Here is a 70,844-nt window from a genome sequence, read left to right as displayed (position 1 = left end):
CAATTAATGGTGTTTCAACTTGTTTAGTTTCTTATGAGGGTTGGTGATATTAGTTTCAGGTGGTGGTGGTGAATGCAAATTTGGGATGCACACATTGCAGACACAGAATATCTCAAGTCATCTCAAAGATAACAGGTGAGAAAGAGTACACTTCCCGTAATAGTAATTTTTTTGGCACAGTGTTACGCATGATGGGCAAGGGGAGCCGTGGCGTAACTGGTAAAGTTGCTGTCATATGACCAAGAGGTCACGGGTTCGAGCCGTGAAAATAGCCTCTTGCAGAAATACTGGGTAAGGCTGTGTATAATAAACCCTTGTGGTCCGGTTCTTCCCCGAATCCCACGCATAGCGGAAGCTTAGTGCACCGGGCTGCAGTGTTAGGTATGAGGAAGTCACTTTCCATTGAAAAAATACTCTCCATCGAAAGTGTTTTCAACGAGGAAGTAATTTTCTGGTGTTTGGTTAGGATGACATTTTCCTTAAAGAAATTACAATTACGAATGTGCATAAAGTCTTGATTTTCAACTTTTGTGACCAAACTTGGCAGGGTTGAGGGAGTATACAATAGATGTTGGGAGAAAGCAAGTGATTGTTAGAGGAGATGTTAGAAATCATCACCAGGAAAAACATGGTGGAGTAAAGAGCCATATGATCAACGAGAACCATAGCAGGATTTTCGCGTTCTTTTTTAGTTTACTGAGCTTCCGTTGGATCACTACAAAAAAGATAGTTGATTAATCGAATACATATTCTTTTAAGTGTTTATTTGTTGGGAATCTTGTGTTTCCATTTGTATACTATGATTTTCTCCTTTTGTTTTCATGTATAAAAAACCAGTTTCTTTATATTCTGCCCCCCCCCCCCCCCCACATCTTTAAACACATTAACATGCTTATTGCAGTTAAGCAATCTCCTAAAGCAGGTGTGTTTCCTTGCTAATTGAGTAGCAAAAGAAAAAAAGAACAAAAAAGACTATACCAGATAAGAAAAACATGAATCAGTTCAACAGTTAACTAAATAAAACACTTCTGTTAACAAATATGGAGAAAGGCAGTGCTGCTCAAGTTCTAAAAGAAGATTTAATCTAGTACTGGATCTTTATTGATAGTTCATCTCCATGGAATAGAAGCCATCAACATAAACTCATCTATGCAGGAAAAATTTGTCCTTTAATTCGTCCATTAAATTAAAGAGTTAGCAAATATCAGAATTTCATATGGGTTGAACTTGTAGCAATTTTTAAGCATTGGCTCTTTAAAAAGATATGGCAGCCTGGTGCATTAAGTTCACGCTATGTGAGGGGTCTGAGGAAGGGCCGGACCACAAGGGTCTATTCCAAGCAACCTTTTGCATTTTTGCAAGAGGCTGTTTTAACGGCTCGTACCCGTGATGACAGCAACTTTATCAATTATGTCAAGGCTCATTGGCTCTCTAAGTATTCATCAAATGTTGTTCGCTTAACAGAAGTACTAATCGATAAACAACAACACATACCCAGTATAATCCCATAAGTGAGGTCTGGGGAGGATAGTGTGTACGCAGACTTTACCCCTACCTAGAAAGGTAGACAGGCTATTTCCGACCGACCCTCGGCTCAAGAAAAGGTGGAAAGGAAGAAAAGGGAAGAAGAAATCAATGAACAACAGACAAAATTTAAAATCTGTTAGTACTACGATTCAAGGTATACACAGCAAGAAGTATCATTTTTCTCCAAATATTAGCAATACCACTCCTAATAATTAGAAATTCTAACAACCATCATCTAGCATTGACATTTGAGCAAATATTTCCCAAATCCTATAAATCTTTTATAAATCATGTCTAAGCATTACATCAACAGAAAAAGAAAACAAAAAGTAGAAACTCAAAGCTATCAATCTTCTCCCATCTCACCTTTAACTAACATTCTAAGAATACCATCTTTGATTTGTGCTTCAACCTTCTCAGCTTTACAACAATCAGTCTTAAACTCAAGACTTCCTCCATATTTCCTCCCTGATTTCTCAGTTTCCAGCTCAATTTCTCCTTTCCCAGTAAAGTAAACTGTGTTGTTCTCTAACCACACCTTAATCCCATCTTCACTAACACCAGGCATTGCTACTCTCACAAGTATACCATCCTTCACATTATCCACTTCTAGCACGTTCGGAGGTCCAGCTGACTGAAATGGATTCTCCATTTTGATATCTTGCGGAGCACCCTTTACCATAACTGCAAATAATATCGAGGAAATCGAAAAACACAACTTTGATAGGAGTAAATAAATGGTTAAACAACAACAACTATTGCGGCTCAATCCCAAACTAATTAGGATTGACTACATGAATTATGTGCAGCTATTTTTTTTTTTAATAACTGAGAAATCCCTAAGGCCGGTGGCAATAGCTTTCCATCCACCCTTTTCCACTTAAATATCAGGTTTTTATCTGGAATGGGATTCGAACTCTTGACTTGCACCTAACCATGCATCGCGTCTTGTGCTCTTACCACTCGACCGAAGCCCTAGGCTACATTTTTGGTTTTTTTTTTTTCGGTTCCACTTTAATTAAAAAAATTAGCAATATTACCTAAATCTAACACTAACTTCTATACTATTATCAATCTCTTACTAAACTAAAAAGAGTGGGCGTAATTTAATGTGTCAACAAACAACTAATTAAACCTAAAATATTTACCGAATGTAAATGTGCAAATATCGCATAATATAAAACGGTAAATAAGAAAAGGGCTAAACAGGTGAATCAATTACTTGGCTCTGGAGAGTTGCTTTGCTCCTTGCTCGTGGAATCTGAATCTGAGGTGGTAGTAGAGGAAAAAAGGCGTGTGATCGAAGGTGTGGCGGTGGTTAAATGGGATTTGGGGCTTAGGTATTTGAACAGTGTAGAGGCTCCGGCTGCTTTTCTCAGGCTTAGAGCCATTGGAGAAGTTATAATTTCCGATTGATGAAAGTTTGATTTGTGTTTTTTCTCAATCAATTAAGGGTTTTAGATGGGGGTTTTTGGTAATTAAATGTACTTGGTTGGATTTGGTTTTTGCCTAGGCCGCTAAGTTCAGTCCTATTTAGCTTCGTTAAGGAACAGGCCGAAGTGCACCACTAGCCATTTTTGAGTCCGGTGTTTAAAATATATTCATAATTTACAAAATATTTAAAGATTAACTAATTCATCCAAACTTCATGACTAAGTATCCAAAATTTGGAATTCAGGACATGGTGTCTTGAACTTTCGAGTTGTTAATTTGAAATTTAGAACTAAGGGTCCTGAATTCTTGAACTAATAATTTAAAATTTAGGACATAAGATTCGAACTTCTAGACACAATTTTTGAACTTTAGGACACGATGTCTTAGAGTTTGGATTTGAGGTTTAAACTTTAGGACGTCTTGTCCTGAAATTCGAGCGAATTGGCTAATCTTTAAATACATTGTAAACTATGAGTATATTTAAACAACGAGCTTAAAAGTGGCTACTTGATATCTTTAGGCATTAGCATTTGTATCATAACTAAGGAAAAAATTGCAGAATATGATACTTTTTGGGATGGTCTTTAATTTTTGACCATTACTTGCCTCATGGGTAGAACTTCAAGATAAAAAGTTAAAAGCATTGCCCATGAGATTAGTAAGGGACAACACTTATTAAATTTGACGTTTTACTCATGAGGCAAGCAAGGATAAAAACTCAAGATCATCCACGTTAAGGGCTATTTGTGTAATTTTGAGACATTTTACATAGAGGCATATAGTCAAACAAACAATTGTACCCTTCTTCCCCTCCCCCAAAAAACAAAAAGGAGATCATAATTGTAATTTACAAAATATTTGTAGAAAGAAAAGAATCACCAATTTGAGAATTGAGTGGTAGTTTATTGGTAGGACGGCTACTTTATAATTTTGAAGGTGCAGAAATTCGATCTTCAGTGATAATTTTCTAACTAATTTAAAGAACGAGCCACCAATGTAAGAATTGAGTGGTAGTTTGGCCCAAGTAAAGTTGGTTTTAAAGATTGACAAATGAACTCTAGCATTAACCATATCCATTTATAGTGTACACAGACACAGGCAGATTCATGCACAAGGGATGCAAGTGGAGGAGATAAGTTTAACTTGTTATATCTGATATCTCCTGATCGAAAAGATTGCATAATTGATAAGGAGACGGACTCCTTACTCAAAGAAAACACTATACAAGATAAGGAAAGAGTTAGAAGTTGAGGTTAACTAGAACTCTTCCATCAAGGAAGAGTATAACATTGGAGCTCTAGTTATTTCCTATTCCACTAACTCTATAAATTGCAGGATGTTCTCACTTTACAGGTACACACAAAAGCTGAAGTTAAACGTGAGTTGAGAGCAAAATAGCAAGGCATTTTGCAAGCAATTCTTGTGTGATTCAAGTGTGCGAACTTGAAGCTACATGAACCAGATAGAAGAACCAGTTCCAAGTGTCTATCTTTTATTCTAGTTCAGTTGTAGTAACTGTTTTCAAATTGTACCTTTCAACTTTATCTAGAAGCAATTGTATTTGGTATTCTGAGTATTCAAGTTAGAGTTAACTTGAAGTTGTCGCAACAGTTAGAGGCTGGTTGCCACAATGGGATTAGAGGTAATTCTTAGGTTTACAAAGAATTTTGTAAATATTGTTCTGGCTAAGTGATTTAGTGAAGTAATTGGAAAAAATCCTACTGAGTAGTAGGTCGTGGTTTTTTCACCTTTTGAGCCGAGTGTTTTCCACGTAAAAATACTTATGTTCTTTACTTTCCGCATTTATTATTTTTGTAATAGTAGTATAAGGAATACATAGAAGAACTAGGTCCTTCTATAACCTGAATACGCGAAAACTTGGACAGCACACAAATCACTCCCTCTTGTGTGATATTAAAGTATAAAACATCAATTGATATCAGAGTGGATTATCCTTGAAAAGGCTTACACCTTAGGAGAAGATCAACATGAGTGCACCACCTGAAAACTAGGAAGAGCAATCCACTGCTAGGCCACCACTCTTTAATGGTCAGTACTACTCTTGGTGGAAAAATATGATGAGAGATCACATTATAGGAGAGGACCACGAGCTATAAGACATTGTCACTAATAGTCCATTGGCTACCTTGAAGAAAAATATTGAAGGAGTAGATGTGCCTAAGACAAGAGCTGATTGCACCGCTGAAGGCTTGAGGAAGTGGGAGAAGAATGCTAAAGCCAAGAAATGGTTTGTTTGTGGACTTGTCCAGATGAGTACAACAGATCTAAGGTTGTACAACTGCTAAGAAAATATGGGACACACATGAAGGAACACCTCAGGTGAAGAGATCTAGAGGAACTCTACTGTACTCTCAATATGAGAGTTTTGCTATGAAGGAAGGAGAAACCATTCAAGAGATGTACACAAGGTTCACTACACTGACAAATAAGCTGAAATCTCTTGGAAGGATTATTCCTGAAGAAGAAAAGGTCGAAAAGATATTGACTAGAGTCTTACCTATCACTTGGGAGAGCAAAATCACTAGCATCCTGGAATCAAAGAATATTGCCACTCTCCCACTGGATGAATTGATTGGAAATCTTACTGCCTATGAACTTAGGAGACAGTCCATGAAGATGGATGTACCTAAGAAGGAAGGAAGTTTAGCTCTCACAATCACTGAAGGTTCTGATCTGGAAAATGATGAAATGACCATGATCACCAAAGATTTCAAGAAGTATCTAAGGATAGAAAAGGGTTTTTCAAGAAGTAGTAGCTACAGCAAATCAAAAGCTCATGAGAAACAAACTAACGATGGCTGCTACAAGTGTAGAAAGACTGATCACCATATCAAGAACTGTCCTCTGTGAGAAATTGAGTGGAAGAAAGAAAGAGTTGAACGAAGGAACAAGAAGAAGGAATAGGTTCAACCCAAGAAAAGCAACAACAAAGAATCAACAAAGGCTATGGTCGCTTCTTGGGGGATGAAAGCTCAGATGATGATGATGATGATGAACGAGCACTTATGACTATTGGAGAATCTGATGAAGAAGCTGAGGTAAATGTTTCTCATCTTAAAGACAAGATTAAATTTTTTGTCTAAGGAAAGGTTATCTGAGTTGCTCCTAGAGCTAATTGATGAATCTGAGGATGTAAACAATGAAAAGAAACAACTGTCAAAAGAGTGTATAGTTTTAAAAGCTAAGTGCAAATACCTGAAACTTAGGGCTAGTGAAACTGAAAGTGAAAATGTTATGTTGAAGAACTAGGTTCATGAACTTGACACTACTATCCTAGAGCTTAGATCTGAAAATCTAAAATTAAAATTAGGAACAGGTAAAATGACAGTTGATCACACACAACTCACTTTAGAAGAAAATGTAGGAAAAATAGAAGATGAGTTGTACAAAAGAGATGAGTTGATAATGATTCTAAAGGAGGATCTGAGCAAGGTCAAGCATGAGCTAGACAGAACCTGTAAGTGGAACAGGTCCTTCGATGCACTTTCATAGCTACAAGAACACCATAGTAGTAGCAAAAGAGGACTTGGCTTTAGGAACCCTGCACCTAAGTAGGATCTCAAAAGCAAGTACCTCACACTTTCGAGAAAAAAAATTGCACATACTATGGTAAAACTGGTCACTATAAATTTGAATGCACTGCAAAAGAAAAGACAAGTCAAAAGAACAAAGAATTTGTTCAAGGGAAAAATAGGCTGCCAAGTTGGGCTAAAAAGAATTTGATTCATCTTTTTGCTTATAGAAAGGGACCCAAACTAGTTTGGGTTTCTAAGACTAACCCCTGATTTCTTTTTGTAGGTCCAAGTCAAGGGGAGCAGCCAAATATGGTACATGGATAGTGGTTGCTCAAAGCATATTATAGGAAGCAAGAACCAGTTTCTTTCACTTAAGGACCTTAAAAGAAGTAATGTCTCCTTTGAAAATGAGAAGAAATGTGAGATCATTAGGGTTGGCAAGGTAGGTAAGACTGACTCTCACTTTAATTATTGAGAATGTCTACCTGATTGATGGACTGAAGTACAGTCTAATAAATGTATCACAATTGTGTGTGTAACGACCCAACTGGTCGTTTTGCTTCTTAGAACCCCGTCCCCCTAAATAAAACTTTCCGCGCTTGCTTTAACTAATTTACGACCTGTGGGGATGGTTGGTTCGGGATTTGGAAGAGTTTGTGTTGAAATAGACTCATTTGATTCCTTAAGATTTTCTTAAAAGGCTAAGTTTGACTTTGGTCAACATTTTTAGTAAACGGATCCGAATTCATGTTTTGACGGTCTCGGAGGGTCCGTAGGAAAAATGGGACCTAGGCGTATGCTCGGAATTGAATTCCGAGGTCCCTAGCCCGAGTAGTGAATTTTTGTTAAAAATTGTTAAACTGAAAATTCTAAGGATTTAAAGAAATTAACTAATGATTGATCATATTGGTATCGGGCCTGTATGTCGGTTCCGGAGTCCGGTACAGTTCAAATATAACATTTAAGACTTGTCCGCAAAATTTGGTGTCAATCCGAGTAGTATAAGTACGTTTCGGCACGTTAGAAGTGAATTGAAGAACTTGAAGTTCATAAGTTTGATTCAACTGGTTTTAGGGGGTGATTCTTAGATTTAACGTTGTTTCGGGAATACCGAAGGCTCGAGCGAGTCCGTTTTATGATTTTAGACTTATCGGTATGTTCGGGCGGGGCCCGGAAACCCCAAGCGTCAATCGGACGAGGCTCGAGTGAAGTTGGAAAATTTGGGAAGAGTTGAAGCTTCAGGTTGCTATCATAACCACACCTGCGGTTGGTCAGCTGTAGGTGCGAGACCGTAGAAGCGATCATCCTCTCGCAGATGCGCCCAAGGTAGGCCAAGCCAAAGCCGCAGAAGCGGCTTCAAGACCGCGAAAGCGGTCCCAGATCGCTTGGCCAATTCCGCAGATGCGGCCTTCCTTTCGCAGAAGTGGGACTGCAGATGCGGTCCCCTGACCACATATGCAAAAATCACTGAAGCAGTGAGCTTCATTTAATGCGGGCTCTAAGCCATTTTGGCCATTTTTCACTCATCCATTGGGCGATTTTGGAGCTCTTGAGAGAGGACTTTCGCCTAGCATCTTGGGGTAAGTTTATCCTACCTATTTCTAGTTTATTACTTGAGTCTTGGGTAGATTAACACACAAAGATTAAGGTAAAATCATGGGGTTAGGGAAAAACCTAAGATTTTGATAAAAGTTAGATTTAACCACGAACTTTGTTATGAAATGAATTAGAAATCATATATTATTGATCCTTAGGTTATAAAGAGCAACTTTCTTCGAAAAATTTCTGAATCCGGGCCCGTGGGCCCGGGGTCGGATTTTAGGGAACTTATGTTTAAGGTTGGGAAATTGCTTTAATAGTTAGAATGCGATCTTGTGAGCTTGTATTGACTAGTTCCTACCTCGTTTAATTAGTTTTGGATCGTTCGGCTCCAAAGTGGGAGTTTGAGCACATTCTTGATATTGGAAGTACGTTTTAGCAAGGTAAGTCTTTTTTCTAACCTTGTAAGAGGGAATTGTCCCCATATGTGTAATAATTGAATAATTTGCCACTAAATGTGGGGGCTACATACGCATTAGGTGACGAGAGTCCGTGCATAGCTACTATTATATTAATTGTACGGGTATTTTAGGACCCGTATCATGCCATATTTTCGAATGTTTATATTTTTTCTTGCTAATGTGATCACTTAGGATATGCTAGAGAATTGGAAATGAATATAAGTGAACGTATGTACTTGTTGAACACTCGTATGAATTTATTTGAATATAAATGCACCTTCATGTGTTTTCCTGATGATAATTGATATTTGTGGATCAGGCCGATCGCCTCGGTAGAAATAGATGCATCTATGGTTCGCGCCATTCGACCCTCTGGCAGTGCCCAACGTCATTTCTGTTGGATCGGGCCGTCGACCTCTGCATAATGTGCACATGATATCTATGTGAAATCTTATTCATGACTTGCTTTGTTAAATGTTTTGAAATGTAATTAGCTAACTGTGATATTATTAGGGACATGACTTATTACTTCTTGCTACAAGTTGTTAATTACTTGTGACTTCCATGCTTAGCATAACACTTTATTATATTATTTGACCTTAGTAAGTATCAAGTCGACCTCTCGTCTCTACTTCTTCAAGATTAGACGGGATACTTACTGGGTATATATTGTTTATGTACTCATACTACGCTCCAGTACTTAATTGTACATGATCTGAGGCAGGTACATCTGGCTATTAGTCTGGTGCGCATCCCTGATCATAGTCCGAGACTTCCACGGTGAGTTGCTCCCTTCCCGCATCGTTCTGCAGCTTGATTGAGTCTCTCTTTATTTCTGGCTGTATATTCTATTTCGGACAGCAGGATAGATTTATTCTTTTGTATATTCTACTAGTTGCCCACAACTTGTGACACTAGGTCTTGGCACACATATTAGTAGAATATTCTTTTGGAAACTGTATAATTATTTTGGGTACATTACTGATTATCACTTGTTTTAACTTCAAGTTTAGAAATTGTAGTACTTGTTATGGTAAAGTAAAGTGAACACTTATTTATATTTCCACGTTGGCTTACCTGACAATGGTGTTGGACGCCATTATGACCTATAATGGAAATGGGCCGTGACAACATGGTATCAGAGCACTAGGTTCACGTAGGTCTCACAAGTCATAGGCAAACCTAATAGAGTCTTGTGGATCGGTACAAAGACGTCTGTATTTATCTTCGAGAGGCCATAGAGTGTTAGGAAAACTACTCTTTATTCATTTCCTATCGTGTAGTGGTTGGTATACTAAATTTCCCTCTTCTATTCTCTCACAGACGGTGAAGACACGCACGACTGATGTTCCAGACCTGGGAAGAGCTGATCCCCATGTTGCTAGAGGCCGAGGCAGAGGCCGGGGGAGGGCACCGGCCCGAGGTAGGAGAAGAGGGCATCCCAGAGCTATCCCAGTAGCACCACCAGCAAATCCTGCAGGAGATCCTATCATTGAGGATCATGGCGAGGTGACCACAGCTGAGCCTACCCCGACGGACTTTATGACAGCACCGGGTTTCCAGGAGGTCATGGGCCATATGCTGCGGTTCATGGACACCATGACTCAGGCTGGTTTATTTTCAGCGGATCCAGCTACTTCACAGGTAGAAGGGGAGCACAGACCCCTACTTCTCAGGCTCTTGGTCATGTAGCTGTAGTGTACCAAACTCCGGGTGCACTACCCACAGATGGGGCTCAGCCAGTTGCTACAGTAGTGCCCGAGCCCAGACCAGCTACAGATGGTGACCCGCAAAAGTTATTGGATAGATGGACTAGACTTCACCCTCCTATCTTTGGGGGTGAGAGTCATGAGGATGCGCAGGATTTCATTGATAGGTTCATGGATAGACTGCACAATATGAGGATATTGGAGTCGCATGGGGTTGACTTCACTACTTTTCAGCTAAAGGTCAAGGCCCGTAGATGGTGGTAGTCCTATGTTCTTGGCAAGCTAGCAGGTTCTCCTCCCATCACTTGGGATCAGTTCACATAGTTATTCTTGGACAGGTATATTCTACCCTCTGAGAGGGAAGAGCTTCGATATCAGTTTAAGCAGTTGGAGCAGGGTCAGATGTCCGTGACTGACTATGAAGCGAGGTTTTCTGAGTTATCCCCACCATGCATTGATGATACTTCATACTAATGCAGAGAGGGTGCGGAGGTTTGTTGTAGGGTTGCATTCTGGCATTAGGGCCAACATGGCCCGAGAGGTGGAGATGGGGACTCCTTATCAGCTAGTAATGGAGATTGCTTGGAGGATTGAGGGCTACCGTCTGAGGGGTAGAGTGCAGATGCAGTAGGATAAGAGGGCTAGATTCTCCGAAGAGTTCAGAGGTGCCCCGGCTATGGGTAGAGGTCAGTTTGGGAGGGGTCAGCCCAGCAGACCCCCATATTCATCACCACCACCTACTCGGGGTGCTCCAGCGCCCCCCTATTTCAGCGCCATGTCAGAGATTTCTTATGCCCGCCAGCTATTCAGGGTTCCTCCAGTAGGTATTCAGGTCCCTATGGTTCTTCTGGTTCCTATTTCAGTACTATGCCGGAGAGTTCATACCGTTCACCGGCTATCCAAGCTTCTTCTAGTAGGTCTATAGGCCATTAAGGTAGTATGTCGCCGCACTACATGGTTGTTTTGAGTGCGAAGACCTTGGTCATATGAGGTGATACTGCCCCAGGCTTTGGGGCAAGGCAGTACAGCAGGGTCAGCAGCCCATGATTTCAGCACCGGTTGCCCAGCCGTCTAGAGGTGGGGGCAGCCTAGTAGAGACCATCCTAAAGGTGGAGGCCAGACAGGAAGAAGTCAGCCAGCTACTGCTCAGTTAGGTGGAGGCTAGCCAGCCGGCGCTCCCGCCAGATTCTATGCCCTTCCGGCTAAGCCAGATGCATTGGCCTCAAATACCGTCATCACATGTATTATTTCTATCTGCAGTAGAGATGCTTCAGTATTATTTGATCCAGGGTCTACCTATTCATATGTATCGTCTCTGTTTGCTCGTTTCCTGGTTACTTCTCCTGAGCTTTTGGGCACTCATGTTCATGTGTCCACTCCTGTGGGCGATTCAGTGGTTGTGGTTCAGATCTACCGGTCCTGTGTGGTCACATTCTGTGGTTTCAAGACTAGAGCGGATCTGTTGTTGCTTGATATGATCGACTTTGAGATCATCATGGGCATGGATTGGTTACATCCATGTCACGCCGTCCTAGATTACCATGCCAAGACTGTTACATTAGCAATGTCAGGGTTGCCAAGGTTGGAGTGGAAGGGTTCCACAGTTGATACATCTAGTCGGGTTATCTCTTTCCTGAAGGCTCGGCATATGGTCGAGAAGGGGTGTTTGGTTTATCTAGCTTATGTTCGGGACACCACCGTAGAGTCTTCGACGATTGATTCAGTTCCAGTAGTCCGGGAGTTCGCCGATGTTTTTCCTTTTGATCTTCCTGGCATGCCCCCGGATCGTGATATTGATTTCTGTACTGATTTGGATCCAAACACCTAGCCTATATCTATCCCATAGTACCGTATGGCTCCGAAAAAGTTGAAGGTGTTAAAGGAGCAACTAGAAAAGTTGTTAGCAAAAGGGTTTGTTAGACCCAGTGTATCACCTGGGGTGCACCAGTGCTATTTGTGAAGAAGAAGGATGGGACTATGCGGATGTGCATTGATTACCACCAGTTGAACAAAGTCACCATCAAGAACAAGTATTCGTTGCCTCGTATCGATGATTTTCTTGACCAGTTGCAGGGTGCTAGGGTGTTATCTAAGATCGACTTGAGGTCGGGGTATCATCAGTTGAAGATTCGGGACTCGAATGTTTTGAAGACTGCATTCCGGACTAGATATGGCCATTATGAGTTTTGGTGATGTCCTTTGGCTTGACTAGTGCCCCAGCAGCATTTATGGATTTGGTTAACATGGTGTTCAGACCTTATATTGATTCCTTTGTCATCGTCTTCATTGACGACATCTTGATATACTCACGTAGCCTGGGGGAGCACGAGCAACATTTGAGAGTAGTGCTTCAGACCTTGTGAGAGCAAAAGCTATATGCTAAGTTCTCCAAATGTGAGTTTTGGCTAGAGTTAGTGGCATTCTTGGGGCATGTTATGTCAGGGGAGGGTATTAAGGTGGACCCCAAGAAGATTGAGGCAGTTCAGAGTTGGCCACGTCCTACTTCAGTGACCAAGATCAGGAGTTTCCTGGGGTTAGCAGGCTATTACAGACAATTCGTGCAGGGCTTTTCATCTATTGCATCACCTCTGACTAGATTGACCTAGAAGGGTTCTCCTTTCCATTGGTTCGATGATTGTAAGGCGAGCTTTCAGAAGCTCAAGACAGCTTTGACTACAACACTAGTTCTTGTGTTGCCTTCCGGTTTAGGGATGTATATGGTATATTGCAATGTTTCGCGCGTTGGATTGGGATGTGTATTGATTTAGGAGGGGCGAGTTATTGCATATGCGTCGCGTCAGCTGAAGATTCATGAGAAGAATTATCCTGTGTACGATTTGGAGTTGGTCGTGATTGTTCATGATCTTAAGATATGGAGGCATTATCTGTATGGGGTGTCATGTGAGGTTTATACTGATCATCGTAGCTTACAACATTTGTTCAAGTAGAGGGATCTCAATTTGAGGCAACGTAGATAGCTTGAGTTACTGAAGGATTATGACATTACCATTCTTTATCATCCGGGCAAGGCAAATGTGGTCGCGGATGCCTTAAGCAGAAAAACAGAGAGCATGGGTAGCTTGGCATTCATTCCAGCAGAGGAGAGGCCACTAGCTTTGGACATTTAGTCATTAGCTAACAGACTTTTGAGGTTGGATATTTCAGAGCCCAGCTGAGTTCTTGCGTGTGTTGTTGATCAGTCTTCATTATTGGGGCAGATCAAGGCCCGGCAGTTCGATGATCCACATTTGGCGGTTCTCAGAGAGGTAGTGCTTCAGGGTAGTGCCAAGGAGGTTTCTATTGGCGAGGATGGTGTTTTGCAACTCCAGGGTCGCCTATGTGTTCCTAATGTTAATGGTCTGAGGGAGAGAATACTAGAGGAGGCGCATAGTTCACAGTATTCCATTCATCTGGGTGCGACGAAGATGTATCGTGACTTGAGGCATCATTATTGGTGGCGGAGGATGAAGAAAGACATAGTAGAGTATGTGGCTAGGTGTTTGAATTGCCAGCAGGTTAAGTATAAGCACCAGAGGCTGGGTGACCTACTTTAGCAGATGCTTATACCAGAGTGGAAGTGGGAGCGCATTACTATGGACTTCGTAGTTAGGTTGCCCTAGACTTTGTGGAAATTTGATGCAGTGTGGGTCATTGTTGACAGGTTGACCAAGTCGGCACACTTTATTCCGGTTGTGACTACTTACAGTTCAGAGAGATTGGCTCAGATTTACATTCGGGAGATAGTCAGGTTGCACAATGTGCCTGTTTCCATCATATCAGATAGGGGCCCTCAGTTCACTTCCCATTTCTGGAGAGCCATTTAGAGTGAGTTGGGGACCCATATAGAGCTTAGCACAACATTTCATCCTCAGACCGAGGGGCAGTCAGTGTGGACATGTCAGATTTTGGAAGACATGCTTAGAGCATGTCTGATTGACTTTGGAGGATAGTGGGATTAGTTTTTGCCTTTGGCAAAGTTTGCTTACAACAACAGCTACCAATCCAGCATCGAGATGGATCCATTTGAGGCTCTATATGGGCGGCGATGTCGTTCTCATATCGGGTGGTATGAGCCTGGAGAGGCTAAGTTGTACGACACAGACTTGGTGAAAGATGCCCTAGATAAGTTGAAGTTGATTCAGGAAAGACTTCGCACAACTCAGTCTAGGCAGAAGAGTTACGCGGATCAGAAGGCGCGTGATGTATCTTTCATGGTTGGCGAGAAGGTCCTCTTGAAAGTCTCACCAATGAAAGGTATTGTGAGGTTCGGGAAGAAGGGCAAGTTGAGCCTAAGGTTCAGTGGCCCGTTTGAGGTGTTGAGGCGAGTTAGGGAGGTTGCTTACGAGCTTGCTTTACCCCCAGCTTATCGGGAGTTCATCCAGTTTTCCACGTGTCCATGCTTCGGAGGTATCATGCCGACTTGTCCCATGTGTTAGACTTCAGTACTATTTAGCTGGATGAGAGCTTGGGTTATGAGGAGGAGCCATCTGCTATTGTTGATAGATAGGATCACCAGTTAAGATCCAAGAGAATTTCAACGGTGAAGGTCCAGTGGAGGGGCCAACCAGTCGAGGAGGCGACCTGGGAATCCGAGGAGGACATGCAGAGTAGATATCCACATTTATTCGGCACCTCAGGTACTTTTCTATATCCGTTCGAAGACGAAAATTTGTTTAAGAGGTGGATAATGTAAAGATTCGACTGGTCATTTTGCTTCTTAGAACCTCGTCCCCTTAAATAAAACTTCCCGCGCTTGCTTTAACTAATTTATGACCTGCGAGGATGGTTGGTTTGGGATTTGGAAGAGTTTGGGCTGAAATAGGCTCATTTGATTCCTCAAGATTTTCTTAAAAGACTAAGTTTGACTTTGATCAACATTTTTAGCGAACGGACCCGGATTCGTGTTTTGACGGTACTGGAAAGTCCGTATGAAAATATGGGACCTGGTCGTATACCCGAAATCGAATTTCGAGTTCCCTAGCCCGAGTAGTGAATCTTTGTTAGAAATTGTTAAACTGAAAATTCTAAGGATTTAAAGAAATTAACTAATGATTGATCATGTTGGTATCGGGCCCGTATGTTGGTTCCGAAGCCCGGTACAAGTCCAATATAACATTTAAGACTTGCCCACAAATTTTGGTGTTAATCCGAATAGTATAAGCACGTTTTGGCACGTTAGAAGTGAATTGAAGAACTTGAAGTTTATAAGTTTGATTCAATTGGTTTTAGGGGGTGATTTTTATATTTAACGTTGTTTCGGGCGTATCAAAGGTTCGAGCGAGTCCATTTCATGATTTCAGACTTGTCGGTATGTTCGGGCGGGGCCCGGGAACCCCGAACGTCAATCGGACCAGGCTCGAGTGAAGTTGGAAAATTTGGGAAGAGCTGAAGCTTTAGGTTGCTATTATAACCGCACCTGCGGTTGATCAGCCGCAGGTGCGAGACTACAGAAACGGTCGTCCTCTCGCAGATGCGGCCAAGGCAGGCCAAGTCAAAGTCGCAGAAGCGGCTTCAAGACTGCAAAAGCAATCCCAACTCGCTTGGCCAATTCCGCAAATGCGGCCTTCCTCTTGCAGAAGCGGGACCGCAGATGCAGAAATCACTGAAGCAGTGAACTTCATTTAATGCGGGCTCTAAGCCATTTTGGCCATTTTTCACTCACCCATTGGGCGATTTTGGAGCTCTTGAGAGAGGACATTCGCCTAGCATCTTGAGGTAAGTTTATCTTACATATTTCTAGTTTAATACTTGAGTCTTGGGTAGATTAACACACAAAGATTAAGGTAAAATCATGGGGTTAGGGCAAACCCTAGGTTTTGATAAAGTTAGATTTAAACACGAAATTTATTATGAAATGAATTAGAAATCATATATTATTGATCCTTAGGTTATAAAGAACAACTTTCTTCAGAAAATTTCGGAAATCCGGGCATGTGGGCCTGGGGTCGGATTTTAGGAAACTTGTGTTTAAGGTTGGAAAATTGCTTTAATTGTTAGAATGCAATCTTGTGAGATTGTATTGACTAGTTCCTACCTCGTTTAATTAGTTTTGGATCGTTCGGCTCCAAATTAAGAGTTTGAGCACGTTCTTGGTATTGGAAGTATGCTTTGGAGCGAGGTAAGTCTCCTTTCTAACCATGTAAGAGGAAATTGTCCCCATAGGTGTATTAATTGAATAATTTGCCACTAAATGCGGGGGCTACGTACTCACTAGGTGGCGAGAGTCTGTGCGTAGCTACTATTATGTTAATTGTCCGAGTAGTTTAGGACCCGTATCATGCCATATTTGCGAATCCTTATATATTTTCTTGCTAAGGTGATCACTTACGATATGCTAGAGAATTGGAAATGAACATAAGTGAACGTATGTACTTGTTGAACACTTGTATGAATTTATTTGAATATAAATGCGCCTTCATGTGTTTTCCTGATGATAATTGATATTTGCAGATCGGGCCGATCGCCTCGGTAGAAATAGATACATCTATGGTTCGCGCCATTCGACCATTTGGCAGTGCATAGTTTCTTTTCTATTGGATCAGGTCGTTGATCTCGGCATAATGTGCGCATGATATCTATGTGAAATCTTATTCATGACTTGCTTTGTTAAATGTTTTGAAATGTAAATGGCTAACTGTGATATTATTAGGGATATGACTTATTATTTCTTGCTACAAACTGTTAATTACTTGTGACTTCCATGCTTAGCATAACACTTTATTATATTATTTGATCCTAGTAAGTATCAAATCGACCTCTCGTCTCTACTTCTTCGAGATTAGACGGGATACTTACTGGGTACATATTGTTTATGTACTCATACTACGCTTCTGTACTTAATTGTACAGGATCTAAGGCAGGTACATCTGGCTATCAGTCTGGTGCGCATCCTTAATTATAGTCCGAGACTTCCACGGTGAGATGCTCCCTTCCCACGCTGTTCTGCAGCTTGATGGACTCTCTTTATTTCTGGCTGTCTATTCTATTTCGGACAGTGGATAGATTTATTCTTTTGTATATTCTATTAGTTGCCCATAACTTGTGACACCAGGTCTTGGCACACACATTAGTAGACTATTCTTTTGGAAACTATATAATTATTTTGGGTACATTACTGATTATCACTTGTTTTAACTTCAAGTTTAGAAATTGTAATACTTGTTTTGGTAAAGTAAAGTGAACACTTATTTATATTTTCGTGTTGGCTTGCCTGACAATGGTGTTGGGCGCCATCATGACCTATAATGGAAATGGGTCGTGACAGTGTGATATAGGTAACATGGTTGCATTTACCTCTACAAAATGCTTTGTGATTAATCTTATCACTAAAAATATAGTTTTGCACGGAAAAATAGTGAACAACAAATATAATGTAGATCTGCCCACACTCTCAGATACTGAGCTCACTTGTTTAAGTATGTTGGATAATGATCCCCTCCTTTAGCACAAAAACTTGGACACGCTAGTCTAAGTCAACTCAACAAACTAGTCTCCAAGGACTTGGTGATAAGACTGTCTAACATTAAGTTCAAGAAAGATAAAGTTTGTGAGGCTTGTGCAAAGGGGAAGCATGTAAGATCCTCTTTTAAAAGCAAGAAAATGGTAAGTACCACCAAAACGATGGAACTGGTCCATATGGATCTTTGTGGACCGATGAGAACATCGAGCAGAGGTGGTAAGAGATATGTTATAGTGCTTGTTGATGATTACTCTAGGTTTACTAACATCCAAAGGTGAATTATTTGACATGTCCACTTCTTTTGTTAGAAAAACTCACAAACTAGGTAATCAACTTGCATCAATTAGGTCTGATCATGGTATTAAATTTGAAAATGCTAAATTTGCTGAATTCTGTGATGAGCATGGCATAGATCATATTTTTTCTGCTCCTAGGACTCCACAACAAAACGAAGTAGTTGAAAGAAAGAATAGGACTTTGGAAGAAATGGCTAAGACTATGCTTCTTTCTAGTAAACTGCCCCATAGTTTCTGGGCAGAAGATGTGAACACTGTATGTTACATCATAAATAGGTGCATGACTAGACCTCTTGTTGAGAAGAATCTCTATTAGTTACTTAAAGGGAGAAAGCCTAATATATCTCATCTTAGGACATTTGGATGCAAGTGCTTTGTGCACAATAATAGTAAAGACCACCTAGGTAAGTTCGATCCCAGAAGTGATGAGGGAGTATTCTTGGGATATTCTTCACATAGTAAAGCTTATATGATCTATAACAAAAGAACTATGTGTGTAGAAGAAAGTGTACATGTGGTTTTTGATGAAACTAACATTCTTTCTAATAGGTAGGAACATAAAGATGAAGAAATTGGGCTGGTAAGAAATTCAAATAAAACCACAGCCCAGACTGAAGCTGCACTAGAGGAAGGAACAGGTGATGGAACATGTTCTTCTACCCAGGGCAACCTGACAGGGGAAATTGAACAAAGAAGAACTGATCCTCAAACCTTGTGGGAATATTGAAGGAATATCTAGGGGAAACCAGTTGGTTGTGAAAACTTACAAGTACCAAAGTTCTCATACCATTGAGAACATAATTACTGATCCAACCTTTGAAACCAAAACCAGATCTTCTTTGAAGAATCTTTGTGATTTTGATGCTTTTTATATCTTATTGAATCTAAAATGTTGCTGAGGCTTTGCAGGATGGAGACTCGGTGAATGCAATGCTAGATGAATTCAATTAATTTGAGAGAAGTCAAGTTTGGCATCTAGTACCAAGACCCAAAGATAGATCAATAATTGGTACAAAATGGGTCTTCAGAAACAAACTTGATGAAGATGGAACAGTTACAAAGAACAAGGCAAGATTGGTAGTTCAAGGGTATAGTCAAGAGGAGGGCATAGACTATGATGAGACCTTTGCTCCAGTTGCAAGATTGGAAGCAATTAGACTCCTTATATCCTTTGCTGCTTATATGGAATTCACTCTCCATCGGATGGATATCAAGAGTGCCTTCCTCAATGGCTATTAAAGGAAGAAGTGTTTGTCAAGCAACCTCCAGGCTTTGAAAACAAGGGATGTCTTGATCATGTGTACAAACTTGACAAGGCACTTTATGGGCTTAAGCATGCTCCAAGAGCATGGTATGAAAGACTATCAAAATTCTTGCTTGAGCATGACTACAAGAGAGGTAAAAATTAACAATATTTTATTCTTAAAGAAAAAGGTAAAGATCTCTTGGTAGTTCATATGCTGATGATATAACCTTTGGAGCAGCTACTAATAAGTTAAGTAAAGAATTTGCTAAACTAATGGGGAATGAATTTGAAATGAGTATGATGAGTGAGCTTAATTTCTTTTTAGGCTTGCAAATTAAACAACTCAAATAGAACTATGATCCATAAGCAGAAATATGTGAAAGAGTTACTTAAAAGGTTTAAAATGGAAGATTTCAAAGAAATTGATACTCCTATGGCAACAACCACAAAATTGGGTATATATGAACCTGGTTCATCTGTTAATCAGAAGCTGTATAGGGGAATGAATTGTTCTTTGTTATATCTCACTGCCAGCAGACCTGACATTGTATTCAGTGTAGGTCTTTGTGCTCAATTTCAGGCACATCCAATGGAGTCTCACTTGACTGCTCTCAAGAGAATCTTGAGATACTTGAAAGGCACAACTGACCTTTTTCTATGGTATCCAAAAGGTAGTAATTTCAACTTAGTGGGATATGTTAATGCTGATTATGCAGGTTTTCTTGTGGATAGAAAGAGCACCTCAGGTATGTCACACTTTCTTGGCTCATGTCTTGTGTCTTGGGCTACCAAAAAGTAAATTTCTGTGGTCTTATCTACTGCTGAAGCTGAGTATGTTGTTGTTGCCTCATGTTGTACTCAATTGTTTTGGATCAAATAATAATTAATGGATTTTGGAATTGATGTAGGTTGTATCCCTATATTCTGTGATAACATTAGTGCAATTAGTATGACCAAGAACCCGATTCATCATTAGAGAACTAAGCGCATAGATGTTAGGCAAGGGAAAGCTATGAGAAAGGTTTGATCACTGTGGAATTTTGTGCTACTGACAAGCAAATAGCTGACATCTTCACAAACGCTCTAAGTAGAGATCACTTTGAAAGGAACAAGTTAGAATTAAGAATGATTACGATCACCTAAAAAGAACCAGTTCTAACTCAAAAATTGGTTAGAAAATTGTGAATTATTTTTACCTAATTAGATTAGATTTTGCTCAGTCTCATACTTTCATCAGTATACTCTTGCACCATGTGCTAAAGTGAATCATTAATCTCTAATGATATTATCTCTATTTTCTTTGAAAAATTCAGACTTACACAAGAGAATTCTCAGTGAAGAACCTGGTTCATCAAGATTACTTGGTACGTATTCTCCACTCTGCATATTTTGGAATAATTATATTTGGACCATGATTAGGAGGAGAGTACCATTTAATCCCAAACCCCTTTGAACTTATCCACTATAAAAATGAACCAGTTTCGTTCAAAAGGAGTCCAAAACCGCATTAAGTGCCTAGATTCTAGGGACACTCTTCAACGTCTTTTTCAAACTAAATTTCGGTTTGATTAGACTTCTGAAAGGTTGTCGTTACCCACTTAAATACCCTCTTCTTAAATTGATTAGTCCTAGTGTTTCTTCACTTCAAAGTTTTCAAACTGTCAAAATACTCTCCATCTTCTCTCATCTTCCAAACACAATCAATCTCATTTTTTCTTATACTTAAGCACAGAAATGGCTAACCCCTCTGAGAATCCCTCATCACCACCCAAGGAAACCTGACCCATACCATCTACTACACTTTCAACCACTTCCATCTCTAATAAATGAGGGGTAAAAATGATTGCTCACAAGGTTGTCGCTAGTGGAGAGCAAATCAAGAAAATAAATGAAAAACTGAAAGCGAGTCGGGACGAAGAATCCCAGAAATCTGATGAGTCATTCAAGTCTGCTACTGAGGGGGAAGAAACTATTTCTTCCGAGACAGAGAAGGTAACGCCTGGACCTAAAGTTACTCTTGAAATTATTTTTGAGGTTGCTACAAATTTGGAGCTTAGGTTTGTTCTGGTAGGACCTATGGAAGGTGTTGAAACTACTGAGTCTGGAAAGGTTGGTGGTAAAAATAAAAAAATAAAAGAAAGAGAGAGAGAGAGAGAGAGAGAGAGAGGGTGCACGAAGTGCTGTGAGGGGAATGGGAAAAGGAGTGGCTGAATCAGGTGCTATGGTAGTTTGGAGTGAGGAATCTGCTAGAGAAGAAGAGAGTGAGAAACAGGAGGAAGTGGATCTGGAGAAGCTACTGAGGGGTTAGTTCAATTAGGGAAGGATGCTCAAGAACCTGTTTCATCTGAGCAAGAAACCCGCACAGACTTACTAAGAAAGGTATCTGACAGTTGCAATCCTAAAAGGAAAAGAAGTTTAGGAGTGAAAGTTCCTGGTACTGCTAGGGCGAACAAGAAAAGGAAGGCTACTTCGTCTATCCCTGTAGAGACTTTTCCTACAAGAGTAAGAGCAACAAGGAGCCAAAAGAAGCAAAGTGAGGCTGGGCTGGAAAAAGCCTTAGAAGAAAGAAAGAAGAAAGTTGTTGCTAAGGGAAAGAAAAAGGTGGTTGATCCTGTTGAGGCAGTTACAATTGATGAGATTGACCTGGTTTTTCGAGATGAAGATGAGACAGAAGAAGTGGAGGTTGTGACTCCAAAGGCTAAAAAAGTCAAGACTTCTACAAAGAAGTCTGTTTCAAAGACAAAGTATACTGAACCGTCTACTCTGGCTAAAAGAACCGGGTTTGCATTCAAATCAAGAAAAGTGAAAATAGTGGAGGAAAAAGAATGGAGTGGAGAAGAAGAAAAAGAATCTGATGTTGATAAGGACAAGATGGTTAAGTTTGGAAAGAGAACCATCCTGAAAGGTAGACTCCTCAGGGATTTGGAGGAGGAATGGATGTTAATGTTGCTGGAGAAGTGAGATCAAAGATGGTAGGGTCACCAGTGTGGTCAAGGGGGTGACAGTGAGATTTGATGATAAAGAATTGGGAGAGATCTAAGGTGTACCTGCTGAAGGGTACAATGATTATAAGAAGCTCAAATGACCAAGTCTAGAGAATCTCCCTACTGCCCTTGCCATTACTAGGAAGTTTGATGACAATGAAAAGGAGCTTGAGCCCAAGGCTATTTACAAAAGTGAGATGAAACCACCCTACAAAGTGTTGTTTGAATTTGTGAACAAAGTTGTGCTACCTAGGCAGGAAAGGAGGCACATTGCCACATTCATGGACCTGGTCTTTATGGAATGTTTAGACAGTGGGAGGCAAATCAATTGGTCTGGATTTATCATCCAGTTTCTTGATAGGGTTCTGAATGGCACCAAAACTCATGCCATACCCTATGGTTTTATTCTCACGGTTGTACTTTGTACTTGTACACTTCAAGGTGCCCATCAAGAAATGGGAAGTTGGTACAAGCAAGGATTATTTTGGGGCAAACACTCTAACTGTTTGTGACTATAAAGTCCAAACCACTCCCAAAGAACATGGTTCATCCAAAAAGGTATCAGTGAACAGCAAAGTACGAGCTTTGGTACAAGAAAGTGGGGCTAATGATGCTGAGATTGATAGGCTAAAGAAGAGGTTGGCAGAAGTGGAGACTGAGAGAGATGCTGAGTTGGCAAAAGAGAAGGAGAAGAATGATGACATTCTCCAGGATATGCTGAAACTGTTCCAAGCCAAAACCAAAAACCTGGTCCTTCCCAGCCTTAAGGCTCCGAACATAGTATAGATCAACCACTGATCTAGTTCGGGATTATTTTTGTTTCTTTTGCTCATGATCTAGTGTTTTTGTTTCTTTTTATACTTTGTGGTAGGATCTTATCAATCAATAAATTCACTGCTTTTTGCTCTAATTGTTTGTTGATATTTCTTAGATGGCTAATATCCTTAGATTGATAAATGATGCTTAAATCCATGATTGCATTTGAAGTAGCCACAGTGGCCATGAGTAATTTCTGTTGAAATCTGGTTATCTAATATGATTATGCAATTTTTCGATGATGCCAAAATGAGAAATTATGTTGTGCTTTTACTTTGGACTATGATGGTTATAACCTAATAAACCTGGTCCTTGATGATTAATGACTTTAAAAAGGTAAAATATTCTAACTTTGTGTTGATGTTGAGCTGAGTTAAAACAGGGCCTACATTTATGAAAAACATAGAGTTTGTCATCATCAAAAAAGGGGGAACTTGTTGGGCCATGTGAAGTTGGCTTTGAAGATTGACAAAAGGAGTTCAAGCATGAACCAGGACTATCTACAGTGTACATAGACACGGGCAGATTCAAGCATAAAGGATGCATGTGAAGAAGATAAGCTTAACTTGTTATATCTAATATCTCCTGACTGAAAAGATTGCATAATTGATAAGGAGAGGGACTCCTTGTAAGCACGTGATTTTTGACTCTCCCCGAGAATTTTCACATTTTTAGCGTGAATATGTGAAACTGGGTCTAGTATAGCTATTTTAACTATTTTTACTTTATTTCGTTGCAAAAAGAAAAATTTCAAAAAATATATATATAAATTTTAGTTTATGTATCTCTCATAAACTTGAAAAATATAAAAATTGCACTTTATTTTGGTACTTTATATAAATTCGAAAATTACAAAAAATATAATTCTATTAATGTTTTGTAGTCGTTTTAATTTTGGAAAAATACAAAAAAATATTACTTTTATTTTTGTCTTTATTAAAAAAAACGAAAATTACAAAAAAATAGTTTTATTAATATTCTATAGTCATTTTTAACTTTGAAAAATACAAAAATATTACCTCATATTTTATCTTAATATTTAAAAACGAAAATTACAAAAAATAGTTTTATTTTGTAGCTATTTTAAATCTTGAAAAAATATTTAAAAAAAAGATATAGTTTTGTTTAAATACTAGTCTTATTTTTGGTAGTTATTTTGCTTACATAGGACTAGTTAAGCAACGTGTTCCTATTTCTCGGGTCCGGGCAAAAGAATAATATTCGGGTTCAAACTACCCGATTTTAGGCCTAATTTCGGACCTAGCCCATAATAAACCGTGTCCAGGACACATGGGGAACCCCACCACGCGTGGGGAACATATGCCTTGAACCCCACCACGCGTGGGCTCAGTTTTCTGGGCAAAGCCATGTCAAATACACGGACTAACATTTGAAAAGGGGGACTTTTGAATTTTGGAGAGGGGGGAACGTCTACTGTTGAATCTTCTTCTTCAGCAAGAAGCCCTAGCAGCTCCCTCCGTCAACAACCACACAGCCTTCCGTTCATCTCCCCGTCACCACCAAACAGACCCCAAACCATCGACAACCTCCCAGCTGCCCAAACGACCACTGTTCCTCCGTCTTCTTCAAAAAACCAGTCCAAAAAACCCTACCCCGTCTCCTCCCAATTCCGTCGACCCTGCTACCCATCCCCACGTCCAAACACCAGCTCCCTCCATCCCACTTTCACCTCCGACACCGTCCAAACAGCCCCCTTCGTCACCTTCCCCAGCGTCGACCAATCACCACCAGCTCCCTCCACCTCCGTCAACGGTTCAAACGACCATAACCACCTCCCCTCCGTCGCACCCAAACGTCACTGCCCAAAACCACCATGGACGACCACTAAACTCCCTCCATCGCTGCACCCCGACGACCTCAGCTGTTCGTCGTCCCAGTCCGGTCGTCGACCACCAACGCTGCCCGTCCCAGCTTCACCAGCCTCACGTCCGAAAACCACCAGTCTTCCACCTCCCCCATCGCCTAAAAACCACCTGTGGAACCAACAAAAACCACCACCAAACAGGCCTGTCAACCACTGCCCGCAACCCCACCGTCCAAACGCGACCACCACTGCTTCAGCTGATGTTATCGTTGTTCTTTCACTGTTGTCGTGCAGTCCGTTGAGGTCGTCTTTGTTCGTCGAGGTCCGGCGCGTCGAGTCCGTCCGTTGAAGTCGATGTAGAGGTTTGGTCCCTGGTTCTATTCGTTTCTGTTTGTTCAGGTTAGTAGGCCTCACTGTATTAGATAAAGAAATTTTACGTTCAATGTTCGAAGTTGCAATATATCGATTGATATGATAATTTTCTGCTTATGTTTCACCGTATGCATTTTAGTTCATTTTTGTGTTATGTTATTATTGTTTACTTGATATCATTTGATTTAGTTGTATTAGTAGTCCCAAGATTAGTATTGTTATTATTTACGTTCAATGTGTTATGTTATTATTGTCTTAGTTTATTTGGACAAAATTAGTATTAGTACCTGTTGTTGCTACGCCCGAAACACTCATTCGCTTAACTTCTTTTATCAAATCTTGACAAGTTATGAGATTGTAGTTGTGAAAAAGCCGTAAGGTTTAGCATTGTTAAAGGCGTAAAAATGGCATCCTTTTAAAAATATAAAAAAATAAAAATAATAATAAAATAAAAAAACGGGACAAGCTTCGCCAAAAATAAAAAATGTATAGATTGTGGAGCCCTCGCAAAATATATGTATTAAATACTTAGATTCCGGGACGGGCCGTTTAGTAAATTTCACGGCCCCACCCAAAATAATAATTCGCTAGTTGCTTTAAGCGCGCCTTTAATAATGTTATCTCCCTAAACTCGGGTGCACATTTATGTGACCCAAATCCAAATCTCAACGAAATCGAAATGTGTCTTTAATCACGGGTACATTGACTGTGACGTGGTATGAGATGCATTTCCATGACGTTGCAAATTCCTTTTAAAAAAATAAGAATGAGATGAGCCTCGCCGAATAACAACACAAATTGCGGGGCCCTCAGTAAATACTTGTTTAAAATTACTTAGAATTCAGGAGGGTCGTTTAGCGAATTTCACGGCCTCCGCAAAATAATAACGCGATAGTCTCTTTAGGCGCGTGTTTAATAATTTACTTTCTTAAGCTCGGGTGTGCATTTCATGCGACCCAAATCCAAATCTCAAAACATCAAATAAAATGCGTTCCGGATTGTGGGTGCATTTCATGTGACGCAGTCCAAAGACGTGTTTTAAGCGATGTTCACATTCTTGTAAAAACAATAATAATAAAGCGGTTAAAAGTTAAAATTTGCACATAAGTTCATACTTGTATAAAATCAGATAATCAAGCCAAATATAACAGTTGAGCGACCGTGCTAGAACCACGGAACTCGGGAATGCCTAACACCTTCTCCCGGGTTAACAGAATTCCTTATCCGGATTTCTGGTACGCAGACTGTAATATAGAGTCATTATTTTCCTCGATTCGGGATTAAAATTGGTGACTTGGGACACCCTAAATCTCCCAAGTGGCGACTCTGAAATAATTAAACCAATCCCGTTTCGGTTGTCCTTCAATTGGAAAAAACTCCCCTGCGCCCCCTCGGGCGCGGAAAAAGGAGGTGTGACAGCTCTGGCAACTCTGCTGGGGAAACTGACCCAGAACCACTGGTTCAGGGTTAAGAATTCGAGCTTAGAATAATTGTTATTATTTGGCTTTATTTATTATCTGATTTTATTATATGTCTAGGCTCAATGTGCTAAGTGATGCTTTTACCGCTTTAATATTATTTGAACTGTATATAAATTGTGCCGAAACCTTTCTCTTCTTACCTCCGGGGATGTGCTTACTGGTTGAGACTCCCTATTCTGTTAGTGTCATACCCTAAATAAAAGAGGCTCGGAAAGTTTCTAAGCCGGCTGGCCTTTTGGTTCCCGGAAAGGAGCTCCTTCCTCAGCTCGAGTTGTCCGCTCGGGTACACTGTCTAGAACACCGACCCAGGTTTTTGAACCTAGTATAACAAAGCCACATGCCGGATCCCTAGTAGGAACGTTTATTTGCATCATGTGCATTTGACTTAGGGGACTCAACATAGGGGTTGGGTCCGTCTAGGACAAGCAACCTGAAAATAATAGACAATCTTTCGGCATCCTATGTGCTACATGTTGTATTTAGTCAAGGGCGTATGGGTCATTTGGTCATTTCCAGCATGATGTTATTTTAATCAAAGCATGGGGAACATTTGTGGAATCCAAGAAGCCTTGGAATTCCCTATGTCCCCCACGCTTGCTTTTTGGGAAAGCACATGGGGAACATTTGTGGAATCCAAGAAGTCTTGGAATTCCCATATGTCCCCCACGCTTCATATGTTGGGAAAAGCGCATGGGGAGCATTTGCGGAATCCAAGAAGTCTTGGAAATCGTTATGTCTCCCATGCCACATTTTTGAAAGAAATAATAAATATAAAAAATAAAATTACAAATAAAACAAAGCATGAAAATTCAAAAAGATTTTGTATGTTTTCATTATTTTCCACAGATTAAAAAAAATCGTGAAAAAGAGGAGAAAAAATGACAGTGTAGAGATATAACTACTTATTTTTAGAGAAAAATCAATGTCCGAGTAGTATCGAAACTCTGCCGAAATTTTGAGAAAATGAAAATGAATGTCTTATTAGTTTGTTATATTAAAAGCAAAGGAAAAGTAGAAAAAAATCATCATTGTTCTGTCAAAAAATATAGAAAAGAAAATAGTTTGTTTTGCCATGAAAATGAAAATGAAAATGAAAAAGAGTCTGGTTTTTAAAATATTTTATTTTATTTTATTTGTCTATGAAAATGCCAAAAATAAAATAAAAAGAGTCAGGCGTTGAACGTGATTTTATTATTTGTTCCAAAATAAATATGTATATAATCCAAAAAAAAAATCAAAAATATTTTGATTCTTCTAGTTTTTCTTTATTTCCAAAATATGTATATATATATCTTTATCTGTTGCAAGAACATTTGTCTTACCAAAAGTTTTTAGAATCCCAATTTTCAAAACAAATAATCCAAAAATATTTTCCATTATTGACTTCTTTAGAAAGTCTTTCTAGTTGTTTCTTTAAAAAATAAAATAAAATAAAAAATTAAAAAAAATATATAATATAAAAAAAAACAAATCCGAAAATATTTTGATTCTTCTTTCAAAAATTGAAAAGAAAATTCAAAATTCAAAAAAAACATTTTAGAAGCATTTCTTATATTAAAGGTAAAATTCCGAAAAATATTTTCTTCTTTTCTTTAGAATAAAAAAAACGAAAATTCAAAAAAAATATTAGTCTTTCTTTTAAAAAGAAAATCAATCAAAATAAAGTAGTTCTTTTAAACGAAAATTCAAAAAAAAAAAAGTTAGTTCATCTGCTTATTATTATTTGCCTACTTATTCTTATTTGCCCGAACTACGCGGGTTTGATTCTCACCGGATGTGAGATACGTAGGCAACCCTCATCGGGTCCAACCCCACCTTTTGCTAAAAAAGCCAAAAACAAAAAACAAATAATAATAATCAAATTTTAGTTTTTGTCATAAAGAAGTCGGGTGACGCTGTTTTATCAAGACATAGCCGAATGTTCCCGAAAGGGACGCCGGAAGGCTGACTTTGCATAAACAGCCACCTTTGGGTCATTTTAAGATTTGGTCCAGTTGACCCACACAGCCTTAAAAATCTTCGTCCCCGAGACGTTGACAGGCCGTGTTTGCAATATTGAGTTTCCTATTTTTGAAAAAAACAATAAAAGAGTCATAACTAAGTCAGGTGATTCTGCTTTGTCATAAATAGCCGAATGTTCCCGAAAGGGACGCCGGAAGGCTGACTTTGCATAAACAGCCACCTTTGGGTCATGATTAGGATTGTTGGTCCAGTTGACCCACACAGCCTTAAAAAGCTTCGTCCCTGAGACGTCGAAAGGCCGTTTTGCAACACCAAGTTTTTTATCATAATTTGAAAAAAAAGAGTCAACGGTCGGGTGAATGCCGTTTGGGTGTTTAGTAAAAAAAAAATATATGAAAAAATAAAATAAGCCGAGCCAGTTTCGGCCGCGTCTTAAACCGTTCTTGCCGAAATAGCCTTAGAGTATCTTTCAGTTGTCGAAAGGTTATTTTCGTAAAAGAACGGACAAGTTTGTAAAAGTGTCATAAAATAATCCTCCCCGGCCTCAAAATTCATGTGAAATTTGGAAGGGGCCACATTTGCAAAAAATAACCATTTGGTTGCATTTGTCGAACAGAGAAAGGGAGCTGGAATTTTGTTTTTGAGTCTACCAATCTTTTGATTAGAACATGCAGTTTGTTTGATTTTCAAGTTTGCGGGTCATCTTTAAATCCTTGAAACCCAGTTTGTTTTAATTTTTTTTTTTAAAAAAAAATGTGTGTTTAGTATTGTTTAGCTTTTATTGTCCGAACTACGCAAGGTCTGATTCATGCGGGGTCATGATACGTAGGTAATCTCCATAAGATTCGACCACAACAAAAAAAAGAAAAATGAAAAAGAGCAAAATGAAAAAAAAGAAAAGAGAAAGAAAAGAAAAAAAAAGGAAAAAACAATGAAAAAAAAAGAAAAGAGAAAGAATAGAAAAAAAAACATCGAAAAAAAGAGAAAAAAAAGAAAAGAAAAAAGATGTTGTCAATAATGAGGACCGACTTTACTGAGTCCATTCTAACCTGTTTATTTTGCAAATAAGTTAAGGTGGTTGGTTTGTGGTAAGCCGGACAATGACACTCATAATCCTTTACTTGCACCTCATGATGCACAATCTGCGGGGATCAGGCCTGATGACAGAAGCGTTCGAATCCTGTTGGAAACCGGTTGACGGAGATGGATGATATTGGAGCTGGTAATGGTCTTGACAGTATTGATGCGAAGTTCAGTGGCTAAGATGCCAGTTTTTGATAAAGTGGGAGCACGCTCCGTTCCTCGGTTAGCAAAAGAGAAGCTGGTGGTGGCTTATTCTGTTGTCATTTCTGTTGTCCGGATTATTCTTAGAGTTGTAATCCGAATATTTTCTGGCGTCAAACCTTCTTATCTTTCCATTTTGTCATATCAGTTTGTTTAAGTTTTGTCGAGGTTGTGTTAGGATTTTATTTTGGTTGTTTTGTTTGTTTTATTATTCAAACCATTTCGCCGGTAGTCTAATACAAAGTCGGTCTTTTGTTAGTTCCAGTCGTCTTTTGTTTAGTCCTTTTATCATTTCATTCAATGCCGATTCTAGGGACATGACATGCGCACTCACTTTGGGCCTAGTCTTTAAAGTTAATCCTAAAACCCCGGAAAGGCGATCAGACCATTTAAAGAAATAAGGACGGTTTGAGATTATTCAGAGCTCGAGTCATGTGGAACTGGGGCAAGTTAAGCACAAAGAAAACCGTTAAAAGCAAGATTCGCCAAATTGGCATGAGGGTCGGTCATGATAATGAGAGTGTCGCCCAACGGTGCTTTAGAAATGACAAAGGAAAAATAAATGTTTAACATAATTGTCAAGTCCAGCACCATCGGAAGAGACTATAAATCTATGCTCAATTGTGTTGTTTGCACTTGGCATGTTTTGAAGACTGGAATGACGAAGTCATTTTGTTCTGCTACCTAAACACTTTATCCTTCGTTACCCCTTTTGAGCCTTATTTACTTTCTTTCATACCCCTCGTTCGGAATCAGTAGCAACGAAGAAAAAGAAAAAAGAAAGAAAACAACAAAACGAAAAAAAAGAAAAGAAAAAAGAAAAGAAAAATGATAACAGAGAAAGAAAGTCAACTGAAAGACGAGGAATTGGGAACTACGTTTGACCTGATTCCTCAAAGAGGATACGTAGGCGCTTCACGGTTCGGTCATAGTTTTGGAAAATGAAAAAATCAATTAAAATATCCCCAAGCAAGAAACTGGGGCAGATGTTGCGTTTGTTGTAAATAAATCTAGTTCCGAAGGTTGTAATTAATAACCCAAAATCGATGCGTTTTTGAGCCTTTAATACCCTTTCTTTCTAACCCTATCCAAAAACCCACATTACGGTCCAAAGAAAGACCTTCCGATCAGTCTTCAAAAGATGCCAAGTCGGACAAACGAAGAGTCTTACCGGTGAACATAACATTCTGTTCCACAGCAGAAAGGACTCTAATCTCCAGCAGAAAGAGTTGTACCGGCGACACTCCAAATCCCCAGCTGGAAAGTGATACAAATGAGAGAGTCTTATCGGTGAAAACCTTCACAGGCACCATAAGGCGATGAAAGCTGAGAGAAAACCAAAATGAGAGAGACTTGATAGTGAAAACCCTTCGGGCACTACAAGTCGAATAAGATTGAGAATCAGAGGGGGAATCGCCAATGGAAGATCTTAAAAGATGATTGACGGCAGAGGATAGGCCACATACGCATGTCATGGCCATTAGAGTCGGTATCTGCGTTTGATAGGTTTTTATTTATAGTTTCTTTTGTAAAAGAGTCATCGTTTCCTTTGTCTTTTATTTTGTTTCTGTTATCTTTCTCCTTTCATAAAAAATTTCCCCAATAGAGTCTGTCCGGTCAGAACAAGTATGAAATGACTTCAAAATATGCCATCAGCTTTCCAAGATGAGATCTGACTAGTATATCCGAATGGTATAGTCAGCAAGGAACAAGCGCGAGGTCAGTGTCAAAAAAGATATCCCCAGCAAAGGGAATTGACAAAAGGATTGACGAGCATCAAGAGGGATATCCTTGCCAAAACCAAGGTTATAAACCTCAAAGACAAGGCCCGTGAACAGAGCAAGGAGAGCAGTGAGCATGATTTGGCGAAATCCATACTAGACTAAAAGGTCGGGAAAATGCCAGTTTCCGAGCTATGCCACAAAAGAAGATGGATATCCCTAGCAGGAAGGGATTATCCCCAGCACATAATATCATCCCCAACAAGTTGTGGAACACAGAGCAAGGAGGGAGAAAGGGAACACCATCCCAGCAGGAGTATCACAACCAACCACCATGTTTTAAACTAACAATTTTGTTTGATTTGAAACAGGTAAGGGAAATGGCATTGAGGCAGAAACGCATGCCACAAGGGATATTATCAAACTGGGGCAGAAAATTTTCCTTCCATTTAGAAAATTTTCTGGAAGTCAGGTACCCCCAGCTGATAACATTTTACCCCCAACAGGTAAGTAAATAATTCCTCAACAGTGTTATCCCTAGCAGTTGCGAGGGGTCCAACACAAGGTTGGAAAGTCGGTATCCTCAGCGGTTAGACTTCAAAGGAGGAAGCTAATAATAATAATAATAATAATAAATAAATAAATAAATAATAATAAAAAAAAGAATAATAATAAAAATGGGGAAGGTAGAAAATGAAAATTCATCCCAATCCCCAGCAAGTATTCGAGGTAAGACATTTTCAAGTCTTAAAGATATGTTGGGTTCATCCGCCCTCAAATAGGATATGTCGGGTTCATCCGCCCTCAAATAGGATATGTCGGGTTCATCCGCCCTCAAATAGGATCTGTCGGGTTCATCCGCCCTCAAATAGGATATGTCGGGTTCATCCGCCCTCAAATAGGATCTGTTGGGTTCATCCGCCCTCAAATAGGATCTGTTGGGTTCATCCGCCCTCAAATAGGATATGTTTGGGTTCATCCGCCCTCAAATAGGATATGTCGGGTTCATCCGCCCTCAAATAGGATCTGTCGGGTTCATCCGCCCTCAAATAGGATATGTCGGGTTCATCCGCCCTCAAATAGGATATGTCGGGTTCATCCGCCCTCAAATAGGATATGTCGGGTTCATCCGCCCTCAAATAGGATATGTCGGGTTCATCCGCCCTCAAATAGGATATGTCGGGTTCATCCGCCCTCAAATAGGATATGTCGGGTTCATCCGCCCTCAAATAGGATCTGTCGGGTTCATCCGCCCTCAAATAGGATCTGTCGGGTTCATCCGCCCTCAAATAGGATCTGTCGGGTTCATCCGCCCTCAAATAGGATATGTCGGGTTCATCCGCCCTCAAATAGGATATGTCGGGTTCATCCGCCCTCAAATAGGATATGTCGGGTTCATCCGCCCTCAAATAGGATATGTCGGGTTCATCCGCCCTCAAATAGGATATGTCGGGTTCATCCGCCCTCAAATAGGATCTGTCGGGTTCATCCGCCCTCAAATAGGATCTGTTGGGTTCATCCACCCTCAAATAGGATATGTCGGGTTAATCCGCCCTCAAATAGGATCTGTCGGGTTCATCCGCCCTCAAATAGGATCTGTTGGGTTCATCTGCCCTCAAATAGGATCTGTCGGGTTCATCCGCCCTCAAATAGGATCTGTCGGGTTCATCCGCCCTCAAATAGGATATGTTGGTTTCAGTCTTTACTTTTAAGTGTTGAAATTGGGAGCCCGCCCAGATAACAGAGGCATAAATTCAGTCTTTTTATTTTCAAGTGTCGAAGTTGGGAGCCCGCCCAGATAATAGAGGCATACATTCAGTCTTTTTATTTTCAAGTGTCGAAGTTGGGAGCTCGCCCAGATAATAGAGGCATACATTCAGTCTTTTATTTTAAGTGTTGAAATTGGGAGCCCGCCCAGATAACAGAGGCATATATTCAGTCTTTTTATTTCAAGTGTTGAAATTGGGAGCCCGCCCAGATAATAGAGGCATACATTCCACGTCTTCACCTATAGGAGATGCATTTCCTCCTAAGTTTTAGTTTTACCCATAGGAGATGCATTTCCTCCTAGGTTTGTTCAGTTTCACCCATAGGAGATGCATTTCCTCCTAAGTTCAGTTTTACCATAGGAGACGCATTTCCTAAGTTTCAGTTTCACCAATAGGAGACGCACTTCCTAAGCTTATTTCATCAATAGGAGACGCACTTCCTAAAGTTCAGTTTCACCAATAGGAGACGCACTTCCTAACCTAAGTTTCACAAGTAGGAGACGCACTTCCTAAAAAGTTTCACCAGTAGGAGACGCACTTCCTAAGTTCAGTTCTACCAATAGGAGACGCACTTCCTAGATCCATTGTACCAATAGGAGACGCACTTCCTAAGCTTATTTCATCAATAGGAGACGCACTTCCTAAGAATGGCTTCACCAGTAGGAGACGCACTTCCTAAGTTCAGTTTTACCCAATAGGAGACGCACTTCCTAAAGAAGTTTCACCAATAGGAGACGCACTTCCTAAGTTCAGTTTATCAGAGGAGACGCACTTCCTAAGTTCAGTTTTACAACAGGAGACGCACTTCCTAAGAAGTTTCACCAATGGGAGACGCACTTCCTAAGAATAGTTGTACCAATAGGAGACACACTTCCTAAATTCAGTTTTACCATAGGAGACGCACTTCCTAAGGAGACGCACATCCTAAGCAAGTTTCACCCAGTAGGAGACGCACTTCCTAAGAACAGTTTTTCCCAATAGGAGACGCACTTCCTTAAAGTTTAGCTTCACCCAGTAGGAGACGCACTTCCTAAAAACAGTTATCCCCAATAGGAGACGCACTTCCTAAGTTTGTTGTACCCACAGGAGACGCACTTCCTCAAAGTTAAGTTTTACCCATAGGAGATGCATTTCCTCCTAAGTTGTTTTTCAAAAAAAAAAAAAAAAAAAATCTTAGTCTGATGAATCTTTCTCCTAAGATACCAAAAACAAACAAGACCTAGTCTGATGAACCTTCTCCTAGGATCAAAATCTCAGTCTGACGAATTTTTCTCCTAAGATAGAGACCTAGTCTGACGAACCTTCTCCTAGGATCCAAATCTTAGTCTGATGAATCTTTCTCCTAAGATAACCAAAAAAACAAACAAGACCTAGTCTGATGAACCTTCTCCTAGGATCAAAATCTTAGTCCGATGAATCTTTCTCCTAAGATGCTAAAAAAAAAAAACATTTTGAAAAAAAAGAGTCATTTTCCTAAAGCCAGGCGCCCGCCTGTATAACGAGAGGAATACATTTCAGTCCTTACATTTCAAGCATTGAAGTTAGGCGCCCACCTGCATAACAAGGGAATACATCCTAATCTAGTGTTTAGTTCACTCTCAGCACTGCACCAGTAGTATCAGTGGGCTACGATTTTGCTAACGACTCACAAACCTTCCCAGTGCAAACTGGGTTAGGAAATTTTGTTTGTTTTGTTTGTTTTGATTGTCAGGGGCCTGCCTGTAGAGCAGAAGATTGTTATATGTCAAAGATTGAAGAAGTTAGGGGTCCGCCTGTAGAACAGCGGGATCGTTCAAAGTCAAGCCGTAACCCATTGGAAGGCAGAAGGCTACAACAAAAATCCCCAGCACTCAATCCAAGATAGAAGCAACAAGAAGCTCGCCCCAAGAATGCGAGTCAACAGTCTGAGAGGGTCAACAAAAGCTAGTCACAAAAACAAGAAAAAATGAATGAATCCAAAGCACGGAAGTGGAGAACAGATGTGATCTGCTCAAGAACTAGCGCCTACAACTAGCAAGTATCAAGGTTCAAATCCAAAGTCTGTATGAAGCACCATTCAAGACTCAAGACCAAGTTTCAGAAGACTTAAGAGATAGGAATCCTTGTAACTAGTAGCTGATAGGCTTAGTTAGTCTTTTTCAGTTTTCATTTTTGTTGTAACGACAGGACCGCGGACCGGAACCTCAACGGAACGGCACCTCGATCGGCTCTTCACCTCGGTACACTTCACTATCTCTCTCATTTCCGAACTACACGTGGCCTGATTCCTGTATAACCAAGGATATGTAGGCAGCTCAGATACCAGGGCTCGGTCACATTCCCTCCCTTTCCTTAAGTGTAGTCCGTCCAAGTAATGGTCGGGTCAAAAACACGTCTAGTCGTTCTTTGTCGGAAAACTCTTCGTGTTTCCAGTCAAAGAGGGGCAGCTGTAAGCACGTGATTTTTGACCCTCCCCGAGAATTTTCACATTTTTAGCGTGAATATGTGAAACTGGGTCTAGTATAGCTATTTTAACTATTTTTACTTTATTTCGTTGCAAAAAGAAAAATTTCAAAAAATATATATATAAATTTTAGTTTATGTATCTCTCATAAACTTGAAAAATATAAAAATTGCACTTCATTTTGGTACTTTATATAAATTCAAAAATTACAAAAAAAATAATTCTATTAATGTTTTGTAGTCGTTTTAATTTTGGAAAAATACAAAAAAAATATTACTTTTATTTTTGTCTTTATTAAAAAAAACGAAAATTACAAAAAAATAGTTTTATTAATATTCTATAGTCATTTTTAACTTTGAAAAATACAAAAATATTACCTCATATTTTATCTTAATATTTAAAAACGAAAATTACAAAAAATAGTTTTATTTTGTAGCTATTTTAAATCTTGAAAAAATATTTAAAAAAAAGATATAGTTTTGTTTAAATACTAGTCTTATTTTTGGTAGTTATTTTGCTTACATAGGACTAGTTAAGCAACGTGTTCCTATTTCTCGGGTCCGGGCAAAAGAATAATATTCGGGTTCAAACTACCCGGTTTTAGGCCTAATTTCGGACCTAGCCCATAATAAACCGTGTCCAGGACACATGGGGAACCCCACCACGCGTGGGGAACATATGCCTTGAACCCCACCACGCGTGGGCTCAGTTTTCTGGGCAAAGCCATGTCAAATACACGGACTAACATTTGAAAAGGGGGACTTTTGAATTTTGGAGAGGGGGGAACGTCTACTGTTGAATCTTCTTCTTCAGCAAGAAGAAGAAGATGAAGCCCTAGCAGCTCCCTCCGTCAACAACCACACAGCCTTCCGTTCATCTCCCCGTCACCACCAAACAGACCCCAAACCATCGACAACCTCCCAGCTGCCCAAACGACCACTGTTCCTCCGTCTTCTTCAAAAAACCAGTCCAAAAAACCCTACCCCGTCTCCTCCCAACTCCGTCGACCCTGCTACCCATCCCCACGTCCAAACACCAGCTCCCTTCATCCCACCTTCACCTCCGACACCGTCCAAACAGCCCCCTTCGTCACCTTCCCCAGCGTCGACCAATCACCACCAGCTCCCTCCACCTCCGTCAACGGTTCAAACGACCATAACCACCTCCCCTCCGTCGCACCCAAACGTCACTGCCCAAAACCACCATGGACGACCACTAAACTCCCTCCATCGCTGCACCCCGACGACCTCAGCTGTTCGTCGTCCCAGTCAGGTCGTCGACCACCAACGCTGCCCGTCCCAGCTTCACCAGCCTCACGTCCGAAAACCACCAGTCTGTCACCTCCCCCATCGCCTAAAAACCACCTGTGAAACCAACAAAAACCACCACCAAACAGGCCTGTCAACCACTGCCCGCAACCCCACCGTCCAAACGCGACCACCACTGCTTCAGCTGATGTTATCGTTGTTCTTTCACTGTTGTCGTGCAGTCCGTTGAGGTCGTCTTTGTTCGTCGAGGTCCGGCGCGTCGAGTCCGTCCGTTGAAGTCGATGTAGAGGTTTGGTCCCTGGTTCTATTCGTTTCTGTCTGTTCAGGTTAGTAGGCCTCACTGTATTAGATAAAGAAATTTTACGTTCAATGTTCGAAGTTGCAATATATCGATTGATATGATAATTTTCTGCTTATGTTTCACCGTATGCATTTTAGTTCATTTTTGTGTTATGTTATTATTGATTACTTGATGTCATTTGATTTAGTTGTATTAGTAGTCCCAAGATTAGTATTGTTATTATTTACGTTCAATGTGTTATGTTATTATTGTCTTAGTTTATTTGGACAAAATTAGTATTAGTACCTGTTGTTGCTACGCCCGAAACACTCATTCGCTTAACTTCTTTTATCAAATCTTGACAAGTTATGAGATTGTAGTTGTGAAAAAGCCGTAAGGTTTAGCATTGTTAAAGGCGTAAAAATGGCATCCTTTTAAAAATATAAAAAAAATAAAAATAATAATAAAATAAAAAAAACGGGACAAGCTTCGCCAAAAATAAAAAATGTATAGATTGTGGAGCCCTCGCAAAATATATGTATTAAATACTTAGATTCCGGGACGGGCCGTTTAGTAAATTTCACGGCCCCACCCAAAATAATAATTCGCTAGTTGCTTTAGGCGCGCCTTTAATAATGTTAACTCCCTAAACTCGGGTGCACATTTATGTGACCCAAATCCAAATCTCAACGAAATCGAAATGTGTCTTTAATCACGGGTACATTGACTGTGACGTGGTATGAGATGCATTTCCATGACGTTGCAAATTCCTTTTAAAAAATAAGAATGAGATGAGCCTCGCCGAATAACAACACAAATTGCGGGGCCCTCAGTAAATACTTGTTTAAAATTACTTAGAATTCAGGAGGGTCGTTTAGCGAATTTCACGGCCTCCGCAAAATAATAACGCGATAGTCTCTTTAGGCGCGTGTTTAATAATTTACTTTCTTAAGCTCGGGTGTGCATTTCATGCGACCCAAATCCAAATCTCAAAACATCAAATAAAATGCGTTCCGGATTGTGGGTGCATTTCATGTGACGCAGTCCAAAGACGTGTTTTAAGCGATGTTCACATTCTTGTAAAAACAATAATAATAAAGCGGTTAAAAGTTAAAATTTGCACATAAGTTCATATTGTATTAAAAATCAGATAAATAAGCCAAATATAACAGTTGAGCGACCGTGCTAGAACCACGGAACTCGGGAATGCCTAACACCTTCTCCCGGGTTAACAGAATTCCTTATCCGGATTTCTGGTACGCAGACTGTAATATAGAGTCATTATTTTCCTCGATTCGGGATTAAAATTGGTGACTTGGGACACCCTAAATCTCCCAAGTGGCGACTCTGAAATAATTAAACCAATCCCGTTTCGGTTGTCCTTCAATTGGAAAAAACTCCCCTGCGCCCCCTCGGGCGCGGAAAAAGGAGGTGTGACAGCTCCTTACTCAAAGAAAACACTATACAAGATAAGGAAAGAGTTAGAAGTTGAGGTTAACTAGAACTCTTCCATCAAGGAAGAGTATAGTATTGGAACTCTAGTTATTTCCTATTCCACTAACTCTATAAATTGCAGGATGTTCTCACTTTACAGGTACACACAAAAGCTGAAGTTAAACGTGAGTTGAGAGCAAAATAGCAAGATATTTTGTAAGCAACTCTTGTGTGATTCAAGTGTGCGAACCTGAAGCTACATGAACCAGATAGAAGAATCAGTTCCAAGTGTCTGTCTTTTATTCAAGTTTAGTTGTAGTAACTGTTTTCAACTTGTACCTTTCAACTTTATCTAGAAGCAATTGTATTTGGTATTCTGAGTATTCAAGTTAGAGTTAACTTGAAGTTGTCGCAATAGTTAGAGGTTGGTTGCCACAACGGGATTAGAGGTAATCCTTAGGTTTACAAAGAGTTTTGTAAAGGCTGTTTTGGCTCGGTGATTTAGTAAAGTGATTGAGTAAAATCGGACTGAGTAGTAGGTCGTGATTTTTTCACCTTTTGAGCCGGGTGTTTTCCACGTAAAAATACTTGTGTTCTTTACTTTCCGCATTTATTATTTCCGCAATAGTAGCATAAGGAACACATAGAAAAACCAGCTCCTTCTATAATCTGTGCACGCAAAAAATTGAACACCACACAGGTTACCTCTTCTTGTATAGTATTGAAGTATAAAACATCAGGTAGCTTATTGGTACGATTTATATTACTTTTAATAAAGGTGGCAAAGTTCGATCTTCACCGAATAATCTTGAAAATAATTGAAAGAAAGAGACACCAACTTGTGTGGTAGCTTATTGGTAGTTTGGTGCATCTAATTTAAATTTTACAGATGCAAAGGATTGAGTAGCTACACTTTTTAAGAGGAAAAGAAAAGTTGGAAGTGTGCGTGTGTATGAGGAGATGTACTTATACAAACGCGCAGACGTGTATATATATACACGCATGCAAAGTTTCTAAGAACGGGAAAACATTGCTTAAAAATGGCCCAGCAGCAATGATTTACACCTCATGTCTCAAGATGTTAGCCATTTTATGCTAGTACATCACATTTCTATCCCAAATATTAGTCAGTTGCTCTTATCAACGTTTGGTACAAGTCTTGACGCTAAGGTATATACACATTTTACTCCTACACCGTACAATCATATCACCAAACTCGTCAAAGCTCATACCAATTTTATCTGTGCTGCTTTGCTTCTCCGTTTCAAATCAAGCAACAAATATCTAGAGTAAGATGCATACTACAACACAAGGAAAACAAAAAGGTCCAGTGAATTGGATTTCCAACAGCAATAAGAACAAGAATATATGAAGAAGGTGCCTCCTTTACACACTGAAGTTGTAAGGTGAGTTGTGAATCTAGTTAATTGGCAACACCAGGTTGATGATGTCCATCTCATTGAAAAAGTATTAGGCATGTGCCTAATAAGAGTTTTCTTTGGTTTGGTAGCCAACCTTGTTGACTTGGTTTGGTTGGTAGCCAACCTTGTTGAATTTCTTTGGTTTGGTAGCCAACTTTGTTGAATTGTGAAAAGTGTGTGTAAATTGTCAAATATTGTAGGCTTTAGAGGGTGAAGCTTTGGCTATAAAAGGAGAGCTTCAACTCTCATTTCTTCACACCAACAAAGAGAGAAAGAAAGAGTGAGGTTTCACAGACAAGGTATAAGAAAATAGTCTGTGAGGAAAATAGAGAGTGAGCGATATTGTAGTGAGGTGGGAATATCAAAAGAGGGTTATTTCTTTTGAGTGTTGTAGTGGTCTTTGGAGTATTTATCTCCGACCTACAAAGTGTAAAATTCCTTACTATAGTGATATCAGTTGCTCCTCTCGGGGTCGTGGTTTTTTCCCTTATTCAGAAGGGTTTTCCACGTAAAAATCTTGGTGTCATTGTTACTCTTTTATTCTTGTTAATTACCGTATCTCGGTGCTACATTATTATTCCGCTTTATTACCGTGAATATTATTTTGGTAAGGGGTTTATTCCCAACAACTGGTATCAGAGCACGGGTTCTGCTCGTTCACTGAAATACTATTCACTGTCGGTAGTACTATACTTGGTGAAAAAATAAAAATGTCCGGAGTAAAGTACGAGGTAGCAAAATTCAACGGAGATAACGGTTTCTCAACATGGCAAAGAAGGATGAGAGATCTGCTCATCCAACAAGGATTACACAAGGTTCTAGATGTTGATTCCAAAAAGCCTGATACCATGAAAACTGAGGATTGGGCTGACTTAGATGAAAGAGCTGCTAGTGCAATTAGGTTGCACTTATCAGATGATGTGGTAAATAACATCATTGATGAAGACACTGCACGTGGAATTTGGACAAGGTTGGAAAGCCTATACATGTCCAAAACGCTGACAAATAAATTGTACCTGAAGAAGCAGTTATACGCCCTACACATGAGTGAAGGTACGAATTTTTTGTCACATTTAAATGTGTTTAACGGACTAATCACACAGCTTGCCAACCTCGGAGTGAAAATCGAGGAAGAAGATAAAGCCATCTTGCTATTGAACTCGTTGCCATCTTCGTACGATAATTTGGCAACAACCATCCTGCACGGTAAGACTACTATTGAGTTGAAAGATGTCACATCGGCTCTTCTACTCAATGAGAAGATGAGAAAGAAGCCTGAAAATCAAGGACAGGCTCTCATCACAGAAGGTAGAGGCAGGAGTTATCAAAGGAGTTCGAACAACTATGGTAGATCCGGAGCTCGTGGGAAGTCAAAGAACCGATCCAAATCAAGAGTCAGAAATTGCTACAACTGTAATCAACCAGGTCACTTCAAAAGAGATTGCCCAAATCCAAGGAAGGGCAAAGGTGAAACCAGTGGCCAGAAGAATGACGACAACACAGCCGCCATGGTGCAAAATAATGATAATGTTGTCCTCTTTATAAATGAGGAAGAGGAATGCATGCACCTGTCAGGTCCAGAGTCGGAATGGGTGGTTGACACAGCGGCATCTCACCATGCCACACCGGTAAGAGATCTTTTTTGCAGATATGTAGCAGGTGATTTCGGCACAGTGAAAATGGGTAACACAAGTTACTCAAAGATTGCGGGGATTGGTGACATTTGTATCAAGACAAATGTCGGATGCACATTGGTTCTAAAGGATGTGCGGCATGTACCTGATTTGCGGATGAACTTGATCTCGGGAATTGCTTTAGACCGAGATGGATACGAGAGTTATTTTGCAAATCAAAAGTGGAGACTCACTAAGGGATCATTGGTGATTGCAAAGGGAGTTGCTCGTGGCACGTTGTACAGGACAAATGCAGAAATATGCCAAGGTGAATTGAACGCGGCACAAGATGAGATTTCTGTAGATTTATGGCACAAAAGAATGGGTCATATGAGCGAGAAGGGATTGCAGATTCTTGCCAAGAAATCACTCATTTCTTATGCCAAAGGTACAACTGTAAAACCTTGTGACTACTGTTTATTTGGTAAGCAGCATAGAGTCTCATTTCAGACATCGTCTGAAAGAAAATTGAATATACTTGATTTAGTATATTCTGATGTTTGCGGCCCAATGGAAATTGAATCAATGGGCGGTAACAAATATTTTGTTACTTTTATTGATGATGCTTCACGAAAATTATGGGTTTATATTTTGAAAACCAAAGATCAGGTGTTTCAAGTTTTCCAGAAATTTCATGCTCTAGTAGAAAGGGAGACGGGTCGAAAGCTAAAGCGCCTCCGAAGTGACAATGGAGGTGAGTACACTTCAAGGGAATTTGAAGAGTATTGTTCAAGTCATGGGATCAGACATGAAAAGACAGTTCCTGGAACCCCACAGCACAATGGCGTAGCCGAGAGGATGAACCGCACCATTGTGGAGAAGGTGAGAAGCATGCTCAGAATGGCTAAACTGCCTAAGTCATTCTGGGGTGAAGCAGTTCAGACAGCCTGTTACCTGATCAATAGGAGTCCATCAGTTCCGTTGGCGTTTGAAATCCCAGAGAGAGTTTGGACCAACAAGGAGGTGTCCTACTCGCATCTGAAGGTGTTCGGTTGCAGAGCTTTTGCACATGTACCAAAAGAGCAGAGAACAAAGCTGGATGATAAATCTGTTCCCTGTATATTTATCGGATATGGAGATGAAGAGTTCGGGTACAGACTGTGGGATCCTATAAAGAAGAAGGTCATCAGAAGCAGAGATGTAGTCTTCCGAGAAAGTGAAGTTGGAACTGCTGCTGATATGTTAGAAAAGGCGAAGAATGGTATAATTCCTAACTTTGTTACTATTCCTTCTACTTCTAACAATCCCACAAGTGCAGAAAGTACAACCGACGAGGTTGCCGAGCAGGTGGAGCAACCTGGTGAGGTTATTGAGCAGGGGGAGCAACTTGATGAAGGTGTCGAGGAAGTGGAGCACCCCACTCAGGGAGAAGGACAACCTCAACCTCTGAGGAGATCAGAGAGGCCAAGGGTAGAGTCATGCAGGTACCCTTCCACAGAGTATGTCCTCATCAGTGATGAGGGGGAGCCAGAAAGTCTTAAGGAGGTGTTGTCCCATCCAGAAAAGAACCAGTGGATGAAAGCTATGCAAGAAGAGATGGAATCTCTACAGAAAAATGGCACATACAAGCTGGTTGAACTTCCAAAGGGTAAAAGACCACTCAAATGCAAATGGGTCTTTAAACTCAAGAAAGATGGAAATGGCAAGCTGGTCAGATACAAAGCTCGATTGGTGGTTAAAGGCTTCGAACAAAAGAAAGGTATTGATTTTGACGAAATTTTCTCACCTGTTGTCAAAATGACTTCTATTCGAACAATTTTGAGCTTAGCAGCTAGCCTAGATCTTGAAGTGGAGCAGTTGGATGTGAAAACTGCATTTCTTCATGGAGATTTGGAAGAGGAGATTTATATGGAGCAGCCAGAAGGATTTGAAGTAGCTGGAAAGAAACACATGGTGTGCAAATTGAATAAGAGTCTTTATGGATTGAAGCAGGCACCAAGGCAGTGGTACATGAAGTTTGACTCATTCATGAAAAGTCAAACATACCTAAAGACCTATTCTGATCCATGTGTATACTTCAAAAGATTTTCTGAGAATAACTTTATTATATTGTTGTTGTATGTGGATGACATGTTAATTGTAGGAAAAGACAAGGGGTTGATAGCAAAGTTGAAAGGAGATCTGTCCAAGTCATTTGATATGAAGGACTTGGGCCCAGCACAACAAATTCTAGGGATGAAGATAGTTCGAGAGAGAACAAGTAGAAAGTTGTGGCTATCTCAGGAGAAGTACATTGAACGTGTACTAGAACGCTTCAACATGAAGAATGCTAAGCCAGTCAGCACACCTCTTGCTGGTCATCTAAAGTTGAGTAAGAAGATGTGTCCTACAACAGTGGAGGAGAAAGGGAACATGGCTAAAGTTCCTTATTCTTCAGCAGTCGGAAGCTTGATGTATGCAATGGTATGTACTAGACCTGATATTGCTCACGCAGTTGGTGTTGTCAGCAGGTTTCTTGAAAATCCTGGAAAGGAACATTGGGAAGCAGTCAAGTGGATACTCAGGTACCTGAGAGGTACCACGGGAGATTGTTTGTGCTTTGGAGGATCTGATCCAATCTTGAAGGGCTATACAGATGCTGATATGGCGGGTGACATTGACAACAGAAAATCCACTACTGGATATTTGTTTACATTTTCAGGGGGAGCTATATCATGGCAGTCTAAGTTGCAGAAGTGCGTTGCACTTTCAACAACTGAAGCAGAGTACATTGCCGCTACAGAAACTGGCAAGGAGATGATATGGCTCAAGCGATTCCTTCAAGAGCTTGGATTGCATCAGAAGGAGTATGTCGTCTATTGTGACAGTCAAAGTGCAATAGACCTTAGCAAGAACTCTATGTACCATGCAAGGACCAAACACATTGATGTGAGATATCATTGGATTCGAGAAATGGTAGATGATGAATCTCTAAAAGTCTTGAAGATTTCTACAAATGAGAATCCCGCAGATATGCTGACCAAGGTGGTACCAAGGAACAAGTTCGAGCTATGCAAAGAACTTGTCGGCATGCACTCAAACTAGAAGACAGTGCTACCTCCTCTGGATGAATGAGACTGGAGGGGGAGATTGATGATGTCCATCTCATTGAAGAAGTATTAGGCATGTGCCTAATAAGAGTTTTCTTTGGTTTGGTAGCCAACCTTGTTGACTTGGTTTGGTTGGTAGCCAACCTTGTTGAATTTCTTTGGTTTGGTAGCCAACTTTGTTGAATTGTGAAAAGTGTGTGTAAATTGTCAAATATTGTAGGCTTTAGAGGGTGAAGCTTTGGCTATAAAAGGAGAGCTTCAACTCTCATTTCTTCACACCAACAAAGAGAGAAAGAAAGAGTGAGGTTTCACAGACAAGGTATAAGAAAATAGTCTGTGAGGAAAATAGAGAGTGAGCGATATTGTAGTGAGGTGGGAATATCAAAAGAGGGTTATTTCTTTTGAGTGTTGTAGTGGTCTTTGGAGTATTTATCTCCGACCTACAAAGTGTAAAATTCCTTACTATAGTGATATCAGTTGCTCCTCTCGGGGTCGTGGTTTTTTCCCTTATTCAGAAGGGTTTTCCACGTAAAAATCTTGGTGTCATTGTTACTCTTTTATTCTTGTTAATTACCATATCTCGGTGCTACATTATTATTCCGCTTTATTACCGTGAATATTATTTTGGTAAGGGGTTTATTCCCAACACAGGTAAGCATGCCTTATGTTTCACAAATAATCTACCTTTAACATATCTTGAAGAGATCAGAACTACAGACTGAGTGGCGGAGAATACAGACTAACATTCATCAGAAGTTACCAAATTCGAGATTTGAAATATTTTCCACATAAAAAGCCATACAAACAAAGTCATAACAAGTTACAGTAGCAGAGTAGCTTGAAAGAATCAATATGATTGCAAAATAAAACCTGCACCAAGTTTCACCTCATTCTCCAAAACCAAAAAACTTGAATGATGTACTACTATACTTTCCTGAATAAGGCAAACATTCAGGAGAGGAAGGCAATAAAGAAGATATTTTCAACCAATGCACTCTAACAAGGTGCAAGTTAACTCCTGATAATGAATTCAAAAATAACCCTTAGTTTTTTCATGTGTGCTTTGCAATCATAGGATAACAAGATTTAATACTAAATACCCATGTAGTTAGTTATTTGAGCATAATTGGATCTATAAAGCGGTTGAGTTTGCATTCAGTAAACCTAGCTAAGGCCTTAGAAGAGAGAAAGAAGTCACTGAGATGATAGCTCTAACTGAACTGTTATCAATATTTGTCACACACTTCCAGATACATCCATGTTCAATTGTTTCAAAGTTGTAGAGTGGTTGCAGGACCAGACACAAGATAATCCTATGAGAAAGCTTCTGCACTTATTTTACCAGTAAAGGCTGTTGAGATTTTATTAAAACAGTCCCTAAAAACTTCAAGAAACTCAATAACGTCATTCATTTCAGCTTAAAGTATCCTCCACAAGATTCCCACCAAACATCTTTGAATAAGAAAATTAGCTGATTTTCACTATGTTAATTGTGGAACAACAAGTTTTAGAAGAGAATCTTTCATTTTTGTATAAGCAAAGCATTTACAGTGTTGTTGTTGTTTCATGTATAGTACTTCTTATCTGGTATAAATATGGAATGATGGAAAATCAAGTTTTAACTTTTCCACTCTTAGATATATATTATCCTCTTTATCAGCTACCTACAGCAGTAACATACGTAAATATAAATGATATAACTGAAACAAAAATTAATTCGAGTCCACTGAATTCACAGTGTTTCCTTAAGGAATTTAATCCCCTCCTAGTACCCAAGGTTATGGATTATTTCCTCTCAGGATAGAACGAATTACACACTAGTGTAGCGGTACTTCAAACCCTAGTATTTCAGCGAACGCAAAGTTCGGCAGCAAATCACACTTACAATTGCTTTGTTTGTAGTTTTAGAACAATACAAAACAAGGGAGAAAAACTATGAAGTCGAATAGAAATTCTGAGAGGAAGGAATGCAATGTATAGCCGATGTTGAATTCTTACTGAAGATGATATCAGATTGCAATTCGTTTTTCCAGTGTATACAGAGTGTAGTTTGAGTGTATACAGAGTGTATATCAATTATATACAGAGTGTATATCAATTGTATACTGAGTGTTTTTTTCCGTCGTGTTCTTCTTTCTCTACAACTTCTGCTCTATTTATAGCAGTCATGTGAGAGAAATCCGCCCCCTCCATGGTGGAACAAGCATTAGGATATCATGGAGGAAACACTTACATGGTGGAATGAACACTTACTTGGTGGGAGGAGCACTTGGCCATGGTGGGAGGTGCACTAGGCATCTTGTTGCTTTCTTGGTGCAACACAATACACAGATTAAAAAACATCCGTTACAAACACGGATTATATCACGTTAATATTCACTATTAACAAATAAATTTGGTCCAAATAATTAATCAATCGATCAATCAATTGATCAAATCCGAATCCAAATCCAAATCCAAATCCCATTTCCCATTCACTCTCATTTTAAGACTATTTCATCTTAAACAAAAACTCAACAATCCAAAACTCAACAATCCCCCACATGAATGGGGAATGGCTATATCACGGAAGTATGCATGAAAAACTTGTGTGATTTGCAAGCAAGAATTAATTGCATCTGGATAAGTAGGTTTCCCTTTGAACTTTCCGTAGTGAACTTATGTCGGATATACTCGGTCAATCGGTAGATTTGATATCTTTGAACCGTCGAACTTTAGTGTATACCTAGACAACCATAAGTCACACAATCAATCCCTTAACCGTCTTTGGTTCTCATTGTTGTGTTCGTTTCAGCCATGAACACTGCCTGGTTTCATAAGTGCGTAGAGAATTGGCCTTGCAAAATTCTCCTTGAAGCGGCTAACACTTCACACTTACATAGGTGATTCTTAAACGTGTCATCCCATAGATACACTATTTGATATACTCTGTATCAAATTTAGAAATCATTAAAAAGCCTTAATGCTTTATCCTTGGTACTAAACATTGTCTCATCACGAGAATGGACTAAAAAATTTTGTTGACAATGTTGAACCGTCATTAATGACTTTGTTTGATCTCCTTGAACCTAGATCTTGGGATCTCCAGTCTTCTAGGTAGAGTTACCGCCACAATGACTTGTTCTCGGCCATAGTCCCATTCCCCTCGATGATTTCTCAACTACCTCTCTAGTTAGGCCTTTTGTAAGTGGATCTGACACATTATCACTTGACTTTACATAGTCAATCGTGATAATTCCTCTAGAGAGAAGTTGCCTAACGGTTTTATGTCTTCGTCGTATATGACGAGATTTACCGTTATACATAACGCTCCCAGCCCTTCCAATTGCCGCTTGGCTATCACAGTGTATGCATATTGGTGCCAACGGTTTGGGCCAAAATGGAATGTCTTCCAAGAAATTTCGGATCCATTCAGCTTCTTCACCGGCTTTATCTAAGACTATGAACTCAGCCTCTATTGTAGAGCGGGCAATACATGTTTGTTTGGACGACTTCCAAGATACCGCTCCTCCACCAATAGTGAATACATATCCACTTGTGGACTTCGAATCAGTTGAACCGGTGATCCAATTTGCATCACAATATCCTTCAATCACCGCAGGATATTTACTGTAGTGCAAATCAAAGTTTTGGGTATGTTCTAAGTATCCCAAAACTCGTTTCATTGCCATCCAGTGAGATTGACCTGGATTGCTCGTGTATCGACTTAGTTTACTTATAGCACAAGCTATATCTGGTCGTGTACAATTCATGATGTACATTAAGCATCCCAACACACGAGCATAATCCAATTGTGATATGCTTTGGCCTTTGTTCTTTGCTAGTGCAAGATTCACGTCAATTGGAGTCTTTGCAACTTTAAAGCCCAAGTGCTTGAATTTTTCAAGTACTGTCTTAATATAATGAGATTGTGACAATGCCAGGCCTTGAGGAGTCTTTTGGATCTTAATCCCCAGAATTAAATCTGCAATTCCCAAGTCCTTCATATCAAACTTGCTAGTTAGCATACGCTTAGTAGCATTTATGTTGGCAATGTTATTACTCATTATCAGCATATCATCCACATATAGGCAAACAATGACTATGTGATTTGGAACATTTTTAATGTACACACATTTATCACATTCATTTATCTTAAAACCATTTGACAACATTGTTTGGTCAAATTTCGCATGCCATTGTTTGGGTGCTTGTTTTAGTCCGTAAAGGGACTTAACAAGTCTACATACCTTATTTTCTTTACCTGGAACCACAAACCCTTCAGGTTGTTCCATGTAAATTTCTTCCTCCAACTCTCCATTTAAGAAGGCCGTTTTAACATCCATTTGATGAATTTCAAGACCATACACTGCAGCTAATGCTACTAACATCCGTATGGACGTAATCCTTGTAACTGGGGAGTATGTATCAAAGTAGTCAAGACCTTCTCGTTGTCTATACCCTTTGACAACAAGTCTTGCCTTAAATTTATCAATAGTGCCATCATCTTTCATTTTTCTCTTAAAAATCCATTTAGAACCCAAAGGTTTATTTCCAGGAGGAAGATCAACCAATTCTCATGTATGGTTGTTCAATATGGATTCTATTTCACTATTGACTGCCTCTTTCCAGAACAATGATTCCGAAGAAGACATAGCTTCTTTAAATGTTCGAGGCTCATTTTCCAATAAGAAAGTCACAAAATCTGGTCCAAACGAAGTAGACGTTCTTTGACGTTTACTACGTCTTGGATCCCCCTGATTAAATGTACTTTCTTTTGTTTCTTCCCGAGGTCGTTTAGATCCTTCACCAATCGACTCGCATTCCTTTTTATACGGATATATATTTTCAAAGAACTCAGCATTATCTGATTCTATAACCGTATTATTATGAATGTCGGGATTTTCTGATTTATGAACCAGAAATCGATATGCTTTACTATTAGTCGCATATCCTATGAAAATACAATCAACTATTTTCGGTCCTATTTTTACCCTTTTGGGTTTAGGAACTTGCACTTTGCCAAACACCCCCACACTTTAAAATAATTCAAGTTGGGCTTCCTTCCTTTCCATTTTTCATATGGAATGGATTGTGTTTTGCTATGGGGTACTCGATTTAGTATTCGGCTGGCCGTAAGAACGGCTTCCCCCACAAGTTTTGTGGCAAACCAGAACTTATCAACAATGCGTTCATCATCTCCTTTAATGAACGATTCTTTCTTTCCGCAATCCCATTGGATTGGGGCGTGTAAGGGGCTGTTGTTTGATGAATAATTCCATATTCTAAACATATTTGTTCAAAAGGAGATTCATATTCACCACCCCTATCACTTCTTATCATTTTGATTTTCTTGTTAAGTTGCGTTTCAACTTCATTTTTGTATTGCTTGAATGCGTCTATTGCTTCATCTTTACTATTAAGTAAGTAAACATAGCAATATCGAGTACTATCGTCAATAAAAGTTATGAAATACTTCTTTCCACCGCGAGATGGTATTGACTTCATGTCACAAATATCTGTGTGAATTAAGTCTAAAGGATTTGAATTCCTTTCAACCGACTTATAAGGATGTTTAACATACTTAGATTCCACACATATTTGACATTTTGATTTTTCGCATTCAAACTTAGGCAATACTTTCCAGGTTAATCATTTTTCGCAAGGTTTTATAATTGACATGACCCAAACGTACATGCCATAAATCATTTGACTCAAGTAAGTAAGAAGAAGCTGAAGTTTTATTATTAGTTTCAACAACTATTACATTCAGCTTGAAAAGGCCCTCAGTAAGGTAACCTTTTCCTACAAACATTTCATTCTTACTAATCACTACCTTGTCAGATACAAAAACGCACTTAAAACCGTGCTTTACAAGAAGTCCAGTAGAGACTAAGTTCTTCCTAATCTCGGGAACATGAAGGACGTTGTTCAAAGTAATGACCTTGCCAGAAGTCATCTTGAGAAATATCTTACTGTATCCTTCAATGTTTGCTGTAGCAGCATTTCCCATAGAGAGCGTCTCTTCGGGTCCAGCAGAAGCATATGTAGAAAATGCTTCCCTCACAGCACAAACATGGCGAGTGGCTCCAGAATCAATCCACCACTCCTTTGGGTTTCCTACCAGGTTGCATTCAGAAAGCATGGCGCACAAGTCATCAACATCATCATGCTTTTCTACCATGTTTGCTTGACCCCTTTGCTTGTCTTTCTTCCGAGCACGACACTCCGTAGATTTGTGTCCGGTTTTCCCACAGTTGTAGCAGTTTCCACTGAACCGCTTCTTGCTTGGGTTGTATTTCGGACCAGAAGCCTTCTTTCTCTTTTTGTTATCTTCAACAATATTTGCTCCTATTATTGTTGAATTTCCACGACCTCTCCTTTCAGCAGCTTTATTGTCCTCTTCAATTCTCAATCGAACAATGAGATCTTCAAGGGACATCTCCTTTCGTTTGTGTTTCAAATAATTTTTAAAGTCCTTCCACAATGGAGACAACTTCTCAATTATTGTTGCTACTTGGAATGCCTCATTGATGACAAGACCTTCAGCAAGTAGATCATGAATAATCACTTGTAACTCCTGGACATGGGTAATAACAGACTTGCTATCTACCATTTTGTAGTCCAAAAATTTTGCAGCGACGAATTTCTTCATCTCGGCATCTTCAGTTTTGTATTTCTTTTCAAGCGCATTCCACAATTCTTTTGACGTCTCCACGCCACTGTATACATTATACAGATTATCCTCCAATCCGCTAAGAATATAATTCCTGCACAAGAAGTCAGAATGCTTCCACGCCTCAATCACGAGAAAGCTATCATTCTCTGGAGTTTCATCTGGAAGATCAGAAACATCTTCCTTGATGAACTTCAGTAGACATAATGTAGTCAAGTAGAAGAACATCTTTTGCTGCCAGTGCTTGAAATCCATCCCGAAAAATTTTCCGGGTTTCTCTGCCGGTGCCAACGCCGGAGTTCGACTTGTCGATGCGTTGGCAGTCATAATCGGAACAGCTTGATTTCCGTCATTCGCCATTTTTACTGTAAAAATGACACAAACAAACGTTTAATAAGCATTTAAAACTGGAGTGAAAAATCACGTAGATTTTAATCTCCAACAAAACGCCACGAAGACTTTACTCTCCAAATGGGAGTACACAAAACCACAAAGGTTTTAAGTTTCCAGAATAATAAAAGTAACACAAATACAGAAATTAAAATTATTAAATTCCTTAAGTTTGTTGTTATTGTTTCCTGTATAGTACTTCTTATCTGGTATAAATATGGAATGATGGAAGATCAAGTTTTAACTTTTCCACTCTTAGATATATATTATCCTCTTTATCAGCTACCTACAGCAGTAACATACGTAAATATAAATGATATAACTGAAACAAAAATTAATTCGAGCCCAATGAATTCACAATGTTTCCTTAAGGAATTTAATCCCCTCCTAGTACCCAAGGTTATGGATTATTTCCTCCCACACACTGGTGTAGCGGTACTTCAAACCCCAGTATTTCAGCGAACACAAAGTTCGGCAGCAAATCACACTTACAGTTGCTTTGTTTGTAGTTTTAAAACAATGCAGAACAAGGGAGGAGAACTCAGAAGTCGAATGGAAATTTTGAGAGAAAGGAATGCAATGTATAGCCGATGTTGAATTCTTACTGAAGAGGATATCAGATTGCAATTCGTTTTTCCAGTGCATACACAATGTATACAGAGCGTAGTTTGAGTGTATACAGAGTGTATATCAATTATATATATCAATTGTATACTGAGTGTTTCGAGTGTTTTTTTCCGGTGTGTTCTTCTTTCTCTACAACTTCTGCTCTATTTATAGCAGTCATGTGAGAGAAATCTGCCCCCTCCATGGTGGAACAAGCATTAGGATATCATGGAGGAAGCACTTACATGGTGGAATGAACACTATCATGGAGGAAGCACTTACATGGTGGAATGAACACTTGCTTGGTGGGAGGAGCACTTGGCCATGGTGGGAGGTGCACTAGGCATCTTGTTGCTTTCTTGGTGCAACACAATACACGGATTGGAAAACATCCGTTACAAACACGGATTATATCACGTTAATATTCACTATTAACAAATAAATTTGGTCCAAATAATTAATCAATCGATCGATCATTTGATCAAATCCGAATCCAAATCCAAATCCAAATCTCATTTCTCATTCACTCTCATTTTAAGACTATTTCATCTTAAACAAAAACTCAACAATCCAAAACTCAACATACAGTACTAATACCTGAAGTACTCAATCATGTTCAATAACACAAAATTTTTCCAGAAGAAAACCAGTCCTCTATGTTAACTATTCAAAAAGCACTAGCAGACATAACCTATGCTACTTCAGGTACATAATCTAAGTTAGAGATTAGCACGGGCTGTCTTTCCTCATAACACTTTCAGCCTATTAATGTTAGAGAGCTCGAAACAGTTTGTGACAAAAATTTCCAATGACATAATCTAAAACAAGCATATAGCAGCACGGCACACATGAGAATTCTAATCAACACGCTGACATCCTCTCAATGAGGTGATGACACCAAATCAAGCTAAACAAGCAATTGTTATCACAAAATCCACAGAGTTGCTCAAAATTCAAGCAGAATAATTCCAAAAAGACTCAGCAAGAGTTGATTTTTCCCACAAACATATAAGAAAGTATCTATACGCAAGTACTTCTAATAATCTTCTATCTATAGTTAACTATCCACCTAATGAGACCAATGACATGATATTCCTAAGAAGACTTACTTAACTTTTATCTCATAAGAGCCAGTCACCTCCTGAGAAGTCTTGGACTTGGGTATTACCATCCTAAGAACACCATTCTTCATCTCTGCTTCCATATACTGAGGCTGAAAGGAATTCGAACAGATCTCAATGTTGGCACTGTAGGTTCTTCCACTGTCCTCATGCTCAGACTCCTTTTTTCCATCACCCTTTATGCAGACATTCCCATATTCAACCCACACCTTCACATCTTCTTTATCAATACCTGGCATTTCCATCCTCAGGAACATTCCTGCGTCCACATTCTTCGCCTCGTATGACCCTCGAGGTCCAGAAATTTGGAACGGGTTTTCCATGTACTGATCAGATGCACCTTCACAGAATTTATGAAAATTTACCAAAATCATCACACCAATTCTAAAGATAAAATCAACTCTCTGAGACATTGTAAAGAATGGTGATACAAATATAAAATAAATAATTAAATAAATCGTCCTCGTCATTTAAGCTTTTAGCTAAACAAAAACAACTTTTATGCCTCAATCTCAAACAACTTTGGATCGACTATATCAATCCTCATTGACACGTTTCTTCATTTAAACTCATCTCATGCCAATATTATGCTAATACAAATATAAATAATTTAAAATTGTCCGCTCTCTAATAATTAACCTTTTATCAAAATACTGACACAATTTAACATGAATCAGTCATTCAGTAGAGATTTGCATCACAATCACACCGGTACTCGTTAATTAAGAAAACTCACGTGGTAAAACATATTACAGATTTACAGACATAAAATAATTAAATAAAAAGTACTATCAGAGGATAATAAAATAAAACAAAAAAGAACAAAATTCTGCAAAATGAAATTGGATTAAACTAGAGAATTAAAGAAAAACGATGATATATACCGCGTTGAATAGGGAATTGATCGGAGCGGGGAAAGGAACCTCCAAGTGCATTGATAGTAAAGCTTTCTTCGTTAGAGTCCACAACGGAAACATGACTACTCTTATAGCTCAGAAAACGAGATGTTAACGGCGCAACAGAACCAGTAGGGCGGCGTGTATTGAGGAAGTTGGAGAGAAGGGTTGATGAGGAGTTCAATCTCCGTAAAGCAGTGCGAAACGCCATTTTTGCAGCAAATCAAAGCTTTCGCAGTTTTCTTCTCGCCCAAGCTGGGAAAAAACAGGGGACTTTTTAGAGGGTTAATTGTGCAAATAGATTTTCTTGACGTTCAAGCCACATGTGACTTGAAAAAATCCGATTTTATACTCTTGATTTATAATTGGGATAATTACTTGGAACTTCATCAAATGTAAATAAAACAAGACCAACAACTGAAATAAATTGTAAAATAAATTACTTTGTCGAAACTAAAATATAGAATAGACATTGAAAAGTAAAGAGTATACCACTGAAACTTATACAGTCTAAAGGTATGGTAAATACTCACCCACATAATGGGTGTTCATATAAAAGCAATTCTAACTTATTACGATCAAATTATTTTACCAAGTAAAAATTAACTATCGTTAAGTAATAGAAGTGAATTTGCAATTGCATGTCATGCACTTTCAATGAATATCTCTTACACAATATTGTATGGATTCTATTCTCATTATTTCCTTCCCTTAATCCTCTTATCTTTTTCTTTTTTCTCTATTCCTTTTTATGTACCATTTTTTTAATTTGTTTCCAAAAGATATATTTTTATTTTTAAAATAATTTAACTTTTAATGAGATAAATTTATAGTCATAAAATTGTCGCGACTTGTTTAAGATCACTAATTCCAAAATAGTTCAATTCCTTCTTAAACATAGTACATAATTAAACACCAACTTGGAATATGGAATTCTTCTATCAAGGTTTCCTCCTCAAAGTAGTCCCTCCTTATCCACCAGAATGCATAGTGAGCGTAGCTAATTGTTAATTAGGACTAAATTTCAGAAATGTCATGGTTTTAGAATGTTTTGTTTAATTTCTCTACAAAAGTAAACAATTGGTACTGCTATCTTGGATTATGTTAAGCGACTTGAAGCAAACCAATTGAAATTCCAATGATATCCTCCCAGTGACGAGCCAAGAGAAATAAGTCAATAGTGCATCTCCACGAATACATTCTTACGCTTTGTGCAATCTCTACACACTTCCATTTACTTCAATTTGGTTTCTTTGTCAAGAAATTACTAGTGTACCACTTGAACGTAACACTTAAATTTCATTCTCGAACTTCTGTTTTTTCCATCTCTTTCTATTTCCACACATCATTAGGATTTCAAATTCAGATCTACAGTGGCCTAAAGCTCATAGACCTCAACCAAGAACGGGTTAAAGAAGCAATGACTCGTTAGCTTTTGCTAGAAAAGCAGAGAGACTAATCCTAATCTTCAATACAACAGAAGTATTTTAAGAAGGTGACTTCAGAATTAGAGATAAAACTGAATTTGTATATCCATTAAGATAAACTGATTTTCTGCAAACTTCCTTAACTTTGTTCGTCAATCTTCATTCAGAAGTTTTTTCTTGACCCTCGCTTCAAATAATGATAGTTTTCTTGCAATGCAGATAGTGGTCACAAGGGTGGTTCGAAAAATTATACCACGCATATATGAGCACCCTTTATCAGGAATTTTTTTTTTCAGTTCTTTCACATTTAAATACCGTTGAAAAAATTAGTAACTTCCCCACTGGCAGTTAGCATAGCAAAATAAAACTCATACGCCCCAAACACTTTATGCAGCTGAAAGGAGAAGCAGATTATTATACTCAACTTCCAATTAATCTAAAGCGGCACTTACAACCATAACTTTTTTAGCAGGTCGTCTTTTACTTTTCCACAGAAACCTACTACATCCAAAATAGCTAGGGGAAAAAGAAGGAAAATGTTTATAACATCAGACTCAAACACAAACTAAGCATTAAAAAACTTAATCAACTTGAACATGGAAAACATCCTTCCTCTCATCTTCCTTCACCTTAGGAACCGCCACCTTTAGAACACCATTCTTCATCTCCGCCTTAATCTCATCCAATTTGTAGAGATTTTGAGGAATTTCAAGTCTGGTAGAGTACCTTCTCCTATACTCTTCATCCTCTGATTCTTTCTCCCCTTCTCCTTTGATAATCAACGTGTTCTGCTCCACTGATACCTTCACGTTTTCCTTGTCAAGCCCAGGCATGTCCATTTTAATATGCAAGGCATCATCATCTTCTCTCACGTCCCATCCTCTCCTTGATCCGACTCCGGTGCCCATGCCACGCGGTGCCGTGAATGGAGTATCCATCATTTGGTCCATCATGTTTAGTAGTTGGCTCACGCTCCTTGGTGGTGAAAATGGATCAAACACATCTGTTTTTAATCAGAAACTAAAGGTTCATACCAGTCAAAATCATTTAATCACACTATTCAGCACACTCAGAGGAGTTAAAGGTCCTAACAAACTTAGGAACAAATGGTACCACATCTCAGCTCTCTTAAAGCAGTAAGGTCGATTATCTTAATATATTATCAATTTTAACAGGTTTTCACACAACAGAAAAAACATATTAAGTACGAGATGTATATATTTACCAAATCAGGAAAATAGGATGACGAATAAACACACAACGATTAGTGCCAAATATAGGGAGATTCTCTCAAAAGTCAAAAGTATATTTACTCACTTTTAGACAGAAAATAGAGGTTAATTTATGGTATATTATATATATATACTAAAAGAGCAAAATTGGATGGTGAATAAACACGTGCCAAAAATAGGGACTTCCAATTCTCTCAAGAATGTATTAACTCTGATAAACTTTAGACACAAAACAGAGGTTAATTGAACCTAAACCAGTGGTTTTATACAGAAGGTCTGCCTCTGTTTCATGGTCAAATTTGAGCAAAAACGGAGAACAAACCTGGGAAGAAGCTAGGAAAAGAGTCGCGGCGGCGAGAGACGGAGGGATCGGAGCGGCGGTCAACATCAACGCTGCGATCATCGTCATCGTCAAAAGTTGTCATCTGAGCGTTGGTGTTGAAGGATCGGAAAACAGAGGGAGCAACAGAGGCAGAGCGAACAGGGGTGACGAGCCTGTTGAGGAGTGCTGAGGCGGTGGTCGCCCTTCTGAGAACAAGTGAAGTTGCCATCTCTACTGTCAAATGATTGCTTACTACTAGCTTTCTGAATAGAGAGAGGTAACTGCTCTAATGGAGTGAATTTGCTTCACACTGTATTGCTGGATAAGTATGACAAATGCGTCTATAGTGTCTCCTTTTATATTCGCTCAGTGACTTGGAGAAAGGGAAATGGGGTTCGAGAAAATCATGGAAGCATCTTGTAGAAAGTTCCAGACCTGTAGGGTGCCGATTTTATGAGAAGTTTCTAGAGGCTAGTAGACAATATCCGTGATCCGGAATTTTTTGCAAATTACTATTATGTCCTTTTTTTCTTTTATAACTATTCTGTCCTCAGTTGCTCTTTGGCGCCTTACCTAGTATCTAACGAGCTCTAGGGTGGGAGTTTTCTCTAGCTTAGTTTTTTTATTTGTCCTAAAATAATCCATCGGTAATCCGTGTTAAAGATAAATGTGTATTATTAATTCATACTAATTCAATAAAAAAATATTAAAATGATTTTATAGTTTTAAAATTGCTCGAAAGGATATTGATAGAATTATACAATTAAATAAAGTAATTGCACGTATCTATGTAAGCATTAATGGGTAAACTAACAAAAATGATAATTTGTATAATCAACTAAAATTACATCCTATAAACAATTCTTTACACATATCAATGTGTATAATTTAAATATATTAAAATTAGCAGAAATTGTACTTTATATTCACATATACTTTGCGATTTCATCCTTCCTTTCCATTCTCTTTCCATTCTCCTATGGTGAAAATTTATTTAGAAGATTTTGTTCTAACTAAAGGGTAAATAGCAACTAGCAAGTAATATTTACCCCTGAATATTTAGTTCAATTACATTAGTTTATCATAATTAAATGATTTGATGGCACAATGATGAGAATCATCCATTAATTTCACCTTCTTATGCTCAGTGAAGATGCCAAGTAATGAAAAAATGTTATTTTTACCTTTACTATTTTCCCCTCTTTTTTACTCCGATTTGTTACTTTGCGAAAATAGGTAATCATAAGCCAAATTCCTTCACATCAAACATTAGTACTATGTAAGAAATTCGGATCAATTTATCTCAAATATATTCCCTAGAGAAACTAAAAAAGAGGAGCATATGTTACACATTTTGCTAAGACGATTGATAGACGAGCCAGGAACCAATCATTTATTTTCAACTATGCTTCATAATTACAATTACTCTATTAGTACAAAGTACTTTGCATCCTCTAATTGAAAGAATTCTCTTGTTAAGCAACTCCATTTATCGATACTTGCATCTTCCATAAGCTGCAAAATTATCAAATAGACAAAAAAAATACAAAATCATAAAAACATTAAATTTAAATTCTGAATCTGTCGCTGACGCAACACACATATATGAAGTTAAGAGAGAAAACTTACAGGGATCGTTTTGTACACGAATGCCCAAATGAGGAGGACATTTAGAAGTTCTGGTATACATAAGGTTTAGAACATATGAAGCATGGCTACGAATTGTAGGAGGCAAGAAACATGGTTTTTCAGATTTTATGTCATTACAGTAGCCTCTATTACATGCTCTGTCCAAAAAGGCTGATAATGTTACATCAGTAGCCCATTCATCTGCCACGCACCACCACTTAGCTCCCTGCATTACAAACATTAATTTTACATCACCACTAAAAATACGCATATTTTCGACGAATTTCATCACAAATGTGCTCTTAAAAAATTGTTTCTAATTGCTCTTGGTCGGAAATCTAGACGTCCATTTAAAAAAATGCACTTTTCTAGTAATGAGGTTCAGGGTTTATGTGTAACACAACTAGCTAATTAATGATACTTTACCTGACAAAAACTTGTGAAAGATAAGAACACTAGGAAGCACAAGAATACATTTAGCTTTGCCATTGATTTCCAGTACATACATGGGCGAAGCTACATGTTATAAAGGGTCACCCTTTGTCGGAAAATTACACTATATATATATATATATATATATATATATATATATATATATATATATATAATATTAAATTTTAGAAGTATATAACATATATTGAACACTCTTTGTCAGAGAATTTTTTTCACTTCTTTCAAATTTGAACGCCCTTGAGTAAATTCCTGACTTCGCAACTGAGTACATATCAACTTGTCCAAGTATTTTTTATTTATTTTTTGGTGATGCCAAGAAGTTAAATAGCATGGTTCAATGTTCAACTGTTTGAATTCACTGCCTAGAAATAGCAATTGGGTAATTCTATTTATTATTTTTTGCCCTGTAATTGTTTTATGAAAAAACTTATTTAATGTGGCTTAAGTTGGTTTAAAGTCATTGTGTCTTAGAGAAAAAAAATTAAATTCTAGATATGTTTGCATTTATTTTGCTAGGAATCAATAATCTCATTTTGAAACGGGTGAAAATCATTTTGATCCTCCCAACTTTGTCTTAAAAATTAAAATTATTTCTTTTATGAATTTTTTTAATAGTTAAAAAAAAAATTATTTACCAAATAGAATTATGGAACCCTAACTTTTAAACCAATAGAATTAAAACAGCTATCAACATAAAGTATACTTATTAGTACATTTTGAAAGCATCCTATTTTTGTTGTCTGCATAAATTATACACACATAAGTTATTCGACAATTTATATTTATTTTACACGGAGTAAGATGTGAAATAAGAATATAAATATTAATAACACGTAAATGAAAATTAAAGGAATTATCTAATAGAAAGTAACCATTGCATTATAATCTCTTCATTAGTAATCATTACGGTTCTTCCATTATAATCCTTGAATAAGTGCATTATATGTTCTTTTTACATGGAGTTTATGCTGATATATTATATAACTACTACAACCATATTAAATTAACATGAGTAATTTTTATAGGTGGTCATTTAACTTTGTGTTTATTACCCAAAAGTTATTTTTCTTTCATTTGTTACGTAAAAATCATTCAATTTTATGTTCATTACCCAAAAGTCACATTTTTTGTTACACAAAATTTATTTTACTATTATCTAGTTATCACAATAGTCACTTTAACCAGGTTTTACAAATCGTTCACCTGAAAAGTCTATTATGCCTTTAACATTATAAATTCTCCCATTTATGCAACACATTCTATATTATATGCTATATAACATACTTTTATCCAAATATTTTACTTATAATTAAAATAACTTAATATTCATAATATATTTGTACATTTAATTTTTTTTCTTAACATTAATTTTCAAGATATATATAAGTAGCATTATTAAATTTTTCGATAACATTGTCCACATTCTTAACCATGCTTAATGAAATATTTTTAATGAAAATTATAAAATCAAAGCTCACTGATTTATCATTCAAGTCATATGCATTATTCCAATAAATAAAATACTTACATTTAGCACAATGATACATCAGATTAATACTTTCAAATAAATAATGTTAACAGATAAATCTTTAAAAAAACTTAATTAAACACAAATATCTTTGAAACTTTTTCTAAAATTCGTATTAACTATAAATAAATATCATTTATTAAACAAATCTATTTTTATTATTTCAAATAAATATTTTTTTATTGATTTTATATTTAAAATATGCTCATGTTTGAATATGATTAAACAAATTGAGTGCCATGAAAAATTAAATGTATGGATATATTATAAAAATAATAAATAAAATAATAAAACATTATTTTAATTATAAATAAAATACCTAGGTAAAAAAATAGTATTATATAATATATAATATAAAGAAGGTGTTACATAAATGAGAGGATTTATAATGTCAAGGGCATAATAGACTTTTCAGGTAAAAGTATTAGTATAAAATTTGGCCAATGTGACTTTTGTGATAAATAAATGATTTTGATGTAATAAAAGAAAGAAAAATAACTTTTGAGTAATAAACACAAAGCTGAATAATTTTTACGTAACAAAAAAAAGACTTGCACGGTGAACTCAAAGTTAATAACCACCAAATTACTCAATTAACATGGTTCATATATTTACGGAGTCCAAAAGGCCGTAGAATTCGAATCCAACGTGTATGTAATCATGGTAGGTTTGCAATGCTACAACTTTCTTTTCTTTTTTCAAGTTGTTCAGTTTTAACTAGAAGGCCAAATGAGAGGTTCTTTTCCTTTAATTTTTGGGTTGGTGTTGGGTGGAGAATAGATTATGTTTTAATTTCACTAAAGTCACTCAATTATTTTTTGTCATTTAAAAGTAATTAAACTTTCACATTGTCACTTAAAAATCATTTTGGCTCAAATCCCTACCGTAAATATGACACGACGCAAAATTTAATGAGAAAAATTCATAAATAAATGCCACATAAGCTTAAATGGATCATACCCACATATTTCTTTTGTCTAAACAATTGCAATAGGTTGTCTGTAATTGCATGTTCATTGTGAAATAAACTCTTATTAGCCTTATTATTATTCTTGTATGCTTATGATACATTAATATGTTAGGTAAGATAAGTACATTACTATTTTATTTCACTACAAAATTATAAATACGTTATGTGAGTTGGATACAACAATATTTTTAACTTCCGGACTCGAATGTGGCATACAAACAAGATAAGATTTTTTTTAGCATAGAATAATTATAAATGGCATTATGTAACAGAAAAGGCAAGAATTTTGTAGTATAGGATAATCATTTTAAATTAATGTGAAATTTAATATTTTTTTAATTGAAAGCATTTGGGTTATGGGGCAAATCACATTAAGGAAGAAATGGATCTAAAGTGGATATGATCCATTTAAGCTTATGTGACATTTATTTTTAAATTTTTCTCATTAAATTTTACGCCATGTCATATTTATGGTAGGAGTTTGAGCCAAAATGACTTTTAAGTGACAATGTGAAAGTTTAGTTACTTTTAAGTGGCAAAAAATAGTTGAGTAACTTTAGTGAAATTGAAATATAGTTGAGTGACAATCAGTGAAATTAACCCCTTAGCTCTCGGTATGTAATACTTTGTCACAATCCCATAGACATTCAACCTGCTTAACAAAAATCTTCCTTTTTCACATAACGGTGATGTCCAAGCCAGGGGCGGATTTAGAGGCGAAAGCGGTTCGCCTGAACCCCCTTCACAAGAAAATTATACTGTACTTATAAAATAAAATCCGTTTTATGCCTCTATACATTTTATTTTGAATCCCGTTAACACCAGTGGCGGAGCCAGAATTTTCATTAAGGGGAGTCAAAATATAAAGAAATAAACTCACCACGAAGTCAAGGGGTGTCATTATATAGTATATATACATATTTTTTTAAAAAATTACCGAGCTATATAATATAATTTAAAGGCGAAGAGGTGTCGGTTGACACTCCTTTGGTACATGTGGCTCCACCACTGGTTAACACAACACAAAAGCATAGTTCGTCAAGGGGAATCAAAACCATTGTGAGGTTGACAGTTCAATTCTCACTGGTCGTCTCTTTTAGTTTTTTAACTTTTTTCTTTTTTTGAACCCTTTTAGTAAAAATTCTGCCTACACCACTGGTCCAAGCTATTTTTTTTCGCATTTCGACTATGTCATCTTGCAGGGAGGCCCTCTACGGCTCTACGGGTACAAATACCAGATAACTTTTTATCTATCATGTCTTCAATTGATATGTGACAACAAATATCAACATATATGCATATACTTGATTTATTAAAAAGGCATGATGTAACACAATACCAAAATTTAAAGATAACTGATTACTTGAATATTGTTGTAAAATAGGCTGCCTTATTTAAACATGGATGCTCTTTTTATTTGAATTAAGTTGACAACATTAAGAAACTTCAAAAATAAGGAAAAAGATTGAAACTCTTCATTTGGCAACTCAGCCTCTTATATTTGATACTATAATTTGATTTTTCAGCTCTTCAATTGGTTGCCCAAGTCCTTCTATAACCTGGAAAAAAAAAAACCAATGATCATCCAATTCCTGTTTCCAGCAACAATTACAAGTTTTGCAATTCTTTTTATACTAACCGATTTCGTGTCCTTAAGAGCAGCTTCCAATGCCTGGATTTTCTGTACCATAAACCTAGTAAAGATTTACTATTGTAAAGAGAAAGAACCAGAGCAACCCGGTACCCTAAGCTCCCGCTATGCGCGGCGATCGGGGAAGGGCCGGACCACAAGGGTCTATTGTACGCAGCCTTACCCTGCATTTCTATAAGAGGTTGTTTCCACAAAGAGAAAGAACCAGGAAGAGGAAAAAAACCATGGAAAAAAAAACTTACTGTTTTTGTGTCATTTACAACACTTTGAAGTGTTAGGATCTTCTGTAGAAATGGCTGATTAGTAAGTCTTGCTATCTCAAATGTATCATTTCTTGACGGAGTCGCATCATAGACATCCTTAATATGTACATTATCCTGTTGCAATTACAAAGCTCGAGATCAGACCCTCGACTCCTAGATATTTTTATGTGATTTTTGTCACACTTGTTATCAGGAAACTACAAGTTTGCTTACAGTAACACCACCAAAGGCATCTTTTGTAGCAGAACCGTTCTTTTCGTCATTGCCATTCTCCTCTTCAGCTTCAACCATTGCCTACAAAAAATGTGACTTCTATGACTGGAAACTATGTATTTTGTTTAATTTGAATCATAGCAACAGGTTAAAACCTGAAGTATAGTTGTAACGGCAGGGTCATTCCATGGTCCTTTGTCGCTAAAGAGGCAACCTCCATAATCGGAACATGTGCAGTTGCCACCAAAGAAAGTTGGAAGGTTACTGCAGAAGCAATTTCATGAATCAGAACTCCTACAGCAACCTTAGATACGCGTAATTGCATCCATTTGTGCTAAACATAAATTGGAAATATGTTGAACTGCTTAATTTTTACCTCGGATCAATAACTTCAAGTAAGGTCTTCGAGTAGTTGCTACCAAGAACCTGTTATCGTGGTGTACGTCTTAAAGTCTTATTTCCTTCCCTGGTTGGCCTAGAAACATAGGGGGTTTTGGGGGGGGGGGGGGGTGGAAGGAAAGGAAAGGAAAGTACTTGAATCTTTGCTAGGGTGCGTTGATCAAGAAATGTCTTGATTGCTTTCCACAGGACCTTAAATCCAGATCCAGCATTAATGATAAAAAGCCGATGTAATGTCTGCAAAAAGTGCAAATGGAAGAAATGGAATTAAAGATAAACAATTAGGGAAAAGATTACTTAACAAAAACTCCACTTTAGTAAGAAAAAACATGAAGGAAGAAAGCATTGAAAGTTCATTAAAAGTTGATCAACCATAGAATATGAAACTGTGTTTAGTACAGATTAAGGTCAGTATTAAGACTAACCAACAATTGACTTCAAGTTAAGATAACTCAAGGGAAGGAGAAGGATATTACACTGAAATGATCAGAAGATGATACTATTCTGTCGATGGAGATTCAAGTAAAACATAAGGGAATTTTACAGTCTAACTTGTCGTCAAGAATGTATATTTGACTTGCACCATGTTAGCATACCTCTGGATAATAGTGACTGTCAATCTTCTGAATTTCCAGAAAGAGATACCTCGCAGGCTTTGAAAAATTCGACATTCCCTGTCAAAGAAGATAGGTTCCTTAAGTTCAGAGGAAAGAATCGAAACATCCATTTGCTATCAGCAATGAAGAATTCTAACTTTAATATGCAGAATCTAAGTTTTATTTTTTGAACTTGTGCATGGTAAGTTGTCATCAAAGAAGTTCTAACTTTTCTGAAGTTCATTGAATGAAACTCTTATAACTGACATAGTGAAACAACAAAGTACATTCAATTATTTTCACAAGCTGATCTCCGACAAGTCTACCATTTAATATGTAAAATTCATAACAGAAGGATGAATGTTAAATTAAGTAAAAACCTTTGCTAATTCACATGAAAAATCCAACTTTAAGGAACTATCGCATGGATATATATTGATGAATGAAGACTTGATAGGCCATGCCAGAGATTTGTCCCAATTATAAGACATGGTGAGAGATCTAAACCTGCTACGTGTGCCCAAATTTGGCGTCTTTATTCGCCACCACAAAAATAAAAGAAAATGAAAAAAGTAATCTTACCGTAGTCCTACTTTGTTTCAACGCGTGGACAAAGATCAAATTGTTTTATCAAGATAGCTTGCGAAACCAATCCAAATGAAACATTCAATAGATTATGACATGGATAATTGGTTGTCAATATACTATGCTTCTTACTTCATATAGCTGAAAAAGGACAGGATATAATATGAGGCTTACTGAATTGTTAATACCATTTGACAGCAAGGTAGAGAAAATTCAAGGCAAAGTAAAATGCATTGGTACTGAGATAGGAAAGATACATTCATATCCAATGATCCCAATGGGTGAAGGTTTTGTTTGAGATTCAGTAAATAGTATTGTTACTCAACACCTATAAATCGAGTTAGCTGAGCTGCAAGCCTCAAACTGAAGAATATAGTACAAACATGGACTAGCACTCAATCACACACAAAAGGGTGCAAATAAAGGGCAGCCATGTGCACTAAGCTCCCGCTATGCACGGGGTCCGGGGAACAGCCTGACAACAAGGGTCTATTGCTGTTTCCACGGCTCGAACCCATGACCTCCTGATCATATGGCAGCAACTTTAAAAGGGCGCAAATATTTATTCTTATCAAATAAGTGAAAGATAAAACGGTAGACAAAGCAGATTTTTACCACATCCTTCACATCCAAGATGCTGACGGTGGAAGCTATATGCTTCTTTGCAGCAAGTGAACAAGCAGGGTACCTCCAGTTCAATGTTTTCTCTTGTTCAGTCACATGATATTTCACAAATCTCTCAATAGTAGTTACTTCAAGGAGCCTATTGAGATTTACCATTCCAATTCTTTCAATGTAAATTGGTCGACCATATCTATCGACTCCATGAAATCCATGAGGATAACAATTTTTAACCTCATTAAATTCCTCAAAGTTAAGTTCCTGCAGGATGATTCGACCCCAAAAATTCACAAAGAATCAAAGGACTATCGAACATAAAGGAACTTGTCGATAAAGTTTAAATAAAAGTAGGAAATTCCCCAAACCATAAATTCTTCAGTATTAGTGTTTGAACAAGTGGAATCTGAGTATTCAGTAACTTTACCAGCAAAACGCAAAATAAGTCTACTAACAATACTAAAGGCTAGCCTGGTGCACTAAGCTCCCGCTATTGTGCGCAATCTTACCCTGACTTTCAAATTATTAGCATAAATGGAGCTCACCTCAGAAAGTGCATCGACATGAAACTCCTCTCGCCACTTCAGATAGTTCAAATACATATTCTTCGCTTTTGTAAGATCATAGTCCCTCATTCTAAGAAATCTGTGTATCACAATAAGAACAGCAAACTCAATTTCTGTACTCTTTTCTAACTGAAAATATTCGCTTTACAAATTTTACTGGATTGACAACATAATAAACATTAACAGCACGACATACCTTAAAAGTGTATGATACTCACTATGTTTTCCTGGCAGCTGACCCTCAAGAAAAAGCAACTGACGAAACGAGTCAACAATTTGTTCATCTTTAGGCTCATGTGATCCTTCAAGAATTGTTCGTAGACTTTTGCTCTTTTGAACTCCCTTCTTTAACGACAACGACATTATGGTTTTTAAGGTTCTTGATCCGGTAGACTTCTTGTGCTCTTTTGTTGGAGGTAACTGCCAAAATGTTTCAATAGGGGGATGGAGAATTTTGGCCTTCTGTTTAATAGATTGGCTTTCCTTAGAACTCGAAGATCGTTTGCTCCCTCTAATACCAGCGGAAATTAATATTTCCTTAAAGGTATCTTTTGATGTTTGCATGTGTGGCTACTTATACTGTAAACAAACAACAATAGAATCAACTAAACAAGGCTCTACTAAATTTATAGGACTTATAAGGATAAGTCGCTGTAATGGTATTATAATTAAAGCAATGATTCATATCTAAGCTTCCGTCAAGTTCAGAATTCAACAAAGTTTAAAGAGAACTGAGATGAAACAATATAATTAAATTTCTACACAATGCAATGACTGTTAAAAGATGAGACAGCAGCAAGCTTTATTGACAGACAAAAGAAACAATTCATTTTAAGTGTATTCAACAAAAGCAACATTGTTGGACATGTTCAGCAACAACTATACCTCAGTTCCAAGCTAGATGGGGTCGGCTGTATAATCCTCAATATCATGAATGCTCTGTTTAAGTCCATAATATTTAATTCTCCGTACTTAAAGATTATCTAACACTCTAATACACTAAGGGGTCGTTTGGTAGGGCGTATAAGAATAATGCTAAATAAGGTGCACTAGTAATGCAGGGGTTAGTAATGCATGGGTTAGTAATGCAAGCATTAGTTATACAAAGATTATTTCTTACGCATTGTTTCGTGTGGTGTATTAAAAATTAAAATGCATTGCATAACTTTTAAGAAATTTAATTATTTACAAAAATGCCCTCCATAATCTTTAACTTAAGGGACTTTAAGGATAATTTTGTCTTTAACCATGCTAATGCATGCATTAATAGCCTTTGTATAGCTAATGCCATGGTTTTCTATGCATTAGCTATACATAGGATAATACCAAATAGAGTGTATAACTAATACTTGTATTAATTATACATAGGTTGAAAAAGTGCACCAAACAAAGCATTATTAATACACAAAGCTAATGCATGCATTATTTTCTCTAACACACTCTACCAAACGACCTCTAAGAGTGTTCTAATAAGCACTAGTCTTCTAGTTGATATCACCTATATTAATTTTCAAGTTCCTGTTTTTGTTCCCTATATTTTGCTAGATTTGCCTGGATTCTGAGACATTCTACATCTTTTGAGATAACTTATTTCAACGCCATTTTCGGCCTACCTCTTCCTCTAACACCTTCATTCGTCATGCTTCCATATTTAAAAACTGGTGCATCTGAAGGCCTAAGTAACACCTGACCATACCATCTCAAACTATATTCTCTCAATTTATCCTCTATATGCGCTACTTGCACCTTCTGACGGATGTGATCATTTATAATCTTATCCAATCTTGTATCACCCCACATCCAACTTAACATTGCATCTCCGCACAGTACTCATCTATAATATCTTAGGCTTTAGAGGCCCAGGGAATAAATCAATAGGGGCCAAAATCAAAGAACCCTCAGAACACTGATATCAAAACCTAACTTAACAAGAAAATTTACAACATGTAAATTACAACAACAACAACAAACTCAGTATAATCCCACAAGTGGGGTTTAGGGAGGGTAGTGTGTACGCAGACCTTACCCCTACTTTTAAGAAGGCAAAGAGATTAGTTTCGGTAGACCCTCAGCTCAGGAAAGATAAACGGAAGGAGCAACAACAAGCACAAACCAATCAGAAACCAAAGCGAAAATACAAGACTAACATTAAGTAATTACAAAACCAAAGCGAAAATGCAAAGTAATTAATATCAATTACAAAACAGATTATTTTTCTTCTCTCTGGGAACTGAACTAAACACAACACTATAGGGGCAAAACAAAGAAAGTAAAATCAAATTTCAAGAATATAGAAATGAGAATAGAAATCAAAAGAGAGAACTTGCCTCTAAAATGTGGAAAAGAATGAAGAATCCCAAAGAAGGGAAGAGAATGAAGGGATTGAGGAATGAAGAGAAAGAGATAAATTGGGTGCATTTGAGCTATTGAAGGGGTGAAATTGTGAACAACAAATATGCCATTCTTTTAGTGAATATTGGAATGAAATTATTTTCGAATGTTTGATTTTCAAGAAACCCCGGGAAATCCCATGACAGCTAACTATAGCTTTACTATTTTTAGTAACATTTAGTATAATTACAACAAACAAGGTATAATATTTAGTATTAGTACAACAAAAAAGGTAGAATTTGGGTTAGTAATGATAATAAACAATGAATTAACCATTGACGTTAACAAAAAGCAGAAAATACCTTTTCTCAATCTGGAGAAATGCATATTCTGAAACGTGTTACACTAAGGAAAGTAGGTAACTGTTTGTTTTTCTTTAGCTACATGCAACTTGCAAAAAAGTTTAACAGAGTGTTCCTTTTTTAAACCACAAAACTACTGCTACAACAACAATGATGACCCAGTATAATCTCACAAGTGGGATCTGGGAGGGTAGTGTATACGCAGACTTTACCTCTACCCGATGAAGTAAAGAGGTTGTTTCCAAAGACGAAAAGACGAAATGAGACAATATATCAGTATCATCAACAAAAAATCATGGAAATAATAACATCACAAGAACCAGTGAATAGATGGAAAGCAAAAATAATAACCAATAAATAAGACCCGACACTATGATAACAGAAGAGTAGTGCAAACACAACACTAACTACTAGCAGTCTAAGACTAAATCCTATCAGCCTAGCATCACACTGGTGGACTAAAAATGCTCAACTACCTCCTAACCTACAACCTTAATGCTCGACCTCCACAGCTTCCTATCGAGAGCCATGTCCTCGGAGATCTGAAACCTCGCCAGATCCCGCCTGATCACCTCTCCCCCAATACTTTTTAGGCCGCCCTCTACCTCTCCTCGTACCCACCAAGTACGTCAACCGCTCACACCTCCTTACCGGGGCATCCAAGCTCCTCTTCTGAACGTTCCCGAACCATCTGAGTGTCGCTTCCCGCATCTTGTCATCAATAGGAGTCACGCCCACCTTCTCTCGAATATCTTCATTCCTAATCTTATACATCCTAGTGTGCCCGCACATCCACCTCAACATACTCATTTCTGCTACTTTCATCTTCTGGGTATGTAAGTTCTTAACTGGCAACACTCAGCCCCATACAATATGGCCGGCCTAACTACCGCTCTGTAAAACTTAACTTTGAGTAGCGGGGCACTTTCTTGTCACACAGGACTCCAGATGCTAACCTCCATTTCATCCACCTCACTCCTCTAGGGTGTGTGATATTCTCGTCGATCTCCCCATCCCCTGGATAACCGACCCAAGGTACTTGAAACTGTCTCTCCTGGAAAT

The 70,844-nt window shown here is 38.2% G+C and overlaps 6 protein-coding genes across 10 annotated transcripts in view; 1 reads left to right on the top strand and 5 right to left on the bottom strand.

Moving 5' to 3' along the window:
• Positions 1–845, top strand: part of LOC104211844 (uncharacterized) — a 5,492-nt gene extending 4,647 nt beyond the window's left edge. For 2 of the 3 annotated variants that reach the window (XM_009760977.2, XM_070153138.1), the window contains exons 4-5: positions 54–135; positions 548–845. The gene's annotated coding sequence lies outside the window, so the exon portion shown is untranslated. The remainder of the gene's footprint in view (positions 1–53; positions 136–547) is intronic. The other variant, XM_009760978.2, reaches the window with a different exon arrangement.
• Positions 846–1,649: 804 nt separating this feature from the next.
• On the bottom strand, positions 1,650–3,069 carry LOC104211845 (14.7 kDa heat shock protein-like). Its single transcript, XM_009760979.2, has 2 exons — positions 2,750–3,069; positions 1,650–2,211 (listed from the first exon to the last, which is right to left on the bottom strand). The coding sequence occupies exons 1-2, from the start codon at positions 2,916–2,918 to the stop codon at positions 1,874–1,876; spliced, it is 507 nt and encodes a 168-aa protein (XP_009759281.1). The 5' UTR covers positions 2,919–3,069; the 3' UTR covers positions 1,650–1,873.
• Positions 3,070–53,528: 50,459 nt separating this feature from the next.
• LOC104215006 (heat shock 22 kDa protein, mitochondrial-like) lies at positions 53,529–54,900 on the bottom strand. The gene is made up of 2 exons (XM_009764739.2): positions 54,626–54,900; positions 53,529–54,081 (listed from the first exon to the last, which is right to left on the bottom strand). The coding sequence occupies exons 1-2, from the start codon at positions 54,846–54,848 to the stop codon at positions 53,726–53,728; spliced, it is 579 nt and encodes a 192-aa protein (XP_009763041.1). The 5' UTR covers positions 54,849–54,900; the 3' UTR covers positions 53,529–53,725.
• Positions 54,901–56,459: 1,559 nt separating this feature from the next.
• On the bottom strand, positions 56,460–58,073 carry LOC104215007 (small heat shock protein, chloroplastic-like). The gene is made up of 2 exons (XM_009764740.2): positions 57,619–58,073; positions 56,460–57,067 (listed from the first exon to the last, which is right to left on the bottom strand). Exons 1-2 carry the CDS (start codon positions 57,845–57,847, stop codon positions 56,646–56,648), a joined length of 651 nt encoding a protein of 216 aa, XP_009763042.1. The 5' UTR covers positions 57,848–58,073; the 3' UTR covers positions 56,460–56,645.
• A 1,034-nt stretch (positions 58,074–59,107) lies between these two features.
• LOC138876265 (major pollen allergen Ole e 10-like) lies at positions 59,108–59,736 on the bottom strand. Its single transcript, XM_070155173.1, has 3 exons — positions 59,674–59,736; positions 59,248–59,473; positions 59,108–59,133 (listed from the first exon to the last, which is right to left on the bottom strand). Exons 1-3 carry the CDS (start codon positions 59,734–59,736, stop codon positions 59,108–59,110), a joined length of 315 nt encoding a protein of 104 aa, XP_070011274.1.
• A 3,747-nt stretch (positions 59,737–63,483) lies between these two features.
• On the bottom strand, positions 63,484–69,559 carry LOC104215008 (phosphatidylinositol/phosphatidylcholine transfer protein SFH11). 3 transcript variants are annotated; one of them, XM_009764741.2, is made up of 12 exons: positions 69,417–69,559; positions 67,286–67,668; positions 67,069–67,168; positions 66,521–66,787; positions 65,321–65,398; positions 64,860–64,961; positions 64,702–64,751; positions 64,481–64,589; positions 64,326–64,406; positions 64,092–64,226; positions 63,838–63,879; positions 63,484–63,757 (listed from the first exon to the last, which is right to left on the bottom strand). In XM_009764741.2, the coding sequence occupies exons 2-12, from the start codon at positions 67,651–67,653 to the stop codon at positions 63,686–63,688; spliced, it is 1,404 nt and encodes a 467-aa protein (XP_009763043.1). In that variant the 5' UTR covers positions 67,654–67,668; positions 69,417–69,559; the 3' UTR covers positions 63,484–63,685. The 3 variants fall into 3 exon arrangements, with proteins under 3 accessions (XP_009763043.1, XP_009763044.1, XP_009763047.1); XM_009764742.2 differs by lacking the exon at positions 69,417–69,559 and adding an exon at positions 69,116–69,277; XM_009764745.2 differs by having other exon boundaries at positions 63,589–63,757; positions 63,838–63,892.
• Positions 69,560–70,844: the final 1,285 nt, after the last annotated feature.

Source organism: Nicotiana sylvestris, chromosome 8 (genome assembly GCF_000393655.2).
Source record: "Nicotiana sylvestris chromosome 8, ASM39365v2, whole genome shotgun sequence".
Taxonomy (NCBI): domain Eukaryota; kingdom Viridiplantae; phylum Streptophyta; class Magnoliopsida; order Solanales; family Solanaceae; genus Nicotiana; species Nicotiana sylvestris.
The sequence above is the reverse complement of the archived record's forward strand: the minus strand, read 5'-3'. Positions and strand labels throughout refer to the sequence as shown.

What these genes read in the sequence shown, in the direction of transcription:
- LOC104211845 (XM_009760979.2), bottom strand. Translation starts at nt 2,918, where the DNA reads ATGGCTCTAAGCCTGAGAAAAGCAGCCGGAGCCTCTACACTGTTCAAA. An exon ending in AAGCAACTCTCCAGAGCCAA is followed by an intron (nt 2,212 to 2,749) that starts GTAATTGATTCA and finishes TATTATTTGCAG; the next exon opens with TTATGGTAAAGGGTGCTCCG.
- LOC104215006 (XM_009764739.2), bottom strand. Translation starts at nt 54,848, where the DNA reads ATGGCGTTTCGCACTGCTTTACGGAGATTGAACTCCTCATCAACCCTT. An exon ending in TCAATTCCCTATTCAACGCG is followed by an intron (nt 54,082 to 54,625) that starts GTATATATCATC and finishes AATTCTGTGAAG; the next exon opens with GTGCATCTGATCAGTACATG.
- LOC104215007 (XM_009764740.2), bottom strand. Translation starts at nt 57,847, where the DNA reads ATGGCAACTTCACTTGTTCTCAGAAGGGCGACCACCGCCTCAGCACTC. An exon ending in TTTTCCTAGCTTCTTCCCAG is followed by an intron (nt 57,068 to 57,618) that starts GTTTGTTCTCCG and finishes GATTAAAAACAG; the next exon opens with ATGTGTTTGATCCATTTTCA.
- LOC138876265 (XM_070155173.1), bottom strand. Translation starts at nt 59,736, where the DNA reads ATGGCAAAGCTAAATGTATTCTTGTGCTTCCTAGTGTTCTTATCTTTC. An exon ending in CTTTCACAAGTTTTTGTCAG is followed by an intron (nt 59,474 to 59,673) that starts GTAAAGTATCAT and finishes TTTGTAATGCAG; the next exon opens with GGAGCTAAGTGGTGGTGCGT. An exon ending in TCGTGTACAAAACGATCCCT is followed by an intron (nt 59,134 to 59,247) that starts GTAAGTTTTCTC and finishes ATAATTTTGCAG; the next exon opens with CTTATGGAAGATGCAAGTAT.
- LOC104215008 (XM_009764741.2), bottom strand. Translation starts at nt 67,653, where the DNA reads ATGCAAACATCAAAAGATACCTTTAAGGAAATATTAATTTCCGCTGGT. An exon ending in CCGTTACAACTATACTTCAG is followed by an intron (nt 64,407 to 64,480) that starts GTTTTAACCTGT and finishes CATTTTTTGTAG; the next exon opens with GCAATGGTTGAAGCTGAAGA. An exon ending in CTCTTAAGGACACGAAATCG is followed by an intron (nt 63,758 to 63,837) that starts GTTAGTATAAAA and finishes TTTTTTTTCCAG; the next exon opens with GTTATAGAAGGACTTGGGCA.